Source organism: Talpa occidentalis, unplaced genomic scaffold (genome assembly GCF_014898055.3).
Source record: "Talpa occidentalis isolate TD23 unplaced genomic scaffold, MPIMG_talOcc4v2.1, whole genome shotgun sequence".
Lineage (NCBI taxonomy): Eukaryota > Metazoa > Chordata > Mammalia > Eulipotyphla > Talpidae > Talpa > Talpa occidentalis.
This window is the reverse complement of record NW_026555331.1, coordinates 79,803,152-79,874,710: the sequence shown is the minus strand read 5'-3', so window position 1 is coordinate 79,874,710 and position 71,559 is coordinate 79,803,152. Positions and strand designations below refer to the sequence as shown.

The following is a 71,559-nucleotide window of genomic DNA, read 5'->3' as shown; positions in this document are numbered from 1 at the left end:
CTTATTACAAATAATCCATAAAAATAGAAAGTAACCTATAGAGAGATACCATAACTCCAACATCATGGGCAATTAAAATACCTTTTCTTATAGAGATCTTCATTATTATTTTATTATTAGCAAAAGACCTTTAATTGTAGAAACTCGACATTAGTATAATTCTTTCCAGACATATGGATGATAGATCAAGTTACATTGAGATCTTTGATCATTTAAAACTTCAAGTGAGAGTTGTCTATACATCAATGTAAAAAATGCAAAAAGGAATACATACACATTTTTTAAGTTACAAAACTTCTTGAAAAAGTAATTGTAGGATAGAAGAAACAATCACAATAGTTTTTTTTCAGTTTATCCTCTTCCTACACCTGTGTTTTAGCCCTGAGGATATGGCTGTGTTAGGTCATTTTATGCACTCAACGAGAGTTTGCATGTGCTCTAAAGAAAAGGGTTTCAGTTTAGATTTTGGTAAATCACCAAAATAAAAATGTTAGTAACATCATATTTAGATGTTAAGTATCCTCAAGAACTAACCTGTGAATGTGTCTTGAAAGTCTCTCTTTATTCCTACAAGTATATATTACATTCCTAGGGATTTACCCCAGGACATAAAAACATTAATTCAAAAGGACACTTGAACACCTATGTTTATTGCAGCACTATTTATAATAAGTAGACTTGGAAACAACCCAAATGCCCAAAAATAAATGACTGGATCAAGAAGATGTGTTATATATACACAATGGAATGCTATTCAACAATCAAAAATGATAAAGTAACGCCATCGCAGCAACATGCATGGAACTAGAAGGGATCATGCTCAGTGAAATAAGTCAGACTTATTGCGGTGAGCATGATCCATTCCAGAGCCATCCGTGTTTCTGTGAAAGGAATGAGTTTATCTTTTTGGATGCCTGAATAGTATTTCATTGTGTATATAGACCACATCTTCTTGATACATTCATGTATTGGGGGGGCATTTGGGTTGTTTCCATATCTTAGCTTTTGTAAACAGTGCTGCAATAAACGTAGGCGTGCAGGCTTCCTTCAGTATAGTGTTTTTCTGTCCTTTGTGTAGATTTCTAAGAGTGGAATCACAGGTTATATATATGGTATGTCCATTTTTAGGGTTATGAGGAAACTCCACACAGCTTTCCATAGTGGCTGGACCAGTTTGTATTCCTACCAGCATGTAAAAGTTTTCCTTTTGCCATATCCATTCCAACATTTGTTTTTTCTGCTTTTTTAAATATGGTCATTCTCACTTGTGAGGTAGTTTATTTAAGTTCTGTTAGTCAGTACAGTTGCCATGAATACTCCTTCTACCATGCTCCACACTAAAACTATATTTTCAGGGATCATTTCTATTGTTTTTCTATGATGCTCAAAACCCCACCCTGTGGGGACTCCTTTCAGCGTTTTATTGTCTGGCATTTGTACTGTGTTCTTCTATCTCCTCATTTTCAATTTTATATGGGTTGTCATAATGACAGATATTCAACTGTTGTTTTTGCACCTGCTGGAACAGTTGGGGTTAAGGAACTAGTGAGGGGTAGTAGGTGTAACGGAGGAATTGGGCAATAGTCATCAAAGGATGATCTCCGGAACCTTCAGGAATTAAACTTCCTGTTGTGAAGCACTGCTTTGGGGTTAGGGTAGCAGCTGTTTTGGGTATCTCAGCCTGGGTTGGGGAGTAGTAGGTGTTTCAGATATCTTAGTCAGGCCCTCAGTCATAGCATCTTCTATAGGATAGTTTGGATCCTCTGACCCTACTCAGACTACAACTATTCAGTGTGATGAGCGTCACATTCAAGCCAGTGGTCCTAACCCAGTTACCGCACATCTGCTGCTTTCCAGCAAGGCCCACTCTGTCCTGAGGCCCTGCTCATGTGCCCCTTATCAAGTGAAGTACTGGTTCTTAGAAATGCTGATGTTGCATATGACTGAGACAATCGCTACAGGGAGCTCTGCACCACAGCCTCACCTGTCCCTCTGGGCTGTACTGTCCCATTATAATTCTAAAAAAGTTAGTTTTTCCTACTCTTTATGATGACTGATGCTCCTATTGTGTGATGATCTGTTTTTCTCTCATAGGTTTTGGACTTTTCTTTGCATGGTTTTGTTGTAGTTGTTGGGGGTCACAATCCAAACATTTTCACTCTGCCACCATCTCAGTGGAATCCATAATTTGCTCTTTGATTTAACTTACATTGCCTTTTGACATACAAACTTTTTTCCATTCTGATATAGTATAACATATCAACATTTTCTCCTGATGCCTCTTAAATGATTGGGTTATAAACTCAACCACTTACCCCATGTTCCCAGCAGGGAATGGCAAATATTCTCCATAGAGGCAAGGATAATGTATATTTTAAATCCTGTGGATCACATGCTCTCTACTGTGTTTACTCATATCCGCCATTGAGCTCAAAAACAATCACATATAGTATTTAAATAAAAAGGCATGATGCATTCCATAGTGTTGGGGACAGATTTCCTATTAGAAAATGTCATAAGAAAAGTCAACTATTTTTATTTCTTTCAAATGATGAAGAAGATATGTTTTGTTTTATAATTGATAGTTTTTATATTTTGTGAATTTTTTAATCATAAAGTCAAATTTGCCATGATATTTACACTCATTGTAAGAAGGTCAACATTAAATTTAATATCATCATAGAATAGTCTTTTATTTGTTTCAGTAATTAACATTTGGAAGAGAATTTGCTTTTTGACTTAGGAATCGTAGATGAGATGCCAGTTCTTTGATTGAGTTTCATAAGCTGGATGTATGGTTTTTAAAATGACAGATGCTAAATAAGAAACCTTTCCTGTTCCCCATTCATTAACTCTAGACCACAGGACAATAACCTCTCTATGTCCGTTTCCAACCTATACATGTGCATCATGACAGCTCCAGTGTCAAGGTATTGTTATATCATAACATGAATTCAATCTAAGGATTCAGAATGGTACCTGAGAAAGAGCATTACCTGTGAAGAAATGACCACTGGGATCCTGGGCAGGCTCAGAACAAACTTCGAGGGAAATGGAAAGATAGGGAATCCAACGTGTTGGAGATTATCTAACCCTTCACTACAAACTCCAGGAAATGAGTGGACTGTGCAAAAGCAATTCCTGGCTGGGATCTCACAATCCCTCAAGTGGAATGAACACTTGTCCTCCTCATCTTGAAGAGAGGATGTGAGCTTCTCCCCACATTCTCCCCACTTGCGTAAAATAAACAAACACTGAATTTCCTCTGGATCACCTGACAGAGTTGAAGAAGCAGGGCTTTGGCATTTTTAAAGTTATTTTATCTCTGTTAGCCTGAAGTTGTGCATATTTATGTGGAAAAATGAGCATGACATTGCAGATGTGCTGTGATGACTATGGAAGATGAGCTACCGCCAGCACATTGTTTGCAATGGAATGATTTTCTATTTGTGTCTGATACATATATTTCATTTTAGGTCACAGCTCCTCAGTAATAAACTCCCTGTTGCAGGAAGGGAGGCTCAGAATGGGCACCTAGATGTTAGGCTTCTGTGGTGCGCATATTGGGAAGGATGTGCGTGGGCACAGACCTAGAGTGATTTTTGCGTAAGTTATGTTGGCGGTTTTAATGTTGTGGTCCAGGCTGCACAGTAGTATGTGGCTTCGTCTTCTTTCTCAGAGTAATATATTTTCAAAATTGAAGTAGAAGTGTTTGAGTCTTTGCTGGCTTCAATTTTGGTAAAATTACCTATATTCTGCTGAACAGGTTTCATTGTAGATTGCACATACATTAGATGTTCTATATTCTGGCCAGCTTTCTGTTGGTACCAGTGTATGTAATCATTGTTAAAGCTACCAGAGGACACCTTGCAATATATTTGGACAGTCTGATATCTTAGCCTAGAAATTGATATTTCAGGTTGTTCCAACTTAAACTGACCAGCACCAACTGCAAACCAAGAAGTAAACAAATGATATAAATCAAAAAAAGAATTTTCTCAGTGTCTCCTGTTGACTTCCCCAGACATTTTCGGAACATCATTGCGCCCTCTCATTTATTTACTGCCTATGATTTTTTTTTTAGCTATATATCAGAGGTTAGCAACCACATTACAGACTATATGGTCCACAATGTCTAAAATATCTGTTATCTGACCCTCTATAGAAAAAAGTTATCATAGCTGCTTGCAATATGTGGTAAAGGTATGAGTTGATAACTACAACTAACATTCAAGAAATGATAGAACATATTGATAAATCTTGCTACATGAGGATGAAAACAAAGCATGTGTGTCAGTCTCCTATAAACTTTGGACAACTCACAGGCCCAGAGAGAAGAGAAGATGACAGCTTCCAGAAGAGGCATCCTGTTGGCTGGCTGGCTCTGAGGGAGAAGTTGAGGAACTGAGGTCCCTGTTAGCAAGAAAACTAGGCCAGTGGTAGGAGGGTGGAGCTAGTTCTGGTGTCTCAGAGGAAATGGTGACTGATAGGTTCCTGAGTTCACCGTCATAATGGTGACTGATAGGTTCCTGAGTTCACCGTCATCTGCTACAGACATAAATATCTGTCTGTGACTTTCAAAGAGCTTTGGTGCTGACAGATCTAATAAGAGTGTTCAAAATCTGTCAATAACCACAATAATCACTAATATGAAATCATATCTCTTGGGATAGGGAGGCGCTGTTCTTTTTCAGTGTGAAAAATGAAGAATGTCCTCTAATCCTTGAAATTCTACATTGTGAGATCATGATATAAAACTGAGGATACACCTAAAGTGTTCAACCTCTCATCGATATTACTGCATTGTCCTGTGTTAGGACTTAAGTGCAAAAGCTGTTTTTTTTTTTTTAAAAAAAAAGTTTTATTGATTTATGCATACAAGAACTCGGGTACAGGCCACAGGTGTGGGGGACCAAGGGGTGAGAGGATTCACCAGAGACAGAGTGGGGAGCAGAACAGGCAGACTGACTGAAATATACCTCCAGGGGTGCAGCAGGTGAGACAGGGAGGTCTGTTGTGCCATGTGGGTAGCTCCCTGGCCAGCCAGGGGTCAAACTCCTGCTGCACTGGCTGGGCACAGCTTCACAGTACTGTGCTTAACATCTGACGCCACCTGAGAGGCCCAAATACCTTTTCTCCTATGTTACAACAAATTCAGAAACTGCAATATCTCATCAATCTTTTCTCATGTGCCATATGTACATACTGGGGTATTTTAATGTTTTCTAAATTAAAAGACGTAACCACACAGATTATGACTGAGAGAAAGCAAATTTCACCTAAAGCCTGAGAGGGAGGAAGTCTGGCAGGCTGGCTCTATGTCAGTCTTTCCTGTGAATCTCCTTTCTCTCAATAGCCTCCCTGCACTGAGGATTAGAGCCAAGGTCCTTCACTGAGCAGAGGAGAGGGATGAATGTGCTGCCGTGGCCTTGGAAACTGTCAAACAAATAAGGGAATGTGTGTGGCACACATGCAGAGTGCCTAGGTGTTCTTCCATGGGGTGCCTAGTGGGTACTATATAAAAAGAATGCAGGCATCAAAAGACATTCTTTTTTTATACTTAATTTATAGGTGGCTTCAAAAACAATAGAATTTTTATTATTTTTTGTTTTGGAAAGCAAACTTGTAGAGGAACATTTCAGGTACTCGGAAAAAAAAAAAAACAAAACTCAAATCCTGGTAATGCATAAAATGATAAATTAGCAAGTATAAAATTAGCAGTATAAGTGATCAATTAGCAAGTAAGCCACAAAGGTTAGCTTTGTTTTCTCCATGGCATAGAGCCAAAGCACAGAGTTAATAACAGAGGTGGTTTTATAGTTTATGATGAAGGTTAAAGGAGGGTTAATGTGTGCAAACAATTGTGAACACTAACTAGAACTCTCTCACACACTAACTTACTAGCTGTTCTTCTGTGGGTCATTTCTCTTTTCTCTATTGGCAGAACATATGGACCAATATGGGGGCTCACCTAATGACCCCAGTGGAGATGGGATACAACTGAAGTGCTCCTTCAGCAGACATGTTCTGCCTGAGACTGTGAGACCATATCTCAGCTACCCCAAGAACTGCAGTGACTGATTCTCAACAGGAGAATCAGGCAGTGTCTGCTACTGTTGGTAACAAGAGCAGTCCGGGTAGTGCTGGAGTATGTACATGGGGAGATAACATAGGGGCACCCACAGTCCTTAAGAAATTGCAACTGGCTCCTTGGAAGATTTATTCAATTAAAAACAAAAGTGCTTGGGCCTCCCCGGTGGCGCAGCAGTTGAGCGCTGGGCTGCGAAGCTACCCGCAACCTCTGCAGCACCGGTTTTATGCCCCGCCACCGGAGGAGGGTCCTACATGACGCGCAGACCTCTCCTGCCGCCCACTGCTCCCCTCAGCAGTGTACCTTGGTCCTTCTGCCTGTTCTGCTCCCCGCTCTGGCTCTGGTGAATTCTCTCACCCTCCCGTGCTTCTGACTGTACCCAGTGCATGTATAAATAAATAAACAAACAAACAAACAAATAAATATTTGAAACAAACAAACAAACAAAAAAAGTGCTTTATTTGTTTTACTCTTTTGAAAAACAATAGTGGATTAAAAAATATGGGCTCTGAGTTCAGAGACGCATGGCTTTTAAGTATGAAAATCAATTATTATATGGTGACACTGAGCAAATATTATAGTCTCAACAAATGGTGCACTTAATTGTTTCTTCCCTGAAGGGCCCCTGTAATTTAAAGGATGGCCTAGAATGTAGGAGAAACTCACCAAATCCCTGTTTACTCCACATCTGTCCTCTCTGCAGGGCAACAGGATCCAGGGGATTGTCAGTGCTTTTATGTGTGTTGTCTGCATTTTTTAAAGAACAGTTACCAGAGGGTCTTATGTGCTAAACATCATTCATTCATCTAAGTCCAAAACTCTAGGAGACAGTGAACTGTAACCTCATTTTCAGGTAAAGAAATAATGGCAAAAAGATTCTTGTAGCTTTCCCAAGACCACAGGATATAAACTCCACACCTAAGATTCAATGCCAGTCACCCACGGTGCAAGGCCTTCACCTTCCTCCATGCTGCCTTGCTCATGTTTGTGCAGCTCTCTGGAATTATGTGAGGATCAGGAACCAAGGGGCTCCTTAAACACCAGTATACTCAGTACAAGTCCTGGTTGCCTCAGGCAGTTGCCATGGGAATGTCCCAAACCAGTTGAATGTGAATCTGGAGGCATTTGCAAGACAAGTAAGGTGGGCACCTTCATTTGATACAGTTTCCCTTGGAGTGAATGCCTCAAAGAATTTGTCACTTCCTCCATCTCTGGGAAAGAATTTGAAATATGCATGATTACTGTAACAATCAATGCTGGATTTGAGAGCTCATTTTTCATGCAGTTTCTTCTCTTCAACTTTCAACAAATTAACTTACATGTAGACAAAAGTGGGCTATGATATTTATTTGTTGTATTATTATGCAAAACAAAATACAAACTTTAATAACACAGACTAGAGCTTTAGGGTGTATAAGATGAAAATCTTCAAGGCAATATGTGACTAAGGAACACTAAGGGAGTATGATTGGAAGCCACATGCTGTCTGTCCTCAGAGGGCAAGATTAAACGAATTGACTGGAGCACTTTATGGAGATTTGAGACAGTTCCTGGCCTTGCCCTCAGTTATAGCAAATTTGTTGTTGCTACAGAGTAAAATTTCCTTTTGCCTGAGTCTTTGAAGATACATTACACAATAATAACGTAGAAAAATACACACACGAACTGAAATAATCTGAACCCAAGAGACAGCCCAGGCAGATCCTCAGCAGACATCTCAGGGACAATAAATGATAACAAAAGCTGAAACCTTTGTGCCACTATCAGTTAGGGACCATTTCCATTGCCACAGCCTCCTGCTATCTTGCACAGCAAATACGTCAAAATCACAGGGAAAAAAAATCTTAAAATGGTTCAACTGATGTAAAACACAAATTTTCTCAACCTTGATCCCAAACTTTTAAAGCATAGCAAAAGTTTGCAAACTAAATCTACTTTTAAACCATTTTCCCTATTTTTGCATAAAATCACAGGGCAGAATAACTAAACAGCCATTTTTTAGCTGGCTTTGTTGGAATACTCCATATAGGATCAGAGCGAACCGTTGGTATCCAGTCGATGTAGGCTTCAGGAATAAAGTTGGTCTCATCAAACTCCACCTGGGTTTTTCCTCTTCTCGAGGGTACCAGGGCTTTTTCGTTGGCCAGGTTGTCCAGTCCTGCCAATGGAGGCAAGCTTCCTCACCTTCTTTGGAGGTCTCTGGAACCCTACAAACAAAGCAAACAGGTTCTCCTCTTCTTGGTTCATCTCTTTTTCAACTTTCTGGAAGAACTCCACACAAAGCCACACAATTAAACTCATGTCCAATTTTTTTGTTTAAGCAGACAAAATCCCTATGGAAGTTATGCAAAAACAGACTCTGAGATAAGTAGCAAAAAAATTACTACCACTATTTGTATGCTGTGTTGGTATCAAGGGAAGAGAAAATGTTACAAGTTAGCTTTGCTGGAAAAAAAATGCAACCTTGCCGCAGCAGATCCTGGTCACCAAAACAAGAAAACTTTGTGGATTCAGAACAAAATGCAAAAAAAATTATCAATAGTTTGTCAAAGAAAACTTAGTTAACATTTCTGTACATGCCAAAGTTTTACCATTTTCCCAAGTGACAATGCTTCCCTTCCAGTTTTACTTCATTAGGTAAAAGCCAAATAGAACAAATTCATCTAATGTCTTTCCCAGGAGGAAAGGGAGAAACTTTGTGGAGTGTCTCAGGAGCTCTACTGAGGTTCCACAAAATTTCCTTGCGTCGGTCAAATGACAGGCTACCAAATTTGTACTTGAATTTAGATTTCTGGGAAGCTTTGCCATAAATATCAGAAAAACAACAGAAACAACAACATTCAATCTCTATGAAGGCACCAGCTTAGTTCAGTAGCACAATGTTGACAATCAAACCATAACCTTTAGTTTTTCTCATAACTGGAGACTCTTTTTTTTTTTTCAACGTCTATGGGCACCATGTACACCAACTTGTCAATCACTGGAGGCCAAGACAGTTAGACACAAGGACATACAGACAGACAACATATAGACACAAAAAGCTCTTTAGTTACCATTTGTCACGCATGGGATATCTCATACAACCGCAGTTTCACTCATAGGCCAAAGTAACAAAAAAAAACAAACAAGCAGAGAAAAAAAAAAAACCTCAAAGTTAAAAAAAAAACAAAAAGTTGATAGGAAATAACAAAATCAAGATTGAAAACCTTTCTATGTAAAAAAAAAAATACTGCCAGCATATGCATGATCCTAGATGTTATTTCACGTCTCCTAAGCTTTGAAAGGAAGAAGATTGGTTAGAGCATGTTAGTTTTTTTCTCAGGGTTTCTTCAGAAAAAAATGAGTCCTTGGGTATCCTGCAACAATAACTGGAAAAGAAGTCAGTAACATTCAAGTTTTTTTCTGTTTCTTAAACAAATATCTCAAGTCCTCAATGGGTTCATAAGACCAGTGGACTTCGTCTCTGGGTCAGTTCCTTCTGGCGCTTTCTTAACTCTGGAATGATGTACCCAGGGTTTTATGCCTGCAAGTTTCAGAGAAGTATGTGTGCTCAACAAGACATCATAGGGACCAGTCCATTTTTCTGACAGCTGGTTTTGGGCATCCCCACTCTGCCAGGTCTTCAGTAAGACCTGATTGAAAGGTCCATGCAGGGGGCCGGAATGCAGGAGCCAACCAGGAAGCCCACCTGGGGGGCAGGAATGCGGATACCTGCCTGGAGGATTCAGGCGGTGCGCCTCCCCCCTCCCCCCATGAGTCTCTTCTCAGACAAAGAACCCCTACCTGCCCCAGGAACCTTTTCGCGCCCTACAAACTTTTCCCTCAGAACTAGCCCACCTGACCTCTCCTCACCCTATAAAACCCTGCTTCCCCCTGACAACGTGCGCGACTCCACTGACCCCCGCCTTGGGTCTGTGAGGTCCGCCCGGGAGCAATAAACTTTCCCTTACCCCCCCAAGGAAACTTGGCCTGGCTCTTCTTTACCTCGCCGTACCTTTCATCTTGTTGCCGCAAACCCGGGAAGGCCGTGTCCCCTGGCACCGGGGCCGCCTTCTCGTCCCTGGGACCTCTCCTCTTCATTGCAGACACCTCACACCCACCACCGGCCTTAATCCTTGGGGTAAGTCACTGCCTGACCCTCCTTCCTGGGAGGCCCTCGCCTCTGGCTATTCGGCTCCTCTCCTGACTCCCGTACCGTACCGTGGTTGGCTGTTCCATAAACCGTGGGCCCACGTCAGCCAACTCCCGTACACCTAGACCCTGGATCTGGGGACGCCCTTCCAGACTAGGTGCCCGAATCCTAGGCGCAACCGAGCGGTGGAGACATCCCCCTCGCTTGTCTGCCTCTGTTCCGAAGGCCAGGACCGAATCAGGGGATGCCGTGATTCGGGGCCTGCGCCCCCGAAGGCCAGTTCAGGTTCGTGGGACGCTGCATCCTGACTCTGTGCCCCCGTTAGTTGGGAAAGGAGCTGACTTAGTCATGGGGTCCGCAAATTCCAAGCCGAGCCCGGCCACTCCACTGGGATGCCTTCTCTTGAACCTCAATCCGTTGGGACTTAGGCCGGATATACGCCCTAAGCGTCTGGTCTTTTACTGCAACACTGCATGGCCTCAGTATCAATTAGACAATGGTTCCCATTGGCCCGAGCATGGCACTTTTGACTTCTCGGTCCTTACAGACCTACACAATTTCTGTCTCCGCAATGAAAAGTGGTCAGAGATCCCTTATGTCCAGGCCTTCTTTCTCTTGCGCTCCCGTCCCTCCTTCCTTAAAACTTGTCACACTTTCCAGGTTTTACTTGCCCGCGACACCCCAACCCGGTCTGACAAAGTCTCCTCCGCAGGTTCTCTTAGCACCTCATTCTCCGACTCTCCATCCGCCTTCACTGATCCTCCTGAAACTCTCACTTCACCTCCTACTGCTCCCCACCCTCCTCCTTATCCCGGACAAGAGGAACATCCAGTACTATCTGAAAAACCCTCAACTCCCACCCCTCCAACCCCCCTCTCACCTCCAAGCCACCACACTCGGTCTAGGGACCGGCCTCTTGTGTGTCCTTTGAGGGAGGTTGCTGGGGCAGAGGGCGTTGTCCGGGTCCACGTTCCTTTCTCTCTCTCTGACCTCTCTCAAACTGAAAAACGTCTTGGATCTTTCACAAATAACCCCACAACCTTTATCAAGGAATTCCGATACCTAACTCAGACTTATGACCTTACTTGGCATGATATCTACGTTATCCTCTCCTCCACCCTAACCTCGGAAGAAAAGGTTCCGTGGGGCAGGTAGGGGTTCTTTGTCTGAGAAGAGACTCCTGGGGGGAGGGGGGAGGCGCACCACCTGAATCCTCCAGGCAGGTATCCTCATTCCTGCCCCCCAGGTGGGCTTCCTGGTTGGCTCCTGCATTCCGGCCCCCTGCATGGACCTTTCACTGATCTCCATGTTTGAAGGGATGCAATGGTTGATCAGGAGGCATGGAGATCCTCGAGGTTGCAAAGTTGTGAATTACTGCCAGAACCTCCTGGATGTGTTTCACATATTGTGTGATCCGGCAATCTTGTGCTATTTCCGGACTGGCTTTCAGAACTGAGGCCTGGAAAGGTCTTCCAAACACAATTTCAAAGGGGCTTAATTGTAGCCCACTTCTAGGTGCCACTCTTATCCGGAGGAGAGCAAGGGATAGTACCTGGTCCCAACGAAGGTGTGTTTCTTGGCATGGTTTTGCCAAGGTTTTCTTTAAGGTGTGTTTCATTTTCTCCGTTTGTCCAGAAGACTGCGGTCTCCATGCAGCATGCAATTTCCAGTTGATCTGTAATGCACCGCTTACTGCATGAGTAACGTCAGAGACACATGATGGCCCATTATCACTCTGGATAGAGTCCGGCAACCCAAAGCGAGGAATTATCTCCTTCAGCAGCTGTTTTGCAACCTCAGAAACTTTTTCTGTCTTTGTGGGAAATGCTTCCACCCATCCCGAGAATGTGTCCACAAAAACCAATAGGTATTTGAAGTTGCCTATTGTTCTAGGCATTTGTGTAAAGTCCACCTGCCAGTCCTCAAAAGGGCACTTGACTCGATATTGAACCCCAATGGCTTTAGGGTGGAAGTCAGTCTTGGGGTTATTCCTGGCCAATAGTTGACAACCTCGGGTGATTCGTTGTGCTATTCTGTGCAAATATGGTCCCTTCAAATATGGGCGCACTGTTTCTAATAAGGCATCTCTCCCATAGTGAGATCCTTCGTGGAGATGTTTTAGCACCGGATACACCAGGGCCTCTGGGAGGAGTATCATCTCATGGGAGTTTACTCTCCAAGTAGAGCTGGGGTCAGTCAAACTCAGTAAATCCCCATGCACGAGCTCTCTCCTCATCCCGCTCAGTGTATTCAGGAGCATACTGAGTCAGGTCCACAAGAGGGATGAGTGCACCTTGGAGGGCAGAACGGGCAGAACAGGCAGTGGCCTTAGCCACCCGATCAGCTGCCCTATTGCCCTTTGCCATGTCAGACCCATCCTTTTGGTGGCCAGGACAATGCATCACGGCAACAGCTGATGGTAAAGCTACTGCCTTTAACAAGGCCAGGATTTCTAATGGGTGTTTGACGTCCTTGTTACTAGTGGTAAGAAGTCCCCGCTCCTTCCAAATGGCCCCATGCATGTGGAGAATCATAAAAGAGTATTTTTGAGTCAGTAAATATATTGACCTTTTACCTTTTGAGAGTTCCAAGGCACGGGTCAGGGCTATTAATTTGGCTTTCTGCGCTGATGTACCTGCCGGAAGAGCCTTGGCCTCCACAGTGTTCTGGAGTGTCACCACTGTGTATCCCACACATTGACGGCCTTGGTCCATGAAGCTGCTGCCATCTGTAAATAGCTCCCACTCTGGATCCGGCAGAGGCTGGTCAGTTAGATCTGGTCGGCTGGCATACTGTGTCTATGGTTTCTAAACAATTATGGATTAAAGTGTCATCCTCAGATCCGTCTGCTTTGCTTGGAAGTAGTGTGGCAGGATTCAGGGAATTAGAAACCTGCAGTTTCACATTTGGATTGTCCAGCAGAGCTCCTTGATATTTTCCCATTAGCCCAGCGGTTAACCAAAGTCCACCCTTCTGCTCCAGCAATGTCAAGATCTGATGTGGCACACATACAGAGATGGGTTGACCCAATGTAAACTTCTACACCTCTTGTAGGAGGTCACAAGTGGCAGCCACAGCACGCAAACATGGAGGCCATCCCTTAGTGGTGTGGTCCAGTTTTTTGGACAGATATGCAATGGGCTGCATTTCTGACCCCAACAATTGGATCAGCACTCCTAGGGCAACCCCCTGTCTCTCATGTACATAAAGTCTGAATGGCTTCTCAAGATCTGGAAGCCCTAATGCTGGTGCTGAGATCAACTTTTCTTTTATTTCATCTAAAGTCTTTTGACATTCTGGAGTCCAAGACAAAGGTTCAGAGTCCAGGCCTTTGAGAGCATCATATAAGGGTTTTGCTATTAGTCCAAAATTAGGAATCCAAATCCTACAAAACCCAGCCATACCCAAAAATCCGCGCAACTGTCGCTGGTTGCTGGGGACTATACGGGCCGAAATTACCTGTTTTCTTTCCGTCATCAGGCTCCTTCTGCCTTTCTTAATTTCAAACCCCAAATATGTCACAGTTTGTTTGCATATCTGTGCCTTGTTAGGTGAAACCTTGTAGCCACATTCTGCCAGGTGGTTCAGTACCACTATGGTATTTTCCAGACAAGATTTGTAGTCTGGACTTGCAATCAATAAATCATCTACATATTGCAATAAGACACCCCGGTTTAGCTGAACCTTCCTGAGATCCCTGGCCAGTATTTCCCCAAAAATAGTTGGGGAGTTCTTAAATCCCTGTGGAAGCACAGTCCAGCAATACTGGAGAGTGCTCTTGGACTTAGGGTCTTGCCATTCAAAGGCAAAAAGCAGTTGATCCTGGACATCTATTGGGATACAGAAAAAGGCATCCTTCAGGTCTAATACTGAAAACCACCCAAAGTCACCAGGTATGGCAGTTAATAGGGTGTACGGATTAGGCACAGTGGGATGTAAATCCTGTACAATATCATTAATAGCCCTTAAATCTTGGACAAAACAGTACTCGCCTATATGGGTTTTCTTCACTGGCAGAATTGGAGTGTTGTACGGTGAACGGCAGGGCCAAATGAGTCCAGATTGAAGGAACCTTTTCAACACTGGCTCAATTCCTCTCAAGACCTCCTCCTTTAAGGGGTATTGTTTCCTTCTCGGGGTTTTGCTCCCCTCTATCACTTCTATCTTTACAGGCTCTGCATTTTTCGCACATCCTGGGGTACCATCAGCCCATACCCATTTACTTACTCTTTCAACAATTTCTGGAGGTAAAATTTCACCTTTTGGTGGAGCACCTTGAGTAAGTAACATCTGGAACCGCAGAGCATGCTCTGGAGGAACCTGTAGGTGAAGCCTCTGATTTTTGGGTGAGAATATAATTCGTGCATTGAGCTTACTTAAAAGGTCACGACCAAGTAGAGGGATTGGACACTCTTCCATGTATAGGAAGCTGTGCTGGAGTTGTGTGGTGACTAGCCGGCACTCCAAAGGTTGTAGGAAGGGTTTCTGTTGTGGCTTCCCCATAATTCCAGTGACTGCTGCAGTCTCTTTGCTCATTTTAGTTAATTTCGAATTTAAAACTGAGTATGTTGCTCCAGTGCCCACCAAGAAATCAATCAGACGATTCCCCACAGCAAGGGTTATCGGGGCTCCGAGGGGGTTATTTTAATGGGTTTATGATCTAGTGAGCCCCTGGGCACCCTTATTCTTCATCTGAACTTTCTCCATGAACTATGATTTGTCTCCTTTCCTCCACACTTGGCTCCAAATTCCTTCTACTCTGTCTATATTCCCTCCTATCTTCACCTGAGGCTCTACTCTGTGCTATCACTTGTCTCCTGTCCTCTGTGCTGGGCTCTCGATTCCTTCTCTGTCCGTATTCCTTATCATCATCTGAGCCTCTACTCTGTGCTAACATCTGTCTTCTTTCCTCTCTCCTTGGTTGCTGGTTTTGTGTACTCCTCCTATATTCCCTCCTGTAACCCCTACGTGAATCATCCTGTCGTGGTGTTCTCAGTCTTCTATCCTGCCTTCTGTAATTACTGCGTCTGCCTCTTCCCTGTAACCTGGGACAACTGTACTTCCAATGTCCCTCTTCCCTACAGAAAGCACACTGAATTCTTCCTAGGGGTTCATGTCTCTGTCCATTACTGTTTCCCCGAAACCCTGTCCTGTGCTCTCTTTGTAGGAAAACAGTTGCAGGTTTCAGTCTCCTGTCCTCTCTATTATTATAAACCTTAAATGCTAAGTCCACTACCTGGGACGGACTCATCTCTGTGATGCCGTCTACCTTTGTTAACTTTCTCCTTATGTCTGGAGCACTATATGTGATGAACGCCATAGTGATCAAACCAGCATTTTCTAGGGTATCTGGATTTATATCTGTGTGGTTTGTATACGTCTGAATAATCCTCTCAAGGAACTCTGATGGATCCTCATTAGCCCCTTGTGCAAGTTCTAATATTTTGTTAAAATTTTCTTGTTTGGGGATTTCCTGCTCCAGTCCTATCAATAAACATTTTTTATACAGATCCAACTTCACCATTCCTCCATCGTTGGGATCCCATCCAGGATCTTCCTCTGGGACAGCAATCTCTGGCTCTGGGGATTGGCTATCCTGTTGGCAGGGACTGTAGGCTTCTCCCTGGCTTTCCTCACTACCAACCTCCACCCATCTAGACCTAGTAAAGTATGTAACATTGACTCTATATCTGCCCAGTTAGGGTGGTGGGAGACGAAGATGGAGGCAAACAAGTTCGCCATCTTCTTAGGAGCCTGTCGGTACAGGGGAACAGAGCCCCTCCAATTTAGGAGGTCCCCAGTGCTAAAAGGATGGTGTGACCAAAAGTACCCAGCAGGTTGCCCGTGTTCATTCAAGCCACCCATTGGCAACTGGCGAAGAGGAAACTGTCCTGCCTCAGGGTGATCCCTCCTGCCAAAATGGGTGCCGCTTCTAGTGTGGGGAGGAGATGCCATTTTAGTTTCCTCCCCGGAGGGCAATGGAGGCTATGAAGCCTCAGGATTCTGCGTGGGAGGGGCCTTGGGAGGGGTGTCCTCACATTGCGAAGGCCTTTGTCCTGAAGCCTCAGGAGTCTGCGTGGGAGGGGCCTCTTTACTTGGAGAAGGCCTTTGTCCCAATGTGTTTAAGGTATTTAGCAAATGATACTCCTCCTCTTCTAACTCCGCCCTTCTGCAGTCCTCATGGGAAAGAGAAGGTTCTCTGTGCCATTAGCCTAGACTTCGTCTCCGCCATATCCAATTTATGGAGGGTGGCCTGTATCTGGTCCTGCATACTTTTTTTTTAAATAATAAATTTTATTTTTATATTCCCCATAAAATTGCAACCCCCTTATTTTGACCCCAATACCTCCCCTCCCGCCCCCTACCCCCTATAGAGTGTCTCTGGTTCATAGTTTTTTGTTGATTTTGATTTTCACTTTCTTATAGTTATTCATTTTCCTGGTCCCTTATTTAAGTTTTCTAGATTCCTGCTATGAGGGAGACCATCTGGTATTTTTCTTTTTCTTTCTGGCTTATTTCGCTGAGCATGATCCCTTCCTGCATACTTTTAAAAGCTGACTCAAAAACGTTACGATTTTCATCCCTCACACTCTCAACAGTTAAATCAAAAGCCTGATTTTGTTGTTGCACTTGATCCTGCATGTTTTTAAAAGCTGACTCAAAAGTCTGATTTTATTGTTGTACTTGATACTGCACACTTTTAAAAGCTGACTCAAAAATGTTACGATTTTCATCCCTTATACTCATAATAGTTAAATCAAAAGCCTGATTTTGTTGTTACACTTGATCCTGCATGCTTTTAAAAGCTGACTCAAAAACGTTACGATTTTCATCCCTTATACTCTTAATAGTTAAATCAAAAGCCTGATTTTGTTGTTGCATAGCTAAGTTAAGAGCTTGAATTTGTTGCAGCACATTCTCAATATGTGAAGTAGAACCTCTACCTCTCATAGAAACAAGAATGTAGCAAATGGCGTCTATGCACATTACCAAAAAAACACCCAGAAGCACAGACTGTAAAGGGATGGCTTGTAAACCACCCACATATGTATACAGAAGTAAAATCATGTGCCATACACTAATCCAATTATTTACACTTATCAAACTTCTGGTAATATTTAACGGAAAAAAGCTACTTAAATTCAGGGCTGGAAAAAACAGAAAGAACTCGTTAGGGATAAAACCGCTTAAGTTCATGGTTGAGGCCACGTTTGGGTCAAAACCACACCCACAAGAGCTGTATGCATGGGGAAAAAAAAACAGACTTTTCAAGACGTGAAACAAAGATTTTCACTGTGGGTCCTGCAGACCTAGTATGCTTTATGGTGACCAACGCAAGAAAAATTTCTCTGGGCTGGTCAACCACGGGTGAAGCTTGGAAAACACATTGGGCGTCAAACTGTTATAGGGCAACCCCGATATAAAATAAAACAGGTTGCTTGGCTGTGGGTCCTCACCCTTGCGCTTAAAAGGGACTTATTAATACTCCACTACAGGCACACACAAAAGGTTAATAAAAGGTTTATTTGCAAGGGAAAGGGAATTAAGGAAATGTGCAACTCAGGGAGAAAATAGGGAAATAAAGTCTAATGAGTCCTACCCGATCCGCCGACCTGGAAACCCAAAGGCACTCTCAGAGCAGGCTGGACTCTGCGAGCTGGTGGGGAGCCAAAATGGGGGAACCCCTCCAAAGCCCACGTGTCTGGCTTTATACCACACCTGGCTGCTTAACCCCACCCTCAGGTCTCAGCCACCTTCCCTTTGGTGGTGATGGGATTTGGAGTTCCCAGTGTCTTTTGGCTTTGGTCTGGGGTGGGGGTGGAGTCCACAAAGCCTGTATGGAATTAGCTTTAGGACATCCTTTTCCCCCTAACACAAGTAGACCATGCTCTTGACAAAGAGGAGGGTGTAGGTATAGATGGCAGAGGTAGGTGTGGAAAGCTGAAGCTGCAGTGGTGCTAAGAAAAGTCCTGTGATTAATTTCTTTTGAAAAACAGGATAAGTTAATAGAGCTTGGTCATAATTATTTATTTCTGATACCTTACATAGAGATGACATCCTAGTACACTCTAATTCAAAGTAAATAGTCAAAGTAAATACAATCAAAATTCAAAAGTAAATTTACCAAGTACCAGTAACCAGATTTCAATTCTAGCAACATAATGATAAAGTCTACATTTGACCGTGTGTGTGTGTTGTGTGTGTGTGTGTTTGTGCTTGTAGACAAACTGGGGTGCAGGCCACAGGTGTGGGAGTGAGAGGATTCACCAGAGACAGAGTGGAGAGCAAAACAGGCAGATTTGCTGAAACACAATACTAAGGCAATCAGGGGGTGAGATAGAGAATTCTGCTGCACCATACGTGGATTAGCTACCTAATCTGGGATCAGCCTCAGCCCATAGCTGTGATAGCTCTGAGACTTAACTCCTAGGTCAGCAAGGAGGCCCAAGACTATTATTCTTAGTGAGACATTAATTCTGCATCTCTAAATGCAATATCCCAAAGTCAAAATGTTAAGCATAAACACAAAGCTGAATTGATGATTTAGAAATGCATTTATTTCGTTCATGCAACGGTATTCCTAGGAAGGGAATAACCCATGGGGATTTGATGGTGTTTAGTGTGGACAGGTTGGGAGAGTTTAGTAAGAGGCATGACATAAAATGGAAGACAAAAGTCAATCCAAAATATTTAAAACTTTAAGATGTTATGGCACACTCACCTGTCTTTGCTCAATGTCCCTCATTGTGGTTATGATGTTACACGATAATTGCACTTAATCCTGTCACATTTTGTATACATAATGTCAAGAAATAATACATGACAAAGGGTTGGCTAGACTGGCTACTCAATGAAACACAGGCAGAATGAACCCCTTCCTTTGCAAATTTCCCTTTCACATGATTTATCTTGATAAATTCAGAACTTTAGAAACATTACACTTACTGTAAAAAGGGATTTCAGGAGGTTATCTGTTCATAACTCCCTACCCTTGATCAGGTATGGTATTAGCTGAGGTACAGGGGCCTCTTGATATTGAAATAGCGGGGAAAATCAAGCACTAGAGCCAATGCTTTTAGTCACAATTTTTGGTGCAGACAGAAAGAGAAGGGGCTGGAAACTAATACTGGTTCTCTGCCAGCTGAAGGAGAGACCGTAAGCTTCCCACACCACAGATGTGACTGTATCTCTTCAGTAACTGAGTTAGATGTAATTATTCCCAGTTGGCAGATGAGGAAGTATTGCTCAGAAAATATAAATTGTTCACCCATATTCATGCAATGAATAATCAAAAGGTCTGGATTTAAATTTGGGCCTGTGGTATGCTGAAGCCCAGGTGCTTACGCCCACCCACTCCAACCCAACCCCATATTCCTCAGGCCCTTAACGTTGAGATTTTTTTTTGTGTGTGTAACTATATTAGAGGAAGAATTGACAATTAAATGAATTGACAACTTGATGAGAAGCCATGGGTAGAAACCTCCATATTGAGCTCTGTGACATAGTAGAAGGATTTATTTAATTTTAACTTACGTCATCATTTGCAAAATGGTGTTAGGGGAAAATACAACACTTCATAGGAGAATTATGAGAATTCAGCAAGAAATGCATTCAAAACATAGCACAACATCCTTTATAATATGTTCTCAGGTTGTGTATGTTTCTGTTAAGGCTTATTAGCTATAGGCAAGAACCAATGATTTCAAAAATAATCTAAAAGCAATTTGATATCATTGTCCCCCAGACATGAGAAACATAAGTAACACAAGTGAGTGAAGTCCTTTGTGGAAATAATTCAGAGCATATAACTGTGCATTCCAGTGTCAGTCATCTCGTATCCAAGTCAGCATTTTCTGTGTTAAGGTGCCTCCTAGGAAATTATGAATTGATTTAAAATAACACTCATTCTATTATGCAAAACCCTTCCATTTTTATATCTTATACCAGGCAAGTTTAAAAGTGAAGTTGTGCAGGAGAAAAAAATATGCTATTGCATGGCAGAAAAACCAACACATGGCAAAACTTACACTGTCATCTTTCATCACTTCAGGAGTGGTGAACTCAGGCCATCTTCTTATCCTTCCTTTCCTGGCAGAGTGTTTGCCTCAGTGTAGGTGTTTGATAAATACTGGTTGACTAGGAAAAAATAATTGGTTGTTTTATAGTCTTCAGCACACACCACACACTGCTAACTTGGTCCCTATTAAATGATTTAACTTATCCTGTAATCTGCACCAAAATCTAAGGTGTTGAAAGGAATTTAGTTTAGGAATATTCTCACCTATGCAAAGTGAAGCAGCCATAACTTTTCTAATCATGAATCCTCCAGTCAGGCACATGATTTTCTAAAGTTATGGGGTTTGTGGACATGACAAAGTATTTTTAAAAAGCAAATATCTGTAGAGCGATTATTCCTGTGCCAGAAATCATTTTAAATTCATTCTTTCATTCAATGCCCCAGTCACAATAAAGTGAATTGTGACTTGGAGGGCTCAGGTTAAAGAGTTAGAAATAAATGTAGAAAGTATAAGTAACTTGCCAAGAGTCATACCAGTGAATCTTCTTGTTGTTCCAGTCATCTATTTTTGGGCATTTGGGTTGTTTCCATAGCTTAGCTATTGTAAATAGTGCTGCTATAAACATAGGGGTGCAGGTGCTCTTTGGAATTGATATTTCTGTGTCCTTTGGGTAAATATCTAGGAGTGGAATTGCTGAGTCATATGAAAGCTCTATCTTTAGTAGGTTGAGGAATCTCCACAGAGCTTTCCATAGTGGTTAACAAAACAAATGACATGCACTAAATACATCAATAGTGATAAAAGTCTACCTCTATGAAAATGTATCAAGACAAAGCATAGAAAACTTATATGCAACAAAAGTAGTCATTAAGACATAAATAAAAGAAAATACAGGCAATCCCTTTGGCACTGAATGAGACAGGGTATATTGAAAGTACTTATTACAAATAATCCATAAAAATAGAAAGTAACCTATAGACAGACAAGATAATTCCAACATCATGGGCAATTAAAATAACTTTTCTTATAGAAAGCTTCATTATTATTAGCAAAAGGCCTTTAATTGTAGAAAGGAAGCATTAGTATAATTCTTTCCAGAGATAGGATGATAGATCAAGTTACATTCAGATCTTTGATCATTTAAAACTTCAAGTGAGAGTTGTATATACATCAATGTAAAAAAATGCAAAACACATTTTTTAATTTTCAAAACTTCTTGAAAAAGTACTTGTAGGATGGAAGAAACAATCACAATGTTTTTTGTTTTTTATTTTTATTCAGTGTTATGAGCATCACATTCAAGCCAGCAGTCCTCACCCTGTGCCCCCACCTCTGCTGCTTTGAAGCAATGACAACTCCAACCTGGGGCCCTGCTCATGTGCCTCTTTATCAAGTGAAGTGCTAGTTCTTAGAAATGCCGATGTTGCATATGACTGAGACAGTCACTACAGGGAGCTCTGCACCACAGCCTCACCTGTCCCTCTGAGCTGTACTGTTCCATGATAATTCTTTTTTTTTAATTTTAATTTTATATTCCCCATACAATTGCAACCTCCTTATTTTGATCCCAATTCCTTCTTTTCCTGCCTCCCCCCATAGTGTGTCTCTGGTTCATAGTTGTTTATTGATTTTGATTTTTTCTTTTTTATAGTTATTCTTTTTCCTGGTCCCTTATTTAAGATTTCTAGATTCCTGCTATGAGTGAGACCATCCGGTATTTTTCTTTTTCTTTCTGGCTTATTTCACTGAGCATGATCCCTTCCAACTCCATCCATGTTGCTGCAAATTGCATGTGTTTATCATTTTGATGCTGAGTAATATTCCATTGTGTATATATACCACATCTTCTTGTTCCAGTCATCTATTTTTGGGCATTTGGGCTGTTTCCATAGCTTAGCTATTGTAAATAGTGCTACTATAAACATAGGGGTGCAGGTGCCCTTTGGAATTAATATTTCTGTGTCCTTTGGGTAAATATCTAGGAGTGGAATTGCTGGGTCATATGAAAGCTCTATCTTTAGTAGGTTGAGGAATCTCCACACTACTTTCCATAGTGGTTGGGCCATTTTGCACTCCTACCAGCAGTGCAGGAGAGTTCCTTTTTCTCCACATCCTCGCCCACACTTGTTGTTGCTAGTTTTTTTAATATGTGCCATTCTCACTGGTGTGAGATGGTATCTCATTGTAGTTTTGATTTGCATTTCCCTGATTGCAAGTGATGTTGAACATTTTTTCATATACCTGGTGGCCATTTATTTTACCTCTTTGGAGAAGTTTCTTTTTAGCTCTTTTGCCCATTTTTTGACTGGATTATTTTCTTTGTTTTGGTTGAGTCTCATCAGCTCTTTGTAGATTTTGAATGGAAAGACATCCCCTGCTCATGGATCAAAAGAATTAACATTATCAAAATGGCCATCACACAAAAGCAATCTACAGATTCAATGATATTCCAATTAAAATTTCAATGTCATTCTTCAAAGAAATAGAAAAAATATTGATGAAATTTATATGGAGCCACCAAAAACCCCGAATAGCCAAAACCCTCCTGAAAAAAAAAAAAAAAAAAGAAGTGAATGGAGGCAATGCTTTCCCAGATTTCAAACTATAGTACAAAGCCATAATAATCAAAACTGCATAGTATTAGAATCAGAACAGACACATGAACCAATGGAACTGAATAGAAAACCCAGAAATAAACCCACAGATTTATAGTCAACTAATATTTGACAAAAGAACAAGGAATATGCACTGGAGCAAAGAAAGTTTGTCCCATTATAATCCTAAAAAAGTTAGTTTTTCCTACTCATTTATGATTACTGATGATCCTATTGTGTGATGAGCTGTTTTTCTATCATAGGTTTTGGACTTTGCTTTGCATCAGTTTTGTTTTGCTTATTGGGGGTGACGATCCAGACATCTTGACTCTGCCACTTTATTTTCCCCTACATATTTATCAATAGAAAAAGAAGTTCTTGTACTTTATATGGAAGTGTGAATTGTGAAAAGAAGGTATGCATATTTGGCTTTATATTCTCTTCTTTTCCAATAGTTAAGTTGTCATTGTGAGCAATATTGCAGGTTTTTACATTCAATCTATTTGAATATTATTTTTAGTGACAAAAATTAAATATCTTATAATGACAAAAATTAAATGTCACTTAGCCTCCTGTGTTTGAAACTTTTTAAGTCTCATTTTCCCATATGTACCTTATGTAGATAGGTGTATATTTTAGAGGTATTCACTTACATTAACACATTACATGAGGAATGCAGGAAACACTCAGGCATTAGAACTTGGTGATCTTGAGTCCACAATGATGTCTTCAGGTCTTATTACTACTATTATGAGACAAATGAATATTACTTGATTACATAGTGTTGCAATCAAATCACAGTATCACATTTAGTATCTCAGTATCCCATAGGAAAATATGTAAAGTTAATGAAAGTTCACAGAGTAACAAAAACATCTACTTTCAGGAATAGTCATGCTTAAAATTTTGGAGATTCCCTTCCTCCTAAATTCTTCTATGAAGGTAGCTTTTATATTTTAAAAGATTTCATGTGCTCATTAATTTTTATTTCTACTGTACTGTGACTATTATGCAGAAATGTGCTATTAGACTGGGAAGGAGGTGGGTTGGCAGTGAGGGAGGGAAGTCACATGGTGGATTCTTGGGGCACATGTGGTGGGCATGTGTAAAAATAGACACTGTAGTGTTTCAACCTAAAACCCCCAAACAGACACAGTGATGTAAACACTTTACCTCAATAAACATAATTTAAAAATAAAATGAAATTCTATGCTTTCTACTCAAAAAAGATGTATTAATAAAACTCTGAAAACTGTGTTCTGAGTGACTGCATCACCTGTGCCATCTGAATGCAAGACAGTCCAGCTGTCTCTTTCCCTGCCATCCACCACTTTCCAGCACCTACAGAGCTGATGCGGAGTTCTCCTCTGAGATTTGAAAATGTGGTGCTTCACTGTGGCTTCCTCGTCACTGCTTTGTGAGGCTCTTAGAGTGCTGCAGGAGATCCAGGTAAAGAAGGAAGTAGAGATAGGGGAAAGCTCATCTGTGCCTTCCTGTCTGAAAAGGACTCACGCTCAGAAAGTTTTTTGTGTTGTTCTCAGGTCCTTCTCTCTACTTTATTTCATTTCTTTAAGTAACCACTCAGTGTCCGGGCCAGCCGGGCAGATCAACGGGGTACCCGGGGGAGGAAGCAGGGGCTTGGTATGGGACAGGGGTACGCGAGGAGTGGAGACAAAGCCAGGATCATTGCCAGTCTCATTTATTCAGGAATGTGTACAATGTTATATAGGGTTCAGAGGAGGAGGTCTCTCGTTATCTCTAGCAAGGAGAGCCCACCAATGCAAACAAGCCACAGTAGCAAGCAGGGGGAAAGGTTCAGTCGTCACAATAGGAAACTTGAAACCTTCCCTGGAGCTAACATTCAGTACCTCCTTCAGGCAAGAACCTGGATGTTCAGGTCTGGGCCTCAGGTCTGGGCCCCCCGACAACTCAGGCCCCACGTAGTTTTATGAAATCAGTCATGGCCCACCCTGTCTGGATGTGATGGTCAGGATACATGGAGCCGTTAGGGCCACAGAAGGTCGGAAGTTTGAGTAGGAGGAAAAGGGCTGACAGGCTGATTCCATGTTAATCTTCCCTTTGAATTTCCTTTCTTCCAGTGGCCTCCCTGAATTGAGAGTAGAACCAGGCCCACCAGGCTCTTCTTCAAGTGAATGAGGGATTTGAATATGCTGCCTCGAGCTTGGAAACTGTCAAATAAATAAGGGTCATGTGCAGCACAGATGCAAGTTGTCATCAGTGTTCTTCTATAGGGTGACTAGTGGTAATACATAAACAGATTCAGGGATTAAAGGACAATCTTCATTTCCCACACTAATTCAGAGGTGACTTCGTAAAACAATAGAAATTTTATTATTTTATGTTTGGAAAGCAAAATGATTTTCATTTCATGTTCTGTGAATACTCCAATCCTGGTGACATGATTCACTATGAAATAATAGAGGTTAGTTCTTTTTTTTTTTTTCCCTGGGGTAGAAGCAATGCACAGCACTTTCTGTTTTCCTCATAGCAAGAGGATGGTCTCTGCATTCAGGTACCCTGAGTCCAACCCAGCACCGTGAAATACCCGCTGTGTGATGGGGACAAGTCCATGAGACACATAGTCTGCAAGTCCCTGAGACACATAATGACACTTCCCTTTGAGTAAAAGGGCTTAATGAACGCAGAAGAGGCTTCTTAGTTTATTATAAGTGTTAAAGGGTTTAGTATGTGCAGTAATGAAAACAGTAATTGAGAACTCTCTCACACAGTACCAAATAGCTGTTCTTCTGTGGGGTATCCCACTCATTTATGGTTAGTACTTTGTAAGAAAAGGTATTGGATTGGATTTTGAGGTCTTCATGATATCTGAATTTGTGCTGCCATCATTTCTCATATTCTAGTAATGGAGTTTGGAATAGCTCCATTACCAGACAGTTTCTCTGCATCATGAATGGATAAATCATTCAGTACAACTAGCCTTCCCACATCTTTATAAGTAGAACCATCACTCTTGTGGCTCAGAACTCTATTCTTCTGGCATCATCCTAGAAGGTCCTTGTGAAAACCCATATTTCTCCTCCCCTCCAAGAAAAGACACTTGCTCCATCCCCAATTTACTCAAGTATTTGATTTTTTTAAATTGTAAACTACAATCTTTCAGGACATCATCATTATAAAAAAGAAAAGCATGGATTTCTTGTTTTGACCAATATCTTTAACCCCATATTTAATTTCTTTATCTCTGTAATGGGTGGATAACAGTTATAATGTATAGGTCTTATGAAAATTATGGATGGTGATGTATAGGTACTATATCTAGGGATCCTGGTTCCCAATGATTTACCTGGAAGTCTCTGGATGGTGATGTGATAAATTGGATTAGACTGTTTCCACTCCATAAAGACAAAACCTTTATTCATTATGAAGTAGTGTTACTTCTGAGTTGTACTGAAAACAAACAAACAACAAAAAAAAACAAAACACTGCTTTGAACAGGTAATGTGTTTGCATGTTCACGAAAACACCTTTTATAATAGCCAAGAGTTTGATACAATCTAAATGCTCATGAAGGGCAATTGCATAAAGAAAATTTATATTTATACCTAATAGAATACTACTCACCTTTAAAGAATATGAAGTCCTACCATTTGCAACAACAGGGATTAGCTTGAGAAATAAGTCCAAAAGAGAAAGACATATGCTGCATGATTTCACTTTAAGAACGTGCAGAAGGATACAAAAGAAATGAATTAACTAAATAAAAAATAAATAAATAGGGCCTCCCCTGGTGGCCCAGCGGTTGAGCATGGCTGCGAAGCTGCCTTCAGCCTTTGCAGTGCCAGTTTGATCCCCCCGGCCTCCTGCGAGGGTCCCACATGGTGCGCAGACCTCTCCTGAAGCGCTCGCTGTTCCCCTTATCAATGTATTTCGTCAGTCTGCGTGTTCTGTTCCCCGCTCTGGCTCTGGTGAATTCTCTCACCCTCCTGCACTTCTGACTATACGACAATGCATGTCTGAAAATACATGTCACATTGTAATGTCACTTCAATAAAATCTTTACAAATTAGTTTAAAACATCTCAAATAAATATGTTGCAGAAGAAAATCATAACACTAAATTGTAAGTAGTTTTTATGCTTCAATTAAGGAACAGACTCTTAAAAATTTAAAATAGTTTAAACATGATTCTGAACACAATACAGCAAATTAATGCTGATTCAGTTAGTACAAAATTCCTTTTTGCCTGAGGTCACAGAAGTTAACCAAGTAAAAGTTTTGACTTGTTTTTTTGTTCATGATGAAGAAAAGTGATGAACTGAAGGGGAACCCAAGTGCCATAAGGAGGAAGGGGTCTGTGAGTTGGGGGGAAGCCCCTCAGGATCTTTCCAGAAGTTATTCATGTGTCAAACTGAGAACTGGTCCATTTCAGCAGGAGATACATTACTCTATCTGTTAATGGTTGGAAATTTTTTTTTAATTAGCCTGAATAAAAATCTTCTGTAGAGGTTCTTGGAAATGTACATTCTCTCACTTCATACCAAGTTTCTGATTCATTGTGTTAGTTCTAAGCAAAACCTACACATTTTTTCAAAGCCTGCCAGGTGCCACAATGCAGGTGGTTGATGGACCACACTTTAGAAAAACTGTTCTAAGAACTAGAATAAAGAGTTCTGGTAAAAAGTTGGAGGCTACAATGGACAAGAGACGATACTAAATTATTCTGGTTTTATGTTCTTTGGTATTATTTGTACATTCTTATACAAAGCTCAATATGACAGCCACAGCCTCCTATGATTCAATATAAATATATTGTGTCCTTTAACTGGTTATTCACCAAGGTGCCCCTAAATTTTAATTGCTGAGAAAAAGTGATCTGGTAAATCTCATCCCCTTGAATGATTTAGCCAATACTTCATTAGGGGATTCTGGTGCATAAAAGCTTTAGCGTTACTTGTTTAAGCTGTTTCTGGGTGGAAATATCAAAGAAGGTTAATTAGAACAAAATGACCTACAGTAATCACTTTTCTCCTTCACTATATTAATAGATATGTTACTATATTAACAGAATCATGGTTGGTTATGTTGACAGAAATAGCACTGTGTTTATAAGAAAAGGTATTGGATAGCATTTTGAGGTCTTCGTGATATCTGAATTTGTGCTGCCATATTTCCCATATTCTGGAAATGGAGTTTGGAATAGCTCCATTACCAGATAGTTTCTCTGCATCATGAATGGATAAATCATTCAGTACAGCCAGCCTTTCCACATTGCTCTCCCAAACGTCTTCCCTGATAGAATAGATACTGTCTGTCGAGGGAGCAGACTTCCCTGGCTCCCAGGCTGAAAGGACTCTTTTCCAGGTGACTTGACTAAGACCTAGGGATGGGAGCTCAGTCCTCAGGAAAGTCTTATGGCACAGGTCATGATGGGAGAGAGGGAAGACAGTGGGCATAAGTTGGAGAATGGGCATTGAACTCAGGGTTCTCTTCTTTCTGAGTACAGTGAAATTGGGGCAGGAAGTGAGGGAGGGGCTGGTTTAACCTGTATACCCGGGCTGCTCTCTGCAGACACAAGCAAGATTTTTGTGCAGGCAAAGGGAAATCTGAACCACTATGCCTGTCCCAGGTGGCATAGTTAAAAACACCAGAATCGATTGCTTTGTTCCAGATTTCAGAGTTTAAATCACAGCTCCTCCCTGAACCTTCATAAGCAAGGGAGGATTCAAAAGAAACATGTGACCGAAATGTATGACATTGGTATAGTATCATGTATTGCTCAGAATATCAAGTTGGTACATAGATAGGACTGGATTTATATAAAAGGGAAAATCAGCTATTCCATGAATGTGGCCTGCTGGTTAGATAGAAGGCACTCAAAACTAAAGTCTATGAGAAAAAGACTCCAAAACAGTAGAGAAAATGTTTTTGCTTATTACCTGCCTGGCCATGGGTAATTCTTGTGCCATGTGCCTCAGTTTTCCATCCTTAGAGCAGAGATAATCCTGCCTATATCAGAGGGCTCTTGTGAGATTAGGATGTACTTAGACCAGCACTAGGGTCTTAGGCAGCACTCTGCAGTGTTTGTATTCATTAGAATGTTAAACACTGGTTATGCAAATTACACAATCTAAAATTATTAAATGGAATCACTTCTAAAGGTGAAACTTATTTAATGTGCCACTGTGAGGAACAAATGACCCAGAGCACGTCCAAGTGGCTTCTTGCTGTGGTGGGAAAGTGCTGGGTGAAGAGATATATTTAACCTTCCTCCTACCTCACATGTGCACCTGGACATGCCATGGTCTGGTACAAGGGGATTCGGAGAACACCAGAGCTCACTCAGGCAATGGGAGGAGCTGGGGTGTCAGTGGGGTACATCGAGTGCTCCTTCAGCAGATCTTTTCTGCCTGAGACTTTCAGTCCATAGGTTCAGCACCCCTTAAAAGATGCACATGATGGAGTACTCACCCTTCAGAATCAGGGGGATTCTGCATACCATTGTAAACAAGCAGCAGGGGGGCAGTCCTGGTAGTGCCAGACTGTGTATATGAGGAGATAATGTAGAGGCACCCACAAGTTCTTAAGAAATTCTCATTGGCTCCTTGGAAGATATAAAACAAACAAACAAAAAACAAATCACACACACAAAACCCTGCTGGTTTTATTTTTCATATTTGATAAAAATATTAATAATGAGTTGCAAAATATGGGTTCTGAGTTCAGAGACCAGAGCTTTAAAGCATGACAATAACTCAGGCCCTCCACAAGTAACTTAGTCTCTTTAGTCTTGTAAATCATGCACTAGCACTGTCCCTATCTCAAAGGGTTCTTAGAAAATCACAGAAATGTCTGGTATGAAGTAGAAGCAACCAACTCCGCAGTCCATCCCCATCTCACTTCTCTGCAGGGCAACTGGATCCAGATGAGTATAAGTCAGTGTTTGTGTTTGGGGTGCCTGCCAATTTATTATTATTATTTTTTTGTATTCCCCATACAATACAATTGCACCCCCTCATTTTGGTTCCAATTCCTCCTTTCCCCGCCCCCCATAGTTTGTCTCTTTTATAGTTGTTTGCTGATTTTGATTTTTTCTTTCTTATAGTTATTCTTTTTCCTGGTCCCTTATTTAGGCTTTCTAGATTCCTGCTATGAGTGAGACCATCCGGTATTTTTCTTTTTCTTCTTGCTTATTTCTCGGAGCATGATCACTTCCAGCTCCATCCATGTTGCTGTACATTGCATGAATTTATCTTTTTGGATTGCTGAGTAATATTCCATTGTGTATATGTATCACATCTTCTTGATCCAGTCATCTATTTTTGGGGCCTGTTTTTAAAGAATAGTTACCAATGGTAAATACTAAAGTTGGATTGCATATAAAAGCACCATTAGGGCCTCCCCGGTGGCGCAGGCAGTTGAGGGCAGTGCTGTGAAGCTGTCTGCAGCCTCTGCAGCGTTGGTTCCATCTCCACCGGCCTCGGAGCAACCCACATGGTGAGCAGACCTCTCCTGTCTCACCTGCTGCTCCCCTCAGCAGCATATTTCATCAGTGTGCCTGTTCTGTTCCCTGCTCTGTTTCTGGTGAATCCTCTCACCCTCCTGCGCATCTGGCCTGCACTCTGGTTCTTATGTAAATAAAGTAAATCTTTAAAAAAAAAAAAGCACCATTAATTCATCTAATCCCATAAATCTTGAGCAGGGCACTGTAACTTCATTTTCAGATGAAGAAATGATGCATAAAGACTCACGTAGCTTGCTTGAGGCCACACAGCTGTGAACACAGGCTGAGGGTTCAAACCCAGGCACACTGTAGGGGGTTCACCCCCCTCATTCTGCCTCTCCTGTGTTTGTGTAGCTTTCATAGATTACGTGATGATTGAGAATCACAGAGCTTGAGAAACACTAGTACACATAGTGCCAATCATGGCAGACTCAGCCACTTGCTGTGCAAGTGTCCCAAACCATAAAATCAGAAACTAGCAGCTTTTGCAAGAAAAGTGCCTGAACACCTTCATTTTGTGTGACTTTCCCAGTCAATGCCCCCCAAAATGGCCATAACCACTATCTCTGAAAACGAACTAGAAACTACTGTAACATTGACTACTGTAACATTCAATGCTAAATTTGATAGTTCAGTTGTCGTGCTGTTTCTTACATTCAACTTTCTATTTTTTTAAAGATTTACTTGTTTGTGCATACAAGAACTGGGGCACCAGCCAGAGGTGTGGGGAGTGAAAGGATTCAGCAGACACAGAGTGGGGAACAGAACAGGCAGATTGATTAAAATACACTGCTGAGGGGAGCAGCAGGAGGGAGAGGAATGGTCTTCTCTGCCATGTGGATCAGCTCCCTAGTGAGGGAATCGAATTTGTGCTGCAGAGGCTGAAGAGAGCTTCATGGTGCTGCGACTTAACCCCTTGTACTACCAGGGAGGCCCTTACATTCAACTTTCAATTAGACTTTATTACAATTAAAGTACACATAGACAAAAGTAGACTTTAATTTTTTTTTTAATTTGTTGTATCTATTTTACAAAGCAAAACACAGAATTCAAGTGGTACATATGGCACTTTCAAGGTGTATAAGATGAACACTTCAAGGCATTAAAATGGTTAAAATGATTATGGAATCTGCATGCTGTCTATACTCAGAGAGCAGGATAATTGGGTCAACAGGACTAATTTATGGAGATTATACAGTGGTGGTAGAAACAGTTTCTAGAGATAGTCCTTGGTCCTGCCCCTGACTAAATAAAATTTTTGTTGTTACTGAGTAAAATTTTCTATTTGCCCAGTTGTTGAAAAACCATTATGTGATAATAACATAATAGAAAAATATAAGAGAACAAAAATAACCCAAAATCAGAAGTACAGCCCAGCTAGATCCTCAGGAGACACTTTCAGGGATAATAAATGATCATAGAAGTTGAAGCCTTTGTGCCATGTTAGGGACTCTTTCCATTGCTGCAGATGCCTGTCCTGAGCAGACTGAAGGCGATGATGGCAAAGTAGACCATGCTCTTGAGAAGGAGGAGGACGTAGGTGTAATAGGCAGAGATGTATGCTAACTGCAGCTGCAGTGGCTCTAAGAAAAGACATGTGATTAGTTTCTCTTTTAATAATAAGACACATTAATAAGGGTGGGGTCACAATCGTTTATTTCTGATCGCCAACATTGATGTGACATCCCTGTACCACCAAAAACTCAAGTAAACATCTACAACCATCATCATCATCAACCACTAACAACAATCAACCACAACAGATCCAGCACCAGGATCTGCTGTTACAACCTCTGCTACATTCCTGTTGAGCATTCCAAAATAACAAGTAAGGTTTCATTTTTAATGAAAAATCGTAAGGGAAAAAGTTGGATAAATAGCGCTCAGTGATTCTTCACCCAGACCATATCTCTAAATAATAAGATTATACAGTCACTAAACAAATGCAGAACACTTATTTTGAAATCCTTGCTTGTAGCTCTTTAGCCTTATTACATTTTTACCAAATCTGTAAGATTATTATCTTTCTCCCAATTTTACAAATAAGATAGAGAGAGAGGGAATAAATTTGCATGATGTGACACATTTACTTAATAACAGAAACCGGATTTCTACTTCAACAACACAATGTTAAAGATATATTCCTGGCTACTCTGTAATTCTGCATCTCTAATTCTAATTGTAATATATATCTATACATCAGAAAATTAAGCTCAAATATAAAGCTGTAAGACTGCCTTAGAAGTCATTACACAGTATCATGCAATGATATCCCTAGGAATATGATGGAATATGATGGTGCAGATAGTGGACAGGGTAGGAGGTTTTAGTAAAGAGGTTATTACATAAAATGAAAGAAAGGCTAACCCAATAGCTCTAAAATTTTAAGAGGTTATGGCTCACTCATATGTCTTTCCTGAATGTCCCTCTTTCTGCCTACAATGTGATAGGATAATTGCACATAATAGCCTTTCACATTTTGCAAGAAATATATGATGGCAAGAAAGAATACATGACAGCAAGGCTAGCCAGACTGGATGCTCAACGAACCACAGGCTGAGTGAGTTTCTGCTGGGGAAATGTCCCTTTCACATGCTTTATTTTGATAGAGTCAGAATTCTAGCCTCATTAGCACTTGATATTAAAAGGGATTTCAAGAGATAATGTGCTCATTAATACCCTACCCTTCATCAAGTATGGTCCAGCGACCCCTTGATATATATCAGGGGAAGGAAGATCAAGGGCAGGAGCCAATGCATTTAGTCACTTTCTTGGTATATATGTAGGGAGAAGAGGATAGAAACTAGTACTGACACTGTGCCAGATAGAAGCAGAGATCCTAAGCTAGACATTCCACAAAGGTGACTATATCTCTTCAATAACTGAATTGGTTGTAATTGCCCTCATAGGCAGCTGAGAAATGTATTGCTCAGATAATGTAAGTTATTTGTCCATATTCATCTAATGAATAACAAAAGAACTGGAGTTTAAGTCAGATCTGGGATTCTCTGAAATCCATGCACTTACACCCCCCACCCCATTATGTCTCAGAGCTTTAACTTTGAGATCTTGCTCTATAACTATACCTTAGAGGAAGAACTGAGAAGTATATGAACTCTTGATCAGAGGCCTTGTGTGGAAACCCCTTAGCTAACCGTGACATGGTGCAAGGAATTTAATTAAATTTTATCTCATTGTCCTCATCTGCAAAGTGAGGCTAATGAAGAAATATTGGACCACTTCATAGGAGAATGATGAGAATTCAATAAGAAAATCATTCAAAGCACAGCTCAATGTCCTTTATAAGACGTTCTCTTTCTGTGCCACTAGCTATCAGCAACTGGCAAGGACAAAGACCTCAAAAATAATCTAAGAACAAGTTGATATCATGTTTTCTCATACATTAGGCACAAAAGTAACACAAGTGAATGAAGTCTTGTGGAAATACTTCAGACCATACAATTTTATACCCCAATGACAGTCATCTCGTAGCAAAACCGGCATTTACTGTGCTAAGATGCCTCCTAGGAAATGATGGATTGTTTTAAAGTATTGCTCATTGTAAAATGCAAAATCCAGCCATTTTCATATTGTACACCAGGCTACTTTAAAAGTTAAGTTGAACAGGAGAAAAATTATGCTATTGCATGTCGGGAAAGGAAGCATGTGGCAAAACTTACCGCTTTCATTTTTTATCACTTCAGAGCCATCTTCTTTTCCTTCCTTTCCAAGCACAGTGTTTGCATCATTGTTGGTGTTGGATACATGCTCTTTCGCTAGGAAAAAAAAAAAAAAAAGTGATTGACAGACACACCACTGTCTTCAAGGGTCAGTATCAAAATTTAGTTTATTTCTGGAATCCATACCAAAATCTAACCTGCAAAGTAAGGCCTTTCCAATTCATTGTGTCCCCTAATCAGACACATGATTTTTCTAGTGTGTAGAGTTTGTGGACATGACAAAGATATATATATTTTTTTCATAATAAAATGCATGTATCTTGCGTTCTTTTTCCCAGTCAAGTTTGGTTGAAAATTTGGATGAAAATTTTTCTCTCTCTTCAGAATCATTTCATTCATTTGTGCTTCCATTTTCTACTTTCAGCTCTTATCAAAACCAGAAACTAATAACAAAAAATCCTTTGGCATTAAAATGTTAACAGTAATGACAACAGCTTTGTTGCCATGAGATGCTCATGGAAAAAATTTTTTGCCGTTTAAGCCCCCTGTAAAACATTGGAAACTGACCTTCCTTCCTTTACGGAGAACATCACCACAGAACTTGTTATGCTTCTTATGTTTCCCTCATCACCAGAAAAATCCAGTAGGCACCTAAGCTCAGTCATTATCTGAAGTTTACACTTTGTATATTTATTTCCCCTCTGCTTCTTAAAAATAAGAAATTGAGTTTCATTTTGTAATCTTACTTTAGTTAAAGAAAGGATACATATATAATATATATGAATAAATTTATTGTGTTATATTTTTAAGCAGCAAGTGTTTTTTTCTGATATTATTTCATTTGGAACCTAATCAGGGTTGTGTTTGAATCAAATTTGATTAATGGAGAATTTAGAATCAAAGAAGGTAAAAGATTAATTCTGAAATTCAGACAAGAACACATAAAATCTCTTCTCAATTTTGTTAAGTGCTTCTCTCCTCCCACCTCTGCTTAAAAGGGGTTGTTAACAACTGGAAAAAGTACAGATTGATTCCTTTTAGGGACACTCTGGGGCCTTTGGTCTGCTGTGTTCATCCTCAAGTTTCTACATACTCAGTCTATTGAGTTCTGGGACCACTGCCAAGGGGTCATGTTCGATGCTCTCCTCAACCATGTAGATGTGCACAGCCTCTGCATAAAGGGACTCCTTTAGAATGTCATTCCTGAATTACTAGTGACCCTCAGTGACTAAGAAAAGAATATATTCTCTTAACTACATAGTCAGCCTCCTTGAGACAGTCCTTCGTCTTAGTGTGTTCACCCCACATCCCTGCCAGGCCAGGTACTCATTTACTGCAATAAATGTGTTTTGAGCTGCAATTACTAATGATTGGAAATACATTCATTAAGTTAAATAAAAGCATGTGTGTACACTTTGGCCTCACCCATCTTTAAGTTTGAAATAGTACCATTAGTTGGTACATAAGATACAAATCTGAAAAACCTAAGGCCATAATAAATCTGCAGGGCCAAATTATTCTATTTTTTGTAGAGACATGGTCTCACTCTCTCTGTAGAGCATGATTTTGTCAGCTAATAAATTGTTATTTATTGATTATATGTTGAATAGAGCAGGATTGATGTAAGAATGTCTTCTTGCTATTTAGAAAATTCCTGAAATATATATAATTGTTCTTATTTCCTGATCAATCAAGATCATCAAATTTGAATGCCATTTTGAACACTTATTGTATGATAAATTGCAAGATTCTTTCCATAGGAAAATCCAAAATAGTATCATTGTGACCTTAATTTTATAGATGATGAAACTGAAGTTGAGGAAGTAGGTGAATTTTTCCTTTTTTATATTTCAAAACTTACACTATTTTAATTCTGTAGGGTAGTAGAGGACAGTTATGTGAATGTTCAATGTAACATTTTAGAAATGTTTATAATTTTTGTTTTCATTAATACTTGACAGCAAGGTTGGGTATTGTCTTTAGGGAAGAGCAGGGTCCTGGGAGGTTATATGTCTATTTATATACATACCGTCATTTATTGGCGGAAAAGAAATCTCTTGATCTTCTTTATTAAACTCGTGTTTGACAACACAAACGTGTTCTTTATCTAGCGACGTTTCAGACGGAGTCAGCCAGCTGAATTTCATGTACGTGTCACCAGTCGCTATGGTCCTTCCCTGCTGTGATTTCAGGAAGTTTTTGCCATTCTTTTCTTTCCAATCTATCTTAATAACATCAGGGAAAAAATTCTCAAGAAGACAAAGATATGTTCCAGTTTTATGGAGGTTTTTTTCAGCAACTGAAGGAAGAAAAGCTGTGGGCTTAGGGGCAAAAGCTGAGCCAATTCTTTTATCTGTGGAGGAAATAGAGTAGCAATTAAAAAGAATTACTGGAGAAACATGAGTGTTATATTGTTTGCAAAAACCTAGGGTGGAGCGAAAGGAAAAAAAGATGCCACAGTAATAGTTCTTACCATTAAGTTGTCATTCATCCACAGTATTTTGTTGGAAAAGGAGTTCAAGTGTTTATATAACTTGTGCCCTAAGTCACAGATTTTAGGAGGCAGAGTCTGAATTAAAACCTGACCTTTGTTCTCTCTCCACATACTAACATTTATGTGAGTTTTAACTGCCCCATATCACGCTCCCAACATTGAAGAACACATTTATTTAAAAACTCTCTTTTGTTCTAGTTTAGTGGAAACTGTTTTCAAGGTGGATGATGGTGGAGATGGAGAGAAGACCAGATAACTTTGGTCATATCTTTATAGACTGTGGATTGCTTCAAAAATAATTACATTTTCCATCTTGTGAGTTTTATAACATATGCAAACACATTCTCATATTCTGCAACTCTGTGGAACATCACTCTTTACCTAATTGCTCTGAATGTTATCTTATTTACCATATAGAAGAATATAATTTTTTTAAAATCACCACAGTCACTTGTTTTAATGAGAATCTACTTCCAAGTGTACCTCTCAGTTCATCAAGTTGAACTTTGAGCTTCAACTGTGGTTCCCATGCCCTCTTAAAACAATAGAGTTCTCCTACTTGATTTCTAATATTATGAGACATTCAATTTCATATCTCAACCATTCCAAGTTTTTTAGTAGGACAACATTAAAGCTGACCTCCAAAGAATTTATGGCATAGATTTTAGAAGCAAAATAGCAATATTTCCAAAATTTATATTAAAATATATTATTTTCATAAATGTTCCTCTATTATAATATAGATACCTCATATTTTACTGCTATTTATTACATGTAATGTAGTATAATGTATCCAAATTTTCTTTCAACTTAGAAACTTGAATAAAAATCACATTTCATTTGCAATTTAATTTGAAATTTAATCAGAACCCCTTATTTTGCATCTATTTTCTCCCTGTTTGTATCTGCCCCTTGTGGATGGCTCCTGAGCTGTCTCACAACTCCATGATTATGTTTTCTTTTTCACCTACTGAACAGAGTGCCTATATAATTGGTCTGTTGTTACAAGTTACAGCTCCAGAGGTATTTGAAGGAGTAATGTCAAAATAGATCACAAAACACCATATGTTTACCTGTCACGAGAATGTTAGAACATTATGTGATGACACATTTGCTGTTAATTATTGAAGTTTTTGTATTATATGTTTTATTTTATATGTTAACAGAGATGAGAAAGCATACAAAAATAAAGAACGATGTGAAAAATTATTGAAATTTTAGATGTATGGATGCTTTCTAACTTGATTACTGATAGAAACTTGTATCTTCTACTAGTATTTATTTTGGGTAAGTTTGGAGCTAGTTTAATAATTCAGAGGTGTAATTTCTTATGAAGAGAATTAATTTTCTCATTTAAAAGAGTAGGAAATAATTCTTGAGGATTCTCCCTGGGTATCAAAACTCATGATTCTTATATTAAATCAGAAATCGATGTTTTGATTATGCTGTAAAATAATGATTTTACAATGTGCTTTTACTAATTTCATACATTCTGCTTTTAATGAAAATAGTATTTGTTGAATATAAGAGTAAGAGATTATGTATTTCTCCAACTTGTACTTTATTTTTTTTAGTACATGACGTAAAGCATGCATTAAATGCATTATATTATGCATTCAATTATGCATTATACTCACATAATTTTAGTCTCCAGCCAATAAATTAAATAATCTAAATTTATTGTTAGAAACGTATTTTTCTTCATAAGACTAGTTCCAATCATCTAATGAATCATCTAATGAAAATCAGTTGATATATCTAGAATTTTCTATATGTAACAAATTATTTTTACTTCTTATCCTTTTTGTTAGCTACATTATTTAAAAGTTATTCTTCTCTCTATAAAATGAATTTTGAACTTCCATAATATTCCCCAAGTAATATTTAACTAGATAATAATTATATAGTTAATGTCCATATTCTAAACTTTATCTCGCATATTTTTTCTTTAAATTTTCTTTCCTTTCTTTTTTAAAGGGATGCAAGTGTTTCTTTTTTTTTTTTTTTAAGATTTACTTATTTATTTATACAGGCACTGGGTACAGTCAGAGGAGCGGGAGGGTGAGAGAATTCCCCAGAGCCAGAGCGGGGAGAGAACAGGCAGACTGAGGAAGTACACTGCTGAGGGGAGCAGCCGGGCAGCTGGAGAGGTCTGCGCGCCATGTGGGACCTTCTCCTGGCTGCTGGGGATCAAACCGTTGCTGCAGAGGCTGCAGGCAGCTTTGCACCCAGCGCTCAATCACTGCGCCACCGGGGAGGCCCTCTTTAAATTTAAATTTTCTTTTTAAAAATTTATCAGCAATGTTGTTTTCGGTCAACATGTATTTCATAATGCATAGAGAGGAAACCAGATTAAAAAAGTAAATAAACTGTCCAATTCATTTATATGTATTAATTTTCATATTTCAATAACAATTTGAGTTCAATGTTTCAGTAGTTTACATTTCATTAAGATTCAACAGCATGAATTTTATATAAATTTACAAATGGCAACCATGTTTTCAACTGAACGTATATTTCAAACCTGCATATTAATATTGACTTGTGTTCCAGATTTTTCTTATTATTTTTTCAAATAAATAAGTTATGCCATAACTAAATGTAAATTTCAAATTTGTGTTATTTCTAACTATATTTAATTGATTTTACATCATTATATCAATCCAGTACCAGTTATGTGTTATTTCATTCACACTAACTCCTTTGATTCTCACAGAAACTGATCTGTATACATATTGTTATCCCATTTAATGGGATAGGGAACTGAGGCCAGAGAATAATTGTCAATATCACATAAGTAGAAAGTGGTGAAACCAGAGCTCCTGATGGGTCTGACTCCAAAGTCCTAGCACTTTTACAACACCCTTTCACCATCAGAAAAGGTAATGTGTCAACTCACAAAACTTGTCTGTAATAATAAACTTTGTTCTTAAGAGAAACAATTTCATAGTACCTACATATGTTATGTGTGGAACACTATACAATTTCACGTGTACATAAAGCCAAATCCTATTCTGAGAACTCCTCAATGTTTTCTATGACATACTCTATTGTAGGGATTCATTTTAAAAATCTCTTCTAAGGTTTCCAATCTAATCTTCTTCACATTCTGTTTGTTCTAAACATTTTACTATTAATTTAATTGCTTTTTGCTGTCCCTCAATTGCCTTGAAAAATATTACATTCTCTGCTACTTACCTGTAATAATAAGCTTTGTTCCATCACCGAATATTTTTCCATAACTACACAGTGATTCAACGCATATCAAAAACATCAGGCTAATTTAGTTTCACTGAGTTCTTCAGCTTCTTGTGGAAGTATGACTGCCTGCAATTTGAGATTAAGGCTCTGTTTCTGGTTTATTTTTTTCATGAGAAGTTATGTGGATGGGCAAATCAAGGAAATTAAGTTTGTCATACTTTATGTAAAAATAAGGGAACACTTGACTTTTTGTCTACATCACTGTAAGTTTATATACTGAACTTTCAAAACATGTCCTTTTATTCTACATAATTTCATTGGAAAATGATAGATCACCCTAAAATCAGTCTTATAATACTTTGGGCAATGCTTATAACATTCTAATCATTTTGAGAAGGAGGAAACTATTAGTCTTAGAAATTAACTTATTTTGCAACTACTGACCATTTGTTTGAATTGTAGATGAGATGGGAATTAATACATTGATCCATACTCCTAATTTCATAAAGAACTCCCATGTGTGGTAATTTGAATTCTGGAGAATTTACATGTGGTTCTCGCCCCATGTCCCAATCTTTGTGGTAGGATAGTTATATATTTAATTTCATTTATTCCTTACATTAGTAACTTAAAATGACATTGGCAAAATGAATGGGTAGAAATACATTAAATTTTATTTGTGATTATATTATAGTCACTTTAAAATTTATATTTTTAAAATATTTTGTATTTTCATTTGTGCCATATGGGAATGTGTTAATTAATATTTGTTAATAAAATATGAATCAAAACATATTTGTTATAGGATGATTATACAGTGTTAACCCACAACAAAAGTCCTTATCTTTTATTGCACCATAGCTTTCTAAGCTAATTTTTTATGATTTTTTTCCATTTTTTTATTATTTAATTTGAATGCTATGATTACACTGTGTGCGTAGTCAGCTTGGAAGAAGAGCACTGGAAGGCTTCACTTCTATTTACAAATTCACTTATTCATATGATCACAAATACCAAGGAAGCCACAATACAGCATCTCTTTCATTTTTTTCAGTGCTTCATCAATGTGAAATTTTTTTGAAAACTTTCATTTGACTGGATCTATTAAGCAAGGAAAATGCTTGAGAGATGGTCTCCCCCTTCCAGGAAAAAATTCCATCTTTTAAACTAATGAACAATGAGGAAATTTACTGAAATGAATTCAAAAAAAGGAGACCAGTACATGTAGAGATCCCGTTTGGGTATTTCTGCAGCTGTCCAATCATGCATTAGAAACACCTTGAGTTCAACAATTTTGTAATGAAGTTTAAGACGATTGCTATTGTTCTGTTTGTTATCAACTTTAATATTTCTGGAAATTTGAAGCCCATTCAGAAAGAAAATTGAATGGAATGATGTAAGACTGACTTGTCATTTTTGAGAACTAGCCTAAAAATAATCATAATTTGGGTATTTTAATAAATGCAAATTCAGCAGGACTGGAGTTTTTTGCAGCAGAGATGTATTTTCAGTGCCATGATCAGAAGCAGGAGAATTTTTTTCACACATGCTCAGTAACACAAATGATCAACTGTAACTGACTAGGTGGGTAATTGCAGAATCCATTTAAGAAATCAGGCTATGGAAAAATAAATATTCAGAATATAAACATGGCAATATTTCCAATAGCACATAGCAGCAAATTGTAATGCAAAAGTAATGTAATGTAATGCACATTGTAATGCAAAAGTCCCTGTTGAATCCCATAGAATCTAGTCATTTTATGTTGGGTAAATAACTGAACTCATTAAGCCTCAGTTTCCTTATCTTTAATAGAAGAGGACTGTTGAGGAATGACATAAAGCACTGAAACAATTTAACATGCTATCTGACCATCAATAATCATTGTATAATAATATTATTCCCCTTAATGGGATATTTTTTGGCCATTTTATAAAATTCTTCAGCAAACAAAATACATGGATGTTGTAAGCATTAGCTAGCATATAAATTAACAAAAGAAAAAATGCCCATGAATCCAAAACTTCATGCTAGTAATCACAGAAAAGAACATCAATCCCAGTTAATCAAGACTCTAGAATGCTTATCCACCAGACTAGAAGGTTTTTGAGTGTTGCTACTGTTTCTTATTCACCCTTATAACTAGTATGTAACACACACACACACACACACACACACACACACCTTGCTAACTGTCTTATCAATATTTGCTGGGAAATGAATGAACAAATGAGGATATAAACCACATAGTCTCTTTTCATGGAATTAGGTGATGAAATGACATTTTGAATTCAGAGTTTCAGAAACTGGTCAATTTATAGGCAATATAATGCGTGATAGTGGCAGAAATTTAGACTGGTCTCACTCTAACTTCCAGTAAACGAGAGTACTCAGAACAAGTAAAATGTATTCATGGTCTAAAAATAATAAGGCATTTCTTTCACTGGTGTTAAAAATGAGGTTGAATACAATCATACAGGTTTTGTAGGATATTGTTTAAACTCAAAAATAGAGAAACAATAACTAATAAAAATGTCTCTCAATTTAAAGACTGATTATTGATTATAAGATGAGTATCTTACAGCTTACAGTAATGGTATATAGATATGATGCCTCATATATTTTTAAGATAGTCTGAGTCTATCACTTTTGTGTGTATTTTCAAAAGTAGAACTTCAATCTGCTTACAAGCAAGAATATGAAGAAAACATTTATAGTTATTTAGTTTACATATGAGGTAAGCAGTAGCAGCAAAATTAGTAATCCTATACCAAGTCCACATACTTATTCACAAGCTTAGCAGAGATAGATAGATAGATGGATAGATAGATGATAGATAGATAGATAGATAGATAGATATAGAGATAGATAGATAGATAGATAGATAGATAGATAGATAGATAGATAGATAGAATCTAGATAGAATCCTCACTTGCTTTTTTTTTCTAAAGAGAACCTATCAGTCACTTATTATAGAGATAAAAATAGAAGAAAGTTCACTTACCAGGAGGAACTACTATGAGCTTAGTCCCTTCTCCAAATATCTTGATCCAAGCTGTTCTATCACACTGGTTACAGCTTCTACAAAAATCTCAGGGTTCCCCTAAGCACATGACTTGATTATCAGTTGAAACACATAATAAAGAAAATCTGACACTGAGTTTCTTTGGAAGCATCTGATAATTTACAATTTCCTCAGACAAATTGATGCAAATATCTGTTTTCCACCAAAGCAGCAATCATTGGAAATTGGTGATAGAAAATAGGAAACATAAGAGCAAGAAAAGCAGTAATGGTCAAACATTTTTATAAAATTACCAAGGAAAACTATTCATATAATTAAGACATTTTAATTTCCAGGTGTTCAATTATGTAAAACCTCTCAGATATTGCATCAAAGGAAAGTACCTTTTATTCTCACCAACACCGGGGCTGACTCACTTGTTATTTAAGAAAGGATTTCTGAAAGGAGGAAATGCTTCAGTAACTGAAAGTATAAATATACCAACATGAATACATTTAACAATATGAGCACAGTTCTCAGTTTTTTTCTTTATTGAGGTAACATTGGTTTATAAGGATGCATACCAAGTTTCAGGTATACAGTATTATACTTCAACATCTATAGGCTTTATATCATGACCATTACTAAAATTCTATTTTCCATCCACCTTTATACCACTGATATTTTTCCCATTTATCCACCCCCCCCCAAGGTTCTCCACTTTTAATAAAGTTGTATTTGCCATTTGGCAACATGATTATTTGCTCCTATCAAACAGAAGATCCCTTATTTAAACTAAAACTGAAAAAAAAATCCAATCTTCCGATATATTGACAGAAGAATATTGTTGGAGGCTTTTCTCTAATCTTAAAGCTGCTCCTCTTGGATCAGGGGTTAAAGAAATGTCCAAAAGGATCTGAATGGCCTTGCAAGTATAAAAGCAAAGTCTATCAGCAGGACAGGACCCAGATAGGTCACATGAGAGGATATGGGTCCACTCCAGTTTCCCTGATGCTGTCTAAATCCTAATAGCAAGCATTCAGTCCCCCCTAAAAATGGAAGTACCATGTGGTCATGTTGTACAAAAGCCCATTCACTGCAGCTCACAGACCATAATACAATGGCGGAAGAGGAAAGAACAGGATAAAAATTATGATTGGAAGGTTTCTTGTTTTTTTTTTTTTTTTTTTTTTACAAAAGAAGCATTCCAGATTATTATTAGCTGGAGCTGTAACTACCCTGTGCATCTGTTGCAGATGTTAGTGATGCACACTCAATCCCTTTCTGACACCTTGTCCTCTTTTTTTTACTATGGTAAGACCATGAGCAAAAATCATCAGGTCCTTTAGTAACTGTCTATTTGTCAAGAACTCTGAAGTATTTAAACAATACTATTAAAGAGTAGGTAAAGATTTTTAAATCTTTTATTAAATTTTCAAAATCTATATTAATATAAAACATATGAATATAAAATTTTATAAAGAAAGAAGTAACAAGATGGTGACAGAATGAAGATTTGTGGCTCAACTCCTCCCTATACCTTCAGCTAGATCAGGGCAAAACAAAGCCAATAACCCCTGAAGGAAAAAGTTATAACTATAGCAGATACCAGGAGTAACCTCCATATTAGAGAAGACCCCAGTGAATAGTGGAGCCAAACAAGTTGCAACTTGGGAGAGTTGAGTTGGCCCTAGATAGATAACCCATAAGACCCCACAGGCAGCAAATGGTTCCATAAGTCTCAAAGCAGAACTAGTATGTATCCCTGATATGGTAGACTCTAGAGAATCAGAGTCACAAACCTAATACCCCTGCCATGAGCCATAAGTCAGCCCCACAAAACACAGGCTTACCACCCCCCCCCCCATGAGCACAAACACCAGCACAAGCAAGGAGTACACCCTGTAAGTTGAAGCTCCATTCCCCAGGACTGCCAGTCATTGAGCCACCTCTCCAACAGCCACCAGCTGTGAGTCCCTGCTGCCAGATATGGAGCCCACCTGTCAAGAAGTCAACTCACCATTCACAGCCCTGGGGACCAGCTCCCAACAGCAGAGCCTGATCCCAACTGGAGGAAGTATTTAGTCCAGTTAGTTAAAGGGACAGAGTATGAGAAATGGCCTCATAAATAGTATGGGATTGATTATCCCTTGTATAGCAGAGACCAGTGCTGACTTCAATAAAGTTGACACTGAGGAGTTTCACCATACATTAAACAGGAAGTGGGTGGAGAGAAGTACCTGGGGATTGTGGGCTGGAACAGGGGATTCCAATGGCAGAGCTGTCAGATCATCCAGGAAAGCAGGAGTTGGGGGAGACCAGAGGATGCATGGAGGCACATACCTCTGAAGGAAGTGAAAATGTTATGGAGAAGCAGCAGTGCCCTACACCAGTTGGAATCTGGTAGAAAAAATAGGAGAGAAAGCATTCTGTTCTATAGTCTTCTTTCCGACACAATCTGACTCATTCTGACATTGTGAAGTACAACGAATGCACAGGAATGCCAAGTCACTCATCTCACACCCCAGAAAGGAAGGATATTGGGGTTACCGCAAGGACGAGCTAGCCACACTCATGCACACCAAGATTTGGAAATTTCCAAGTTCCTCCCTTACCCTACTGACTCAGCAACTACAAAACAAAGACCAATATATCTATAACTGAGCAAAGGCCAAAATACAGAAAAATCAGACAAAACATCACCTGCCATAAAAGTCAAATAGTTAACATTTGGAAATATGAAATCACAAAAGAGCATAACAATGCTAGCTGAATAAAACTCTCCAGAATCCATACATAAAAAGATGAAAGAATATATCTCCTTATCCGATAGAGAGGCCAGAACTTTATGATAAAGAAACTTAAAGAGATAAGAAGAAATCAGAAGATAAAGGACAACTCAAAGTCATATAAGAGAACTGAGAAAGCAAATCCATAAAAACTCAAGAGAATTCAGAAAAGTAATCAAAAAGTTCCAACAAATTTCACGAAAAAAGTTAATGAGCTCAAAAATCAAATCAATAAACAAATGACAGAAATTGAAGCTTAAAAAAAACACCAGGAAATCAGGAGGCAAAATTCTCAGTACATGAGATTAATGAATGCTAAAGAATGCTATGTCAGTAGAATAGATCCAATGGAGGAACAAACCAGTTACATCAAAGATAGTAATGCACTAAGGACCCCGTTAGAAAAAAGAGAGTTACAAGATATAATAATATGAATAATATACAATAATACATATAATAATAATATATCATATAATTATATATAAATATATATAAAAATATGTTACAAAATATTGCAAAACAGTAGTAGGAAGACACTTCAGTACCATTACATTAATGCACAGATGAACCAGACAGAACAAAAAAGAAGGCAATAATCATCTTTTATAAGGAATTAGACCAAATGATGTTAAAGGACATTTGTAGAGCATTTCACCTCCCAAAGTCTGAATATATATTCTTATCAAATGTACAAGGGACATTCTCCAAGGTTTACCACAGAAGAAATATCACTAAGTTCATGAATATTGAAATCATATCAAGCATTTCCTCTGGTCACAATGCTATCAAATTAGAAATTGACCAAAAAAAGAAAGCTTTAACCCAATAATATGCACAGACTAAACAACATACTATTGAATGACTAATGATTTAATGAGGATATAAAAGAAAAAATCTAAAAATATTTAGAGAAACAAAAATGAAGACACAACATATCAGAACATTAGGGATGCAGCAAAAGTAGTTCTCAGAATGAAGTAAATAGCAATGCAGACCCATATCAAGAAGAAGAGAGAGCTCACATGGAAAATCTAACTTTATACCTTAAGGAAGGAACTAGAAAAAAAGAATAAATGAAGCCAAAGGCTAGTAGAGGGAAGGAGCTAATAAATATTAGAGTGGAAATAATTAAAATTAAATAGGCAGTTCAGAAGGTTAATGAAAACAAAAGCTGTTTCTTTGAAAAATAAACATACTATACTAAACTCTATAGACTCACAAAAAAGGGAGGGGGGTTCTCAAATGAAATCAGAAATGAAACAGAGGTTGTAATAGACACCTCAGAAAAATGAAGATCATAAGAAACTACCATGAATGTCTTTATGCCAACAAATTGGAAACTACGCAAGAAATGGGGAAATACTTAGAAGCATACTACTTCTTGAGATTGAAAATAGAAAATTCTGGACTCCATTGAAAAACTATAAGAAACAGTAAATCAGTATAATGAAATGACAGCCTCAAAATCTATTTACAAAATTGGGTTTCACTCCTATGTAAATAACTACCTCAAATGGAAAGAAGTTATGAAAACAATCACATTTACAATAGTAGTAAATACCTAGGAATAAACCTAGCAAGCAAGTGAAAGAACTAGTCAATAACAAGAAGTATAGAAGACACAAGGAAATGGAAAAATGTTAGATATCCATGGTTAGGAAGAATTAACATTGTTGAAATGGCCATCCTACACAAAACAATATACTGATAAGATGCAATTCCTATGAAACTTTCACTAGAATTCTAAAGAATATATTAAACATTATTGAAATTTATGTGGAACCAGAAAACAGTATAGTCAAAGATATTTTGACAAAAAAGTAGAATTGGGGTATCACACTCCCAGACTTCACACCATGCTATAGTCTATAATTATCAAAATAGAATGTTATTGCAATTAAAGTTGACACGCTGACAAATCAAATAGAGATGAGATTCCAGAAACGAATTAACATTTATGTGGGTAATTAATCTACAGCAACAGAACCAAGGGTATACAGTGGAGAAAGGAAAGTATTTTTTAACAAATTTTATTGGGAAAACTATACAACCACGTGCAGAAAAATGAAAGTAGACCATGCACTCAGCATATACATAAATCAATGCAAAATGGATTAAATATTTGGACATGAGGCCTAAACCATAAAATGCATAAAAAACACACGCAAAACACTCCATGATATCAGTGGTGTCCTCAGGAATTCTAACAGCATGATAATAAAAGCAAAAACAACCAAGTATGGCTGTATCTAACTAAAACACATATATCATTAATGTGAAAAGACATACTATCAAGTAGGAGAAAATATTTGCACATTGTATATACAAGAAGGGATTAATATCCAAGATCTACAAAGAACTCATACAGCTATAAGAAGAAAACAAAGAACACAATAAAAAAAAAATGCAGAAACTTCTGTTTATTGAAGCACTACTTACAAAATCTAAGATATAAAAACAACCCAAATGCCCAAAAACAGATGAAAGGATCAAGAAGATGTGGTGTATATATATATATATATATATATATATATACACATATATATATATATATATATATATGCAGTGGAATACTACTCAGCAATCAAAAAGATAGACCCGAGCCCATTTGCAGCAACATGGATGTAATTGGAAGGAGTAATGCTCAGGAAATAAGTCAGAAGGAAAAAGAAAAACATTGGGTGGTTTCATTTATAGGATGAATATAAGGAAGCCAAACAAAGGGTAAGAAAAAAGACAAAACTTGTAGGCAAACTATAGATCTGAGACATACAGCAGGGGAGGGGGTGAAGAGGGATCAAAACATGGGAGAGAAGAACACAAGGGACCATGGTGACAGTTGAGAGGTGATGCAGTGATGGGAGATTTATGGAGACTACAATTGAGGGGAGAAATCAACTATTGTATAAAATTTAATGACCACGTAAGAAAATAAAAAAAGTTTAAATTAAAAAAACAAAGCAAAACAAAAAAACACACAGAAGAGCTAAATGGACACTAGTCAAAGCAGACACACAGGTGCCAATAGGCACATGAAAAAGTGTTTAACTTCATTTATCATCAGGAAAATGCAAATCAAAACCACAATTAGAAACCACCTCAACCCATGAAAATGCCCTATATCAAAATTAAACACTTACAATAAAAGTTGGTGAGAGTATGGGGAAAAAATAAACTTCATACACTATTTATGGTAGTGGAGAAAGGTTTAGCTCCTATGGAAAACAAGGTGAAGTTTCTTCAAATATTAAAAATAGATCTATTGCATGATCAAGCAATTCCATATTTTGTCATTTATCCAAAGATTGTAAAAATATTAATTAGAAGGGCTATATGCCCTCCTATATGCAGTACAGCACTACCTACATAGTGAAGTTATGAAAACTACCTAAGTGTCCAACAACAGAGGAATGGGTTAAGATGGTGTGGTATAAATACAGAATGGAACACACTCAATTATTTGAAAAGGATAAAACCTTGCCATTTTATGGCACTACATATATGAAATAGAGGATATTATGCTAAATGAAATACCTCAGAAGTAGAAAGACAAATACTGTATGATTTCACTCATATGTGGACTATGAGATACAAAGCAAAGGAATAGATAAACCTAAACCAAAACAAAAAAAAATGTAAACCAAAACAACGCTAGAAACATGACTGTAAAATTAAGGATAGTGGAGAGAGAGTGTTGAGGTGGGAACTAAGAGAGGCGGCCTAAAGTTTGTGTGTGTGTGTATATATATATATATATATAAAATTTGATAACCGTTTCCATCAAAATTAACAAGACAAGGCCTCCCTGGTAGCGCAAGTGGTTAAGATGCAACCTATGAAACTGTCCTCAGCTTCTGCAGCATGAGTTCTAGCCCCAGCCGGGGAGCTACCCACATGGCACAGCAGACCTCTCCTGTCTTGCCAGCTGCTCCCCTCAGCAGTGTATTTCAGTCAGTCTGCCTGTTCTGCTCCCTGCTCTCTCTCTGGTGAATCCTCTCACTCTCCCGCACCTCTGGCCTATACTCCAATTCTTATATGCATACATAAAAAAATCTTAAAAAAAAAAGCTAAATTAACAAGACAGTTTATTTTTGATCTATTATGTACAAGTTGGGGGTGGGATCCACTAGAAGTGTATTTTAAATTTTATTAGGAAGTAGAAATGTGAGATAATTGAAAAGTAATTTTTTAAATAGTGAATAGACATTTGGCTAGTAATCTTATTACAAAGCTTTTAGCATAATATGATAATAATGTGAGTAGAATGAAACATAAAGGATAAATACTCCAGGAGGATTTCTGTTTCAAGTACATGTTGATATTAAAATATGATTTGATATTTTTAAATATAGAGATATGATAGATTATTTTATTTTATTTTTTAAAAAATTATGCATACAAGAACTGAGGTACAGGCCAGAGGTGCAGGGGTGAGAGGATTCACTAGAAACAGAGTGGGGAACAGAACAGGCAGATCTACTCATATAAACTGCGGAGGGGAGCAGCAGGTGAGACAGGAGAGGTCTGCTGCGCCATGTGGGTATCTCCCTGGCTGGTGGGGGATTGAACTCGTGCTGCAAAAGGTGTGGATTGCTTCATAGTGCTGTGTCTTAACCCCTTGCACCACCAGGGGGGCCCCATGATAGATTTTTTTTTTGAGATTTATTTTTATACAAGAATTGGGGTACAGGCCAGAGAGGAACTGGAAGGTGAGAGGATTCACTAGAGACAGAGTGGGAAGTAGAACAGGCAGAAGGACCTAAATACACTGCTGAGGGGAGAAGCAGGAGAGACAGGTGAGGTCTTCTGTGCCATGGGGGTATCTTCCTGGCTGGCCAGGATTCGAACCAGTGCCACAGAGACTGCAGACAGATTCACAGCACTGTACTCAACCCATTGCGCCACCAGGGAGGCCCCATGATAGATTATTTTAAAGCTGAGTTTGGAGTATTGATTATTTGTTGGGAAATAGAAATAGCGCTCAACCTCACACAATATAAAATAGGTTCCATGTAGATTGAAATTAAATTAAAAATCATCTAGAGATGTGAACTAGTAGAACATTTACAAGAAAACTGTCCATTTGGGGATGTTACTTGGAATTAAAAGAATTTAGGAATCAAGTTCACATAATACTTAATTTTTAAGAAGGAAGGATTTTAAGTACTTTTACTTTTTTAGAGTATTTCAAAGATCATTTCTTTAAAAAATGAATAAATGGTGAGGACTTATTGAATTTTATGGAGGAAAATGATGAAATGTATGAGCATAATGGTGGGATGGTCATTCAGCAGTATTGGTGAAATGAACAAACTTCAGAGGTAGTGGCCATAACCCACCAAGTATCATCCCAGGACCCATGGTTTTACAGTGACAGTGGGCATTGATAAAGGACTTGTGCAATAAATACTAAGAGTTTAGTTAGAATTCTTTTTTTTTTCTTTTATTTATTTAGTTAGTTTAGTTAGAATTCTTATAGGTTCTCATGTGATAAAAAAATAAAATGACCATTAAGCAGGTGAAAAGTGAAGAAAAAGACAAAATCACAGATATCAGATCAAATTCCAGTTCTTCCACTCTGGAGATACGTCCTTGATGCAATTCCATACCTGCAACTTCCTCATCTCCAAAATGAAATGATATTATCTGTTTTTCAATGCATTTGCAAAGTCAATATAACATGTTTCTAAAACAGGTGAAGCAAAAGTTCAGGCACAGAAAACTTACTTTCTAAGAATAAACAAACATTTTATCTTATGTACAAGAATCAGCTATTTATCTTCTAACCCTGACTCATGCAACAAAAACTCACCTGCACACCGTCAACTCAGCATGTTTGATGTGGCCAACTGAGGAAACATATTTTACATCAGAGTAAAGATTGAAAAACTAAAGATAAAAAAAACAAGCAAGTCTTATGAAGTAAAACAGAATTTTCCACCTTTCTTGCATCCTTCCCACTTCAAGAGCATCGGGTCATGCTTTGTGTGCTTAGGGTGCTCCATTGCATGTGCAAGCACCAGTGTTTGCCTAGTGCATGGGGGTGGGCGTTGGACATGGTCATAAATTTCACCTCCAGAGCAACAGTTGAAGCGACCATGGTGTCCAGTGGGGAGGGGGGACACCATGAGGCAGAGCAGGTTGTACTTGAGGGCAGAGAGCATCCAGGCCAGTGTCCTCTGGGTCTTCACACTGTATTGGATCCACGTGCACTGGATCTGCACAGTGGGCCCCGCAGCCACCTTCCTCATCTCCTGACCCAACTCTGTTTCCCCCATGGTGACTGGAACTAACATCCTAGAAGGCAGTGGATGATGTTAGGTAGAATGTGGAGATTTACAGATGTAAGCCCAGTGACCTTCTGAACAGGGGCTGTTTGGAGTTAGGAAAAGATCAGAGAAGCCATTAAAGAGTTTAAAGAGCCAGATACAAGCAGGCTGATGTCTCTTTGGGCCGCGTTACTGTGCTCTGATTCCTGTGTTGTTGTTTGCTCTGGTCAGTTTTCCATGTGTCAGCTCAGATGCTCCTGAAGCCTAGATTAGCTCCTACTTGCTTCTGCTCATATATAGTCCTGATGCTCTGCTTCTGATAAGCAGACCTGCTCTTCATTCCTTGCAGCAGATCCTGCTTAGTCTGGCTGAAATGGGCCAGTGGCCATTTTCTCACAGGCAGCTCCTGCTTCCTCTGCTGAGTAGCCAGGGGCCATCTTGCTCAGTGGATCCTTGCTTGGAGTTGGGTCTCTAAACCATGGACACTGGCTGGGTAGGAAAGACTGCAGGCAGCCGTGTGCCAGCCTAGATGCACTCTCTCACTATTCAGATACTCTTAATTTATTCCTTGTCTCACTCTCTATGTAAAAAAAAATAATTGTAATTTTCGCTTACCCCATGTATTGCTTTTGACTCCTGACCTGTAGTCACAAGTGCACGCAGGTGAGGACCCACCAACGTGGTCATCACTTTCCTCTGTAGTTACTCGGTTTCAAATTACTTGTAGTTTTGCATCATTTCTTCAGATTTGATTATATCATACTTAACAAATTTTAACTTAATTTTGGTAGATCATCAAAAGCTATGAAGCTCATGTTTCATTTAATAGTTTGCTTGCTATCTTAAAATAAAATGATAATTTGTGCATTTTAGCCACAATGATTTCAATCTAGAAATCATTGACTTGTCATTAAATTTAGTACTAGAGTGAATTCTGATGAGAAAACTAGCTAAGATTATTAAAACAGAGGAAACCTCTTATCTGACACATGCAGGAGATAAAATTGCATTCTATCTGGGAGCATACAGCTTATACAGCCTCACACAACACACATGATTTTCCCCACTGCTTACATGATATCAGATATGCTTCCTTCAAGCACAAAGATGTTTCTATAAGCACAATCTTATATCTAAGAATTGGAAAGTTCTGGGTTTACTTGTTTATAAAAACCCAGGCCAGTGCTTGGGAGAGGCCAGGTCATTTCCTTTCAAGCAAACTTTACCCTTTAGCAATTCCACCATCTGTCTTCCTTCTGAACATGATGATCTTCTAGTCTCTTGGGGCTTCTTTGGCACTTTGGGTACTTGACATGACACTATTCAGATATGTCTTAATTTATGCAGCACCTACAGAAAAATATGTTGGATGAAACTCTGTGTTTTTGATTGCTTATTCAGAAATGATATTGTAGTGACAGGAAGGGCACAGAGAAGGTTTTCTGTGATTGGAGCAGATGGGTAAAGGAGAGTCCTGGAGCCCTCATGGCTTTTGCAGGGCTTTATTGGGATTTACCAGGTACACAGCAGGCAGGGGTGGCAGGAGGCCGGGAAGCTGGCAGGCCTCCAGTCCCCGATGAATCTTCACACTTTCTTGGCTCTCCTGCATTCTCTGAGGCCTCTGCTACTCTGCTGGTTCTCTTCCAGTCTCTCTTTTGCTCTAGCTCTGCTGGCATCTCCGTGACGCAGCCCTTATAAGCCCAATCTCTCAGCCAGGTGTGCCCAGCTATGCATGCCCACACCCTAGTCCAGGTGTCCGCCATCAGGAATGCATTTAATCTAATGGTAGGAGGGCAGGAAAACCTGACACTTTGCTTGCTTACAGATATACATAGAAGAAGCTTGTGTAAGGAGCATGGGGAAAATGGCATTAAATCAGGCTTTTTTTCCCACCTTCCTGTCACTGGCCTCTACAGCGGTCACCTGTGACTTTGCTATAATTCCACATTTGACTGACCACACATGATATCGTGTTAGTGCAAGAGGCACTTGGTAGCATGAGCACCAGCCCCTGTAATCATGGACACACAGGCCAAGAAGCAGGAGAGCATGAGCAACGGGTGCACGTGCTTGTAAGAAGGGATGCCCAGGCTCAGAGATTATTACCAGGCGAGACTGAGTTTGGCAACATGAGATGAGGTGAATTTCCTCTGGATGGCCAGACAGAGAAGAAGAAGTAAAAGGTTTTGCATTTTAAAATTTATTTTATCTCTATTAGCCTCAAATTGTGAATATTCATGTAGAAAAATGAATATGACATTGCAAAAGTGCTGTGATGATTGTAGACGGTGAGCTATCACCAGCACATTGCCTGCCATGGAATGATTTTCTATTTGTGTCTGATACATATATTTCATTTTAGGTCACATCTCCACAGTAATAAGCTCCCTTTCTGCAGGAAGGGAGGCTCAGAAATGGGCATCCAGATGTTGGGACTCTGTGGTGCCCATATTGGGAAGGATGTGGGTGGGCACAGACCTGATGTTGATTTTTGTGTAGGTTATGGTGGTGGTTTTAATGTTGTGGTCCCAGCTGGCACAGTAGTATATGGCCTCATCTTCATTATCTAAGTAAATAATTTTCAAAATTGAAGTGGAAGTGCGCGAGTCTTTGCTGGCTTCAAGTTTGATATTATCACCTATTTTCTGCTGAGCAGCTTTCGTTGTTGATTGCACATATATTAGATGTTCTATATTCTGGCCAGGTTTCTGTTGGTACCAGTGTATGTAATCACTGTTAAAGCTACCAGAGGACACCTTACAAGATATGTAGGCAATCTGATGTCTTCCCCTGGAAAGTGATATTTTAGGTTGCTCCAACTTTAACTGACAAACACCAACTGCAAACAAAGAAGTGAACAAATGATATTCAGCTAAAGAATTTTCTCAGTGTCTCCTGTTGACTGAAAAGACAACATCCCCAGACATTCATGAAATAGATTTGTGCCCTCTCATTTATATACGGTCCATCTTTTTTTTTTTTTTTTGAGCTAAATGCAGTGGTTAGTAATCACATGACAGACAACATGGTTCACAGTGTCTAAAATATTTGTTATCTGATCCTCTACAGAAAAATTATCATAGCTGCTGTGCAAATGGGATAAAGGAATGAGTGGATAACTACAACTAACTTTCAAGAAATGATAGAACATATTGATAAATCTGGCTACATGAGGATGAAAACAAATCTTGCATGTCAGTCTCCCATAGACTGTGGAAAACTCACATGCCCAGAGGGAAGAGAAGATGACAGCTTCCAGAAGAGGCATCCTGTTGGCTGGCTGACTCCCAGGGAGAAGTTGAGAAACTGAGGTCCCTGTTAGCAAGAAAACTAAAGGCAGTGGGAGGAGGGTTGGGCTGGTTCTGGTGTCTCACAGGAAATGGTGACTGATAGGTTGCTGAGGTTGTTCATGATCTGCTACAGACATGAATATCTCTGAGACTTCCTGAGCTCCATGGTACTGACAGATCTAATAAGAGTGCTCAAAATCTGCAAATAATCCGATGGATGAAATCATATTTCCTGAGATAGGAGAGGGGTTTGACTTATACGCATTGACGTTTATGATCCAACCTCGTGAAGACGTACCTGCTGTGCTCAATCTCTTGTTGATCTTTCTGCAATGTACCAGTGATTTATTTAGGGCTTGAGTATGAAGACATTTTTTCCTGTATTACAAGAAAACAAATTCAGAAACTGCAATATCTCATCAATATTTTTTAATGTGCCACATGCACATACTCTGGGCTATTTTTATTTTTTTTTTAATTAGGAGATATTACCACACAGATTATGACTGAGAGAAATCAAATTTCACTTAAAACCTGAGAGCCTCCAAGAGTGGAAAAGACCTTAGTTGCTGGAGGTTTATGAGGAAGAGCAAACAATTAATAAAGCTTCTCCTCATGCAGAATCTTGGAGAGTCCCTTAATCTTTATATCACATGCAGGGGAACTGTCAAAGCAATGTGTATTTGATATGACTGATAAGCGTTAAAATTCATATGGCATCTAATACCCACTGAGGATGAGGTTGTTGTCAGGAATTGTTACAGAAGTTTTTTTTTATTGTTTTATTTAATTCCCTCAACAGTCTTGTGATATTGCTATTACCATTAAATAAGCAAGTACAATGTAAGAGACAATATTCATTCAAAGACATAGTACTGAAAAATACAATAACTCAAATAAATAATTGTTGCTCTTAGAGAATGAATAAGATGAGGTATTAAAAAGGACATAAAGTCTCCCATCATTCACTTTTACTTTGAATTATCTCTGCATAATAAATTTAGAGTTACTTGGTATTTTATTTTATTTTATTTTTAGATTTATTTATACAAGCACTGGGTACAGTCAGAAATGCGGGAGGGTGAGAGAATTCACAGAGCCAGAGAGGGGAGCATAACAGGCAGACTGATGGTGGACACTGCTGAGGGGAGCAGCGGGCGGCAGGCGTCACGTGGGACCCTCGCCAGGTGGCCAGGGATCGAACTGGTGCTGCAGAGGCTGCGGGCAGCTTCTCTGCCCAGCGCTCAACAGCTGCGCTCTACTTGGTATTTTCTATAACCCTACTTGGTATTTTATGTATAAGTATACATTGCTCACAAGGGTCTACATGTTTGACTTTATTATCTATTATTTTATATAACTTATTGTGAGCAATATTACAGGTTTTTAAACAATCTAATTAAATTTTATTTTGTTGACCAAAGAAAATTAAACACTGTTTTATGCCACTAAACCCTATTTGACATCAGCTGAGTTTTCAATATTCTTGGACCTCAATTACAAATGTGTAGCTCACATATCTATGTTTTCATATCTTCTAGAGAGATTAGGAGGCTTACAGTGTGATGTCACATGAGGGTAATGCAGAAAACACTCACATATCAAACCTGATGTTTCTGAGTCTTCAGCATTATTATCAATTCGTAATACTATTATTATCAGAAAAGAGAAAATTACTTCATTAAATATATTTGCAATAGAACTATAACTATCTTATAGGAAAATATGTAAAGTTGTTCAAAGTACATGAAATAATAAAAATATCTATTTTTCAGTAATAATCATCCTTAAAATTTTAGAGAATCACTTCCTCCTTTTTATTCCTCTATTAATGTAGCAATTTATATTTTAAAAGGTTTTCATATACTCACAAGTTTGTCTATATATTATGAACATTTTGTAGAACTGGGGAAATAGTGGGAGTAGGTGGATTTGGAGCAGGGAACGGTGGGATCCAACGGGACAATGTGGAGGATTATTGGGGCTCGTGTGGTAGGTGCGGTGGGAAATATACTCACTTGGCAGGGGAGATACCATGATTATGAAAATATGCACTTGTAGAGGCTGAGATAAACTTGTAGCCCCTAGAGCAGATATAATGACATACACACATTACCTCAATCAACATAATTGGCAAATAAAATTCTATTGTTCATAAAAAGTTCTATTCAAAAAAATTATTAATAAACCCAGAAAAGATTCTCAATGGCAGCTGAGTAGTATATCCTTGGAATGCAATGTAATTCAACTGACTCTTTCTAGTCACCATTTAACCTACATTAAAGAACTGGCAGGGATTCATACTTTAAGGCACGAATATAGGGGAATGCACAGAACACACCTCACTTTTGCGTCTCCTTTGGGGACTAGATGCCCCCTGTGAACAAGGCAGCAGTGATGTTGACAAATCCATCTGTGCACTCCTGTCTGAACAGGACCTGTACTCAGGTCTTTTTGTTTCCCTCAGGTCCTGCTCTCCACATTAGCTTCTCTTAAAGTGAAAGTAGGCAGAAAATCCACAGATAGATTCCAGAAATCAGTCTTGACACACACTGATGGATGGCTGGTCAGGATACATGGACAGGTTAGAATCACAGAAGGTGTGCAACAGAGTAAGGGGAGGAAGTCTGGCAGGCTGTCTCCATGTCAGTCTTTTCTGTGAACCTCCTTTCTAAGCCTTGGAAACTGTCAAACAAATAAGGAACGTGTGTGGCACACATGCAAATTGCTCTCAGTGTTCTTCCATGGGGTGCCTAGTGTGTACTATATAAAAAGAATGCAGGCATCAAAGGACATTCTTTTTTTATATACTTAATTTAGAGGTGGCTTCATAAAACAATAGAATAGTTATTTTTTTTTGCAAGGCAAATTTATTAGATGGACATTTAGGTACTTGGAGAAAATACTCAAATCCTGGTAGTGTGATGGTATATAAAATGATGAATTAGCAAGTAGCCCAAGAGTTATCTTTGTTTTCTCCCTGGGGTGAAAACAAGGCACAGCACTTCTTATTTTCCTCACAGCAAGAGGATGGTGTCTGCATCCAGGTGACCTGAGACCAGCACTGCTCTGCCAAGGACCAGCTGTGTGATTTGGACAAGTTCCTGAGACACATGGTTTCACTCACTGCATGAGTTGAAGAGTTAATAACAGAGGTGGTTTCATGCATATGATGAGAGATAAAGGCGTGTTGCAAACAATTGTGAACACTAACACACATTAACTTACTCGCTGTTCTTCCTAGTCATTTCTCTTTTCTCTATTGGCAGAACCTATGGACCAATATGGGGCTCACTTAATGATCCCAGTGGAGCTTGATATAACCGAAGTGCTCCTTCAGGTGATGTATTCTGCCTGAGACTGTGACACCATATCTTCAGCACCCCAACAAGATTTGAAATGACTGATTCTCAACAATAGAATCAGGCAATCTGACCATATTTTTGGTAACAAGAGGGATGGTTAGGGTGGTGTTGGAGTATGTTTACGGGAGATAACTTAGGGGCACCCACAATCCTCAAGAAATTCCAACTGACTACTTGAAGGATGTAGTCAGTTAAAAATGAAAGTGCTTTTTTTGATGTTGTTTCACAAATTGGCCAAAAATAATTAAAAATATGGGCTCTGAGTTCAGAGAGTCATGGCTTTTAAGTATGAAAATCAATTTTTATATGGTGACAATGAGCAAATAACATAGTCTCTCCTGTATTTAAATGGCATGTTTAGTTGTTTCTTCCCTGAAGGGCCCCTGTATGGTTAAAGGATGGCCTAGAATGTAGTAGAAACTCACCAACTCCCTGTTCCCTCCACATCTGACCTCTCTGCAGGGCAATAGGATCCAGGTGATTGTCAATGCTTTTATGTGTTTTGTCAGCATTTTTTAAAGAGTTGCCAGAGTAGGTGGATGTTGTTGAGGGTTGTATGTGCTAAACACCATTCATTCATCTAAGCCCAAAACTCTAGGAGACAGTGAGCTGTAACCTCATTTTCAGATAAAGAAATGATGGCAAAAAGATTCATGTAGCTTTCCCGAGGCCACATGATATAAACACCAAACCCATGATTCAAAGCTAATCACTGACGGTACAAGGCCTTCACCCTCCTCCACTCTGCCTTGCCCATGTTTGTGCCGCTCTCCTGGATTATGTGAGGATCAGGAACCAAGGGGCTCCTTAAACACCAGTACACTCAGTGCAGGTCCCGGTTGACTCAGGCAGTTACCATGGGAATGTCCCAAACCTGTTGAATGTGAATCTGGAGGCATTTGCAAGACAAGTAAGGTGGGCACCTTCATTTGATGTAGTTCCCCTTAGACTGAATGCCTCAAAGAAATTGAGATGCCATAGGTAGAAACCCACATATTGAGGTCTGTGACATAGTAGAAGGAATTTATTTAATTTTAACTCACATCATCTGTAAAATGGTTTAGGGGAAAATATACCACTTCATAGGAGAATTATGAGAATTCAGCAAGAAATACATTCAAAACATAGCACAACATCCTTTATAATAATGTTCTCAGGTTGTGTATGTTTTGCTAAGGCTTATTAGCTATAGGGAAGAACCAATGATTTCAAAAATAATATAAAAGCAATTTGATATCTTTTCCCCCAGACGTGAAAAACATAAGTAACACAATTGAGTGAAGTCCTTTGTGTAATAATTCAGAACATATAACTGTACACGCCAGTGTCCGTCATCTCATACCCAAGCCAGCATTTTCTGTGTTAAGGTGCCTCCTAGGAAGTTATGAATTGATTTGAAATATCACTCATTGTGTTATGCAAAATTCTTCCATTTTTATATCTTCTACCAGGCAAGTTTAAAAGTGACCTTATGCAGGAGAAAAAAATATGCTATTGCATGTCAGGAAAGCCAGCACATGGCAAAACTTACATTTTCATCTTTCATTACTTCGGGAGTTGTGAATTCAGGCCATCTTCTTTTCCTTCCTTTCCTGGCAGAGTGTTTGCCTCAGTGTAGGTGTTTGATAAATACTGGTTGGCTAGAAAAAAATAAAAGGTTGTTTTATAGTCTTCAGCACACACCACTCACTGCTAACTTGGTCTCTATCACATGATTTAATTTATCCTGTAATCTGCACCCAATTCCACCGTGTTGAAAGGAATGTAGTTTAGGAATATTCTCATCTGTGCAAAGTGAAGCAGCCATAACTTTTCAAATCATTGAATCCTCCAGTCAGGCACATGATTTTCTAAAGTTATGGGGTTTGTGGACATGACAAAGTATTTTTAAAAAGCTAATATCTATAGAGTGATTATTCCTGTGCCAGAAATCATGTTAAATCCATTCACTCATTCAATGCCCCAGTCACAATGAAGTGAATTGTGACCTGGAGGGCTCAGGTGACACAGACAGAAATAAATGTAGAAATTGTAAGTAACTTGCCAAGATCATACCAGTGATTTCAGAGTCAGCAACAACAACAACAACAACAACAAAAAGCTCTGTGTCAGGTAGCGATTAACAAAACAAATGACATGCACTAAATACATCTATAGTAACAAAAAGTCTGCCTCCATGAAAATGTACAAGACAAAGCATAGAAAACTTCATGCAACAAAAGTAGTCATTAAAACATAAATAAAAGAAAATACAGGCAATCCCTGTGGCACTTGAATGAGATAGGATATATTGGAAGTACTTATTAGAAATAATCCATAAAAATAGAAAGTAACCTATAGACAGACAACATTATTCCAACATCATGGGCAATTAAAATACCTTTTCTTATAGAGATCTTCATTATTATTTTATTATTAGCAAAAGACTTTTAATTGTAGAAACTAAGCATTAGTATAATTCTTTCCAGACATAAGGATGATAGATCAAGTTACATTCAGATATTTGATTATTTAAAACTTCAAATGAGAGTTGTATATACATCAATATAAATAATGCAAAAAGGAATACATACACATTTTTTTAAGTTTCAAGACCTCTTGAAAAAGTAATTGTAGGATGAAGGAAACAATCGCAATGGTCTTTTCAGTTTATCCTCTTCCTACACCTGTGTCTTAGCCATGAGGATATGGTTGTGTTAGGCCATTTTATGCACTCAATGAGAGTTTGGATGTGCTCTAAAAAAAGGGGTTTGAGTTTAGATTTTGGTAAATCACCAAAATAAAAATGTTAGTAACATCATATTTAGATGTTAAGTTTCCTCAAGAACTAACTTGTGAATGTGTCTTGGAAATCTCTTTTTATTCCACAGAGGTATAATGTTCCACTCCTAGGGATTTACCCAGGACACAAAATCTTTAATTCAAATGGACACCTGAACACCTGTGTTTATTGAAGCACTATTTATTGTTTCCAAGTAGACTTGGAAACAACCCAAATGTCCAAAAATAGATGACTGGATCAAGAAGATGTGGTTTATATAGATACTATTCAGCAATAAAAAAAAGATAAACTAATGCCATCACAGCAACATGGATGGAACTAGAAGGGATTATGCTCAGTGAAATAAATCAGAAGGAAAAAGAAAACTAGCAGATGGTTTCACACACAGGAAGAATATAGGAGAATCAAATCAGGGAAATATAATAAAAATATTGAAAAACACAGCAAAACAAAGCAGAAATAAACATCAACTATAAATCTGAGACATTCTGCAGGGAAGAGGAGAGAGAGGGATCAAAATAAGGGCAGGAAGAGCACAAGGGACTGTGGTGATGGTGCACAGGTGAATTGGTGGTGGAAATTCTATGGGGACTACACCTGAGAACAGAAACCAAACACTGCACAATGAACAATAGACAAACATGAGCAATGATGTAAAATGTATATAAATAAAAAATAAAATTGGAAAAAGATGAATAGTGAGAGCTTCATTTCTTCTTTTCCTACATGGTTTCCCTTTATCCCGTGTTCATATGATAGCTCGGGCAAAAACCTGTGGAAATAAGTTAAACAGAAGAGGTAACAAAGGGCACCCTTTTCTTGTGTCAGATCCTACAGGAAAAGCTTGCAGTGTTTTGCTGTTGAGTATTATGTGGGATGTTGGTTTGTGATTTTTTGGTATTTATTATATGAAGTTAGTTTGGTCTATTACCTTCTTGGTTAGAGTTTTTATCATAAATGGATGTTGAAATTTGTCAAGTGTTTTGCCTTCATCTAATGATATTATCATTCATGTTTCTCTTTAATTTTTATAGTTTTTTATTGCATTAATTCACTTAGGCTATACTTGTCTCTTCCTGACTTATTTTCTTACATCTTGTTGATAGAAATTGTTCAGTATTTTCAAGGTTATAGAATTTATTGCATAGAATTATTCATCAGAATCTTATTTTTTTTTGTATTTGTGTTATCTGTTGTGATTTCTTCTGTTTCGTTTATGATTCTGCTTATTAATGTTTTGTTAGCCTAGCTAAGGATTAATGCAATTATCTTACAACAGTTTCTCCTCTATTCCATAGATTTTGGTAACTTGTAACATTTGTTTATCTCAAAAAATTTCTGAATCTCTGCATTAATTTTTTTCTCATGCAGTAGCTAAAGAAGCTTGTTTAATCTCCGTGTATTCATAGTTTGGTAATAGTTTGATTTCTAGTTTTATGTGCATGGGTATAAGTAAGGCTGGTATTATTTTGTTTCAAACTCTTTAGGTCTCTTGCATCACAACCTGTGCTTTATCTCCCGGCTTGAGATGGTTGTCTCAGCCTTTTTCTTTTTCTTTCCTTCTAGGCTCCCCCGTGATACTGATATTATTTTTCTTTAAATTGTCCCAGAGAGCTTTATACTGCTCCATTTTCTCTTTTCCTGTTCTTTTATTTTTTTTAAGATTGATTGATTGATTGATTGATTGATTTATACAAGCACTGGGTATAGTCAGAAGCGCATGAGGGTGAGAGAATTCACCAGAGTCTGAGTGGGGAGCATAACAGCAGACTGACAAAATACACTGCTGAGGGGTGCAGTGGGCACGGCAGGAGAGGTCTGCACTCCATATGGGTCCCTCGCTAGCCAGCCAGGGATCAGACCCGTGCTGCATAGGCTGCAGGCAGCTCACAGCCCTGTGCTCAACTGCTGCACCACCAGGGGAGGCACTCCTGTTCTTTTCTTGTGTTCTCTAGCACTGTGTTTTTGAGATCTTAACTGTCTTCATTGCTTCTCTGTGTCTGCTATGAGGCACTCAATAATTGCCTTTTTAAAAACAGCTGTAGTTAACTCCATTATTTCTGAAGATAGCTACCACTTATATTTGTTATCTTTCTCTCCTGTTGTTTTATATGTTTTGCTTTTGAAAAATTAATGGACTGATTTTCTTATCTGTGCTAATTTTTGAACTGGTTTTGACTTCTCACCTCTGCTGTGGTCACTGTAATTCTCCCACCAACATAGTCCCTTGTACTCCTCTCTCCCCTGCTTTGATCCCTCTCCCTCCCCTGCCATATGCCCCAGATACATGGACAGCTTGCAAGTCTTGGCTTTTTTCCCCCCTTGTCCTTTGGTTTCTCTATATTCTACATACATGTAAAATCATATGGTATTTTTCTTTTTTCTCCTGACATTGCATAATCCATTTCAGTGCCATCCCTGTTGCTGTAAAAGGCATGAGCTTATCCATTTTTGATGCCTGAATAGTATTTCATTCTGTATATAGACCACATCTTCTTGAAACATTCATGTTTTGGGGGGCATTTGGGTTGTTTCCATATCTTAGCTTTGTTAACAGTGCTGCAATTAACATAGGAATGCAGGCTTCCTTTCAGTTTAGTGTTTTCGTGTCCTTTGGATAGATTCTAGGAGTGGAATCACTGGGTGATATATATGGTAGGTCCATGTTTAGTGTTTTGAGGAACCCCACACAGCTATCCATAATGGCTGGACCAGTTTGTATTTCTACCAGCACTGTAAAAGTGTTCCTTTTTCGCCACATCCATACCAGCATTTGTTGTTTCTGCTGAAAACATGGTCATTTTCATGGTGTGAGGTGGTTTATTTAAGGTCTGTTATCTAGCCAGTACTGTTTCCATGAATTCTCTTCTACCATGCTCCACAATAAAACTATACTTTCAGGCATCATTTCTATTGTTTTTCTATAATGCTCATAACCCCACCATGTGGGGACTCCTTTCAGTGTTTTATTGTCTGTTATTTGTACTGTGCTCTTCTATCTTCTCATTTTCAATTTTATATGGGTTTTAATAATGACAGATATTCAACTGTTGTTTTTGCACCTGCTAGAGCAGTTGGGGATAAGGAACTAGTGAGGGGTAGTAGGTTAACGGAGGAATTAGGCAACAGTCATCAAAGGATGCTCTCCAGAACCCTCAGGAATTAAACTTCCTGTTGTGAAGCATTGCTTTGGGGTAGGGGTAGCAGCTGTTTGGGATATCTCAGGCTGGGTTGGGTGGTGGTAGGTGTTTCAGATATCCTAGTGGCCCTCAGTCATAGCATCTTCTATAGGGTAGTCTGGATCCTCTGACCCTACTCAGACTACAACTATTCAGTGTTACGAGATCACATTCAAACCAGTGGTCCTCATCCAGTGGCCCCACCTCTGCTGCTTTCCAGCAAGGACCACTCCATCCTGGGGCCCTGCTCATGTGCCTCCTTATCAAGTGAAGTGCTAGTTCTTAGAAATGCTGCTGTTGCATATGACTGAGAAAGTCACTACAGGAAGCTCTGCACCACAGTCTCACCTATCCCTCTGGCCTGTACTGTCCCATTATAATTCTAAAAAAGTTAGTTTTCCTACTCATTTATGATGACTGATGCTCCTATTGTGTGACGATCTGTTTTTCTATCATAGGTTTTGGACTTGCTTTGCATCGAGTTTCTTGTGCCAGTTGGGGGTCTCGATCCAGACATCTTCACTCTGCCACTGTCTTAGTGGAATTCCATAATTTGCTCTTTGATTTAACTTATGTTGCCTTTTGACATGCAAACTTTTTTTTCCATTCTCATGTAGTATACATATCAATGTTTTCTCCTGATGCCTCTTAAATATTTGGATTATAAACTCAATACTTACCACATGTTCCCAGCAGTGAGTGACAAATATTCTCCATAGAGGCAAGGATAAAGTATATTTTAGATATGCTCTCTACTGTGATTACTCATCTCTGCCATTGAGCTCAAGAACAATCACAGATAGTATTTAAATAAAAAGGCATGATGAATTCCATAGTGTCGGGGACAGATCTCCATTAGAAAATGTTGTAAGAAAAGTCAACTATTTTTCTTTTTCTTTCAAATAATAAAGAAGATATTTTCTGTTTTATAATTTGATAGTTTTTATATTTTGTGATTTTTTAGTCATAAAGTCAAATTTGCCATGATATTTACACTCATTGTAAGAAGTTTAACATTAAATTTAAACTCATCATAGAATAGTCCTCTATTTGTCTCAATAATTAATTTTTGGAAAGGAGTTTGCTTTTTGACTTAGGAATCATAGATGAGATGCCAATTCTTTGATTGGGTTTCATAAGATGAATGCATGGTTTTTAAAATGACAGATGCTAAATAAGAAACCAGTCCTGTTCCATTCATTAACTCTAGACCACAGGGCAATAACTTCTCTATGTCAGTTTCCTACCTATACATGTGCATCATGACAGCTCCAGTGTCAAGGTATTGTTACAGCATAACATGAATCAAATTTAAGGATTCAGAATGGTACCTGAGAAAGAGCTGTAGCTGGGAGGGATTCTGGGCAGGCTCAGAACAAACTACGAGGGAAATGGAAGTGATCGGGAATCCAACGTGTTGGAGATTATCTAACCCTTCACTACAAACTCCAGGAAATGAGCTACTGTGCAAAAGTAATTCCTGGCTGGGCTCTCACAATCCCTCAAGTAGAATGAACACTTGTGCTCCCCATCTTGAAGAGAGGATGTGAGCTTCTCCCCACATTCTCCCCACTTGTTAAAATAAAGAAACAGTGAGTTTCTTCTGGATCCCCTGACAGAGTTGAAGAAGCAGGGGTATGGAACTTCTAAAATTATTTTATCTCTGTTAGCCTGAGGTTGTGCATATTTATTGGGAAAATGAACATGACATTGCAGATGTGCTGTGTTGACTATGGAAGATGAGCTATTGCCAGTACATTGCTCGCAATGCAATGATTTTTTATTTGTGTCTGATACATATATTTACTTATAGGTCACATCTCCACAGTAATTAACTCCCTTTCTGCAGGAAGGGTGGCTCAGGATGGGCACCCAGATGTTAGGCCTCTGTGGTGCCCATATTGGGAAGGATGTGGGTGGGCATAGACCTAAGTTGATTTTTGTGTACGTTATGTTGGCAGTTTTAATGTTGTGGTCCCAGCTGGCACAGTAGTATGTGGCTTCATCCTCTTTCTCAAAGTAATGTATTTTCAAAATTGAAGTAGAAGTGTGCGAGTCTTTGCTGGCTTCGATTTTGATGATACTATCTACTTTCTGCTGAGCAGGTTCCGTTGTAGATTGCACATACATTAGATGTTTTATTATCTGGCCAGGTTTCTGTTGGTACCAGTGTATGTAATCATTGTTAAAGCTACGAGAGGATACCTTGCAATATATTTGGACAGTGTGATATTCTAGTCTGGAAATTGATATAGCAGGTTGTTCCAACTTAAACTGACCAGCACCAACTGCAAACAAAGAAGTAAACAAATGATATAAATCAAAAAGAATTTTCTCAGTGTCTCCTGTTGACTTCCCCAGACTTTATGGAACACTTTTGTGCCCACTCATTTATCTACTGCCTATGATTTTTTTTTTGAGCTAAATATCAGAGGTTAGTAACCACATGACAGACAATATTGTCCACAATGTCTAAAATATTTGTTATCTGACCCTCTACAGAAAAATTTATCATAGTTGCTGTGCAATATGTGGTAAAGTAATGAGTTGATAACTACAACTAATATTCAATTTGCCACCAAACATATTGATAAATCTTGCTACATGAAACTGAAAACCAAGCTTGCATGTCAGTCTCCTATAGACTGTGGACAACTCACATGACCAGAGGAAAGAGAAGATGAAAACTTCCAGGAGAGGCATCCTGTTGGCTGGCTGGCTCCCAGGGAGAAGTTCAGAAACTGAGGTCCCTGTTAGCAAGAAAACTAGGCCAGTGGTAGGAGAGTGGGGCTAGTTCTGGTGTCTCAGAGGAAGTAGTGACTGATAGGTTACTGAGGTCACCGTGATCTGCTACAGACATGAATATCTCTGTGACTTTCAAAGAGCTATGGTGCTGACAGATCTAATAAGAGTGTTTAAAACCTGTCAATAATCACAATAATCTCTAATATGAAATCATATTTTTTGGAATAGGGGAGGCACTGTTTTTATTCAATGGGAAAAATGTGAATGTCCTCTAATCCTTGAAATTCTACATTGTGAGATAGTGATACAAAACTGAGGATACACCTGTTGTCTTCAACCTCTCATTAATCTTACTGCATTGTCCTCTGTTAGGACTTCAGTGCCATATATACATACTGGGGTATTTTAATGTTTTCTAAATTAAAATATGTTACCACACAGATTATGACTTGGACAAAGTAAATTTCACCTAAATCCTGAGAGTCTCCAAGAGTGGAAAAGAGCTCAGTTGAGGGAGGATTTATGAAGAAAAGCAAACAGTGAATGAAACATCTCCTCACCCTGGACCTTGGACTATCCCTTAATATTTATCTCACATGCAAGGGTATTGTCAAAGCAATGTGTATTTAATATGACTGATAACCTTTAAAATTCAAATGGCGCCTAATATCCACTGAAGACTTGGCTATTGTCAGGCATTGTTTGAAAAGTTTTATTTTATTGTTTCATGTAATTCAGCAGTCCTATGATATTGCTATTATATGAATCGCCATTAAATACATGAGTACAATAAAAAAGAGACAAGATTCATTCAAAAACATAGTACCAGAAAAATATGAGAACTTAAACAAATAATGGTTGCTCTTAGAGAATGAGTAAGATGAGGTATTCAAAAGGACAATAAAGTCTCCCATCATTCACTTTTACTTTGAATTATCACTACATACATATTAATAGAAATAGGATTACTTGGCATTTTATATATAAGTATACATTGTTCAAGTGGAGTCTATGTGTTTGATTTATGTAATTTTATATAACTTATGTGAGCAATACTATAGGTTTTAAATAATCTAATGAATATTATTTTATGGCCAAAGAAAATTAATTACATATGTGTAGCTTGCATATCTAGGTTTTCACATCTTCTAGAGAGATTTAGAGGCTTACAGTATGATGTCACATGAAGGTAATGCAGAAAACACTGATATTAAAAGCTGGTGTACCATGTGTCTTCAGGGATGCTTTCAAGTCATAATACTATTTTTATCAGATAAGCAAAAATTACTTTTTAAAAAATCTTTGCATTAAAACCATACTGTCTTATAGGAAAATATGTAAAGTTGATCAAATTACATGGAAGAACAAATATATAATTATCCTTAAAATGTTAGAGAATCACTTCCTCCTTTTATATTCTTCTATCAGTGGGTTGATTTTAAAGGTTTTCATATACTCATGAGATTTTCTATATATTATATTATGAATATTTTGCAGAACTGGGGCAATAGTGGGAGTGGGTGAATTTGGAGCAGGGAAGGGTGGGATCCAATGGGACAATGTGGAGGATTATTGGAGCACGTGTGGTAGGTGCTGTGTGAAATATACTCACCTGGCAGGGGAGATACCATGAACACAGAAATATACACTTGTAGAGGTAGTTGAACTTGTTGCCCCAAAACAGATATAATGACATACACACATTACCTCAATCAACATAATTGGCAAATAAAATTCTATTGTTCATAAAATGTTTTACCTAAAAATATTATTAATAAACCCACAAAACATTCTCAATGATGGCTCAGTAGTATACTGACACTTGCCTTCTAGTCACCATTTAGCCAACATGGAAAGAGCTGACAGGGAAACATACTTTAAAGTATGAAGATAGGGTGACTTACCAAACACACCTCATTTTTGCATCTCCTTTGGGGACTAGATGCCCCTTTTGAAAAAGTCAGAGGTGATGCTGACAAATCCATCTGTGCATTCCTGTCTGAAAAGGACCTCTACTCAGGGTCTTTATGTTTCCCTCAGGTCCTGCTCTCCACATTAGCTTCTCTTAAAGTGAAAGTAACCAGACAGTCCTTAGATAGGTTCCAGAAATCAGGCTTGACACACACTGACTGGATAGGCTGGTCAGGATTCATGGACAGGTTAGAATCACAGAAGGTGTGCAACAGAGTAGGGGGAGGAAGTCTGGCAGGCTGGCTCCATGTCAGTCTTTCCTGTGAATCTCCTTTCCTCAATGGTCTCCCTGCACTGAGGATTAGAGCCAAGGTCCTTCACTGAGCAGAGGAGGGGGATGAATGTGCTGCCATGGCCTTGGAAACTGTCAAACAAATAAGGGAACATGTGTGGCACACTTGCAGAGTGCTCTAGGTGTTCTTCCATGGGGTGCCTAGTGGGTACTATATAAAAAGAATGCAGGCATCAAAGGACATTCTTTTTTTTTTTTTTTCACTTAATTTATAGGTGGCTTCAAAAACAATAGAATTTTTATTATTTTTTGTTTTGGAAAGCAAACTTGTAGAGGGACATTTCAGGTACTCAGAGAATAAACTCTAATCCTGGTAATGTATAAAATAAAATTAGCAGTATAAATGATCAATTAGCAAATAAGCCACAAAGGTTAACTTTGTTTTCTCCATGGCATAGAATCAAAACACAGAATTAATAACAGAGGTATTTTTATAGTTTATGATGGAGGGTTAATGTGTGCAAACAATTGTGAACACTAACTAGAACTCTCTCACACATTAACTTACTAGCTGTTCTCCTGTGGGTTATTTATCCTTTCTCTATTGGCAGAACCTGTGGACCAATATGGGCGCTCACTTAATGACCCCAGTGGAGTTGGGGTATAACTGAAGTGCTCCTTCAGCAGATGTGTTCTGCCTGAGACTGTGAGACCATATCTCAGCTACCCCAACAAAAGCTGCAGTGACTGATTCCCAACAGGAGAGTAGGCAGTCTCTGCTACAGTTCTGTAACAAGAGCTGTCCTGGTAGTGCTGGAGTATGTATATAGGGAGATAACATAGGGGAACCCACAGTTCTTAAGAAATTCCAACTGGCTCCTTGGAGGATTTATTCAATTAAAAGCAAAAGTGCTTTATTTGTTTTACTAATTTGAAAAACAATAATGGATTAAAAAATATGGGCTCTGAGTTCAGAGACTCATGGTTTTTTAAGTATGAAAATCAATTATTATACAGTGACATTGAGCAAATAACATAGTCTGTGCAATCATTTAAATGGTGCACTTAATTGTTTCTCCCCTGAAGGGCCCCTATAAGTTTAAACAATGGCCTAGAATTTAGCAGAAACTCACCAAATCCCTGTTCCATCCATATCTGACCTCTCTGCGGGGCAACAGGATCCAGGTGATTGTCAGTGCTTTTATGTGTGTTGTCTGCATTTTTTTTAAAGATGTATTTATTTATTTATAAAAGCACTGGGTACAGTCAGAAGCATGGGAGGGCGAGAGAATTCACCAGAGCCAGAGTGGGAAGCAGAGCAGGCAGAAGGACCAAGGTACACTGCTGAGGGGAGCAGCGGCACTGCAGGAGAGGTCTGCACTCCCTGTGCTGCAGAGGCTGGGGGCAGCTTAGCAGTCCAACACTTAACTGTGGTGCCACCAGGGAGGCCCTTGTCTGCATTTTTTAAAGAAGAGTTACCAGAGGAGGTGGATTGTTGTTGAGGGTTTTACGTGCTAAACACAATTCATTCATCTAAGCCCAAAACTCTAGGAGCTGTAACCTCATTTTCAGATCAAGAAATGATGGCAAAAAGATTCATATTGCTTTCCCAAGGCCACATGATATAAACACCAAACCTAAGATTCAAAGCCAGTCACCTATGGTGCAAGGCCTTCACCCTCCTCCATGATGCCTTGCCCATGTTTGTGCAGCTCTCCGGATTATGTGAGGATCATGAACCATGGGGCTCCTTAAACACCAGTACACCCAGTGCAAGTCATGTTTAACTCAGGCAGTTGCCATGGGAATGTCCCAAACCAATTGAATGTGAATCTGGGGGCATTTGCAAGACAAGTAAGATGGGCACCTTCATTTGATACAGTTCCCCTTAGAGTGAATGCCTTAAAGAAATTGCTACCACCTCCATCTCTGACAAGGATTTTGAAATATGCATGATTACTGTAACAATCAATGCTGGGTTTGAGAGCTCAGTTGTCATGCAGTTTCTTCTCTTCTACTTTCAATCCAATTATAGTACAGATATTAAAAGTGTGCTATGATTTTTTTTTTTTTTTACTTGTTGTGTTATGAAAACAAAATACAGATTTCAAGTAGCACAGACTGCAGCTTCAGGGTGTATAAGATGAATATCTTCAAGGCACTATGTGGCTAAAGATCACTAAGGGAGTGTGACTGGAAGCCACAGGCTGTCTGTACTCAGAGGGCAAGATTAAACGAAT

The 71,559-nt window shown here is 38.7% G+C and overlaps 1 gene segment (V, D, J or C); it reads right to left on the bottom strand.

Annotated features, from left to right (window-relative positions):
* Positions 1-31,761: 31,761 nt before the first annotated feature.
* LOC119250004 (T-cell receptor gamma chain C region C10.5-like) lies at positions 31,762-55,023 on the bottom strand. The segment is given in 8 exon segments: positions 31,762-31,901; positions 33,999-34,028; positions 35,092-35,106; positions 36,028-36,351; positions 39,691-39,734; positions 49,614-49,618; positions 54,275-54,594; positions 54,981-55,023. Coding segments are annotated over 8 exon segments (921 nt in total).
* Between the last annotated feature and the right edge of the window lie 16,536 nt (positions 55,024-71,559).